Raw genomic sequence first — 61725 nt, 5'->3', positions numbered from 1 at the left:
CATTTCTTGAGTTTACCTACAAGGATATTATAGGGGACAGTATCAAAAGCCTTAGTGATGGTGAAGAGTTTGTTTCTGTAGGGGCTTCCTTCCTGCCTGCAGGGCAGACACCAGGAATTGATGTGTCTTTCAGTCTGTGCTATAGTAATTATTGCCCTGTTGCTTAATTCATATTTTATGCTTAGAATAAAATCAATTCCATCCTTTTGCCAGCTACAAAGTTTTAGGCAGGTGTAGGTTTTCTATAAACTTGGTTGGGTGCCAGTGAAGGCTCGTCATGACCTTAGCAAAGCTCTAATTGATTTTCTTTTTTCTGTACCACAAAGGAGGTGAAAACCACGAACACCTTTGATTTGAGTGTAAATGAGAACTAAAAGTACTGAATTTGCTTCACAGATATTTGTGTGGGGATCTGCTAGAGGCATAAAAAATTCAGGAATTCGATAATTTCAGAAGTCTTATCACATGCTGATCTGTTCAAACTTTTGTGCTGTAAGCCATTCTTGAGCAATATTTTTTTAAAAAAATGTTGATGGCTATTTACAGTAACCAAATACCTAAAGACTTGCATTCATCAGTGAAACAGCTGCTTTGCAAAAGCCAAATTGCTTTGGAAATTAATTGTTCCATCAGTTTTAATACTGGTGGGCGGTTAGCATATTTCTAGCGATTGTGATCAATATATAAACTAGCATGAAATAAAATCAATTTTATTTTAAAGAGAACTATTTAATGTTGAAATTTTAATGAGGTCATTTCTGTGGTGTAATATTTGTTAATGTGCAAGTACATGTCCTTCAGATGTACAGTTAAATTGGTAATGCTTTTAAATACATGCTTAGATCTGCCACATCAAACATGCACTTTAGTAATTAACAAAGTAAGTATTCTATTTTGAATTCAGTTTTAAAGAATTAAGTAAACACTGTTAGAAATTATCTGTTCTGGATTAAATGGAATGCAAAGGCAGTATTAGAACATAACAAAAATTAATTCAGTTAATGTATGGACACCTTAGAACCAAAAAAAGAGATTTGGATGAACTAGATGGGGACAACACAGAAGTCAAATTTACAAGTGAGTGCAATGGATGGACATCCTTGAAACCCTGTTTCCCACCATGCTCCGAATCCGATTGTGTCAGGCTGATTGCAAGAGACTGTGGTCCAGATTCCATGAAGTGGCAGCCAGAAGCTGTAAGAGGAGGGAAGGGACATTTTTGCATGGTGACATCCCACTGCTGCCTCCTCTTGCAGCCTGGATATGCAGGGAACATAAAAGTGGGTGTGCAAGAAGTATTAAAAGCGAGCAAATTGCTGGCCAGGCTCAGTTGGAGTGGCTTTAGTATCCGCACATGAATTTCCTTACCATCAGGTGTCTTTGCAAACCAGAGGAAGTCAGCTTTATTTCCTATATGAGATCTTTCCTAGCTTTAGTGTCATTCATGGCAGTCTCCATAGTTTGAAAGTAGGTTGTTATTTCTTCCATTCTGGCTGTTTCAATGTGTTAGTCCTAATGTAACCTCGGTATATGGGCAACGATGTGACGTGAACTTATGTTAGCAAAGAATTTAGCCCATTTTTATTAGAAATGAATAGCACAGAGATTGTCCTCAGGGTCTCAAGCAACTGCTACAGTGATCAGTTTGGTTGTTCTAATATAATAAGCAGATATTGACTTTACTTGAGGTGAACACCAAGATTTACTGACTTGAAAGCTAAAATATCGACGGAGGGAAAACCGGAGTCAATATTTACCTTAGGGGACAATAAATCTCGATGTTCGCTGAAATATGAAGTCACTATGATTTTCAAAAGCATTGAAACTCATTCTAGTTTACTCTTCAGGTGGTCATCAGAAAAGCTACCTGAAGAACAACTATGAATTTCTTTTAATGAATCACAGAGTTGGGCAAGTGCATTTGTTTCTTTATGTGCTTTGCAAGGTCAGTATTATTCTTGACCTACATTTAAACAACTTACGTAACATTATAAATCACACCAAAGCTTCCTGATGGTTAGATATTTGGGCTGTTCAATAAAATGCATCAGAAATTAAAAGAGAAAATAATTAGATTAATATTGGTATGTCTCTTTGACACCGAGATACTTTAGCAAGGCCTCAGGATTTGCATCCAAGTTAATGGAGACTGGCTTATTTTTATTAGGGCAAGCTTATAGCAGGTTGTCTCTCTAAAAGTAGCTTTTGCCCCTCTTCTCTTTCATTTATTTAGAACTGTGCCCATCAACTTGATTTTAGGATTCCGATGTTAATGTGTTCCAAGTTAATTGTGGCTACAAAGAGTAGTACAGTGGTCCTGTGAAAGTCAGAGACAAAACTTGCATTGACTTCAGTCAGGAATCATTTCACTCCTTGGTTCACTGAGCCCGAAATTCAGCATGTGAATAGATTAAAAATTGAGAAAGGCAGTTAATTTTCTAAAATGTGAATATTATTTTGATTGTATTTATTTCTTGAAAGGGTTAAAGGCAAGATGCTAAAGGCTGAAGTGAGGCTGGTGAGCTCTGCACAGGTCAGGTCCAGCATCTTTCTCCCACCTGAGCAGTGCAGAACAGACCCCTGTGCCCATTGCATGGACTTGATTTAGATTGTGTCCTTCAGGAGATAGATTGCAGTTATACAGCTCTGTACGTATGCTAGGTGGCTCAGTTTGAAGGTTTTGGTAAATGCATAAGCGTAAGTTCGGGGAAGGGTGCACGTTAAGTGGATTATTTTCAAAGGAACTGTTATTTTTATACATGGGAGAAGTTGAATAGCTGGGCAAGAGACTTCTGTGTCTACAGCAGAGGTGGCAGACGGCAAACATGATGTGGACCTGGGAGATTAGAGGTGATCCCAGATTCCCCTGGTTGGTGGAACCCAAAGAACAACAAAGCTTAGCCAAAATCCTTTGAAAATGCAAAATCAAGAACATAATCTGTTAGGCCTCCTTAAGTGCCACAGCTGTTAGCGAAAGATAAGAATGAAAGACTTTAAGGTTTGTTGGGGTTTTTTTTTTCAAATACAAAGAAGGAGGAGTTGGAAGTGATTGAAACCAAATTACATCAAGCCAGGAGAGAGAAACATGAGGAAAGAGTTGTCCAATGGAGAGAAGGAACACATGGATACATCACTATGGTTTTTAAATGCAAAGATAGAATCACAAATTATGTTCACAGCTTCTGAAATGAGTACCCACAGAGTTTCACCTCTGGAAATCTTGCATCTCTTTGAGACTCACATTTAAAAACTGAACAGAGTCTACCAATACATGTTGTAACTTGCTCTGAAGAAGTCTGTCCCTCCCAGTGGTGCGTGGTGGTTATTCACAATTTCCCGGTGCCTCGGAGGGGTTACTGGAGATGGCATTGCCTGGCACCAGGCAATTTTTCACAGGTAGGACATGCAGTGGTGTCAGCACAATTACTTAGGAAAACAGGTTATTTGTAACAGTTCTGGTTTGGGTTTTGGTGGCAAGAGTAAGCTGGGAATCCTGGCCGAAGTGGAAGTGCCAGGCGGGTCAGGAGCAGACCGCCCGGGTGCAGGTACCACAGGGATCGGGTGGCTGGGGCTGTGTGCCCTCCCTCCTCCGTCTGCCAAGGAGAGAGCTGGTGGAGCTTCGTATCTGCTTGACAGCAGAATACAAGTGCTCTATTAATTACTTTATTATTGTGATCCTGCCTGGTCTTGAAAGAGTGCATTTGAAGTATCACTTCACGTGTATTCATGTCGCTGCATATGCGATTTCTATTTTGTCCTCACATGTTTCTTTGGATAGGTTTTCATTCATGTGGCATCCCATTCCTGCAGTTGGATCACAACAACCCCCAGCAGCGCTACAGGCTTGAGGAGGAGTGGCCGGAGAGCTGGATGGAGAAAAAGGCCCTGGGGGTGCTGGTCAGCAGCTGGCTGAGTATGAGCCAGCAGTGTGCCTGGGTGGTCAAGAAGGCCAACAGCATCCTGGCCTGGGTCGGAAATAGTGTGGCCAGCAGGACCAGAGCAGGGATTGTCCCCCTGTACTCAGCACTGGTGAGGCTGCACCTCGAATCCTCTGTTCAGTTTTGGGCCCCTCGTGAAAGATGCTGAGGTGCTGGAGTGTGTCCAAAGAAGGCAAATGAAGTAGGGGAAGTGTCTTGAGAACAAGGTTTATGAGGAGCAGCTGAGGGAACTGTTTAGCCTGGAGCAGAGGAGGCTGAGGGGAGACCTGCTAACTCGCTTCAACTACCTGAAGGGACGTTGTAGTGAAGTGGGAGTCACTCTCTTCTCCCAAGTTACAAGCAATAAGACAAGGGGAAATGGCCTCAAGTTGTACCAGGGGAGGTTTAGATTGGATATCAGGAAAAATTTCTTCACCAAAGGATTGTCAAGCGCTGGAACAGGCTGTCCAGTGAGGTAGTTGAGTCACCATCCCTGGAGGTATTTAAAAGATGTGTAGATTATGTGCTTAGGGACATGGTTTAGTGGTGGACCTGGCATTTACTAGGGTGGATTCAATGATCTTGAAGGTCTTTTCCAACCTAAATGGTTCTGTGATTCTAATGTTAATGTGTATGGCTGCACATCTAATTAGTGGCACTTAACTGTGTTGCTTGTTCAGTGTAGGAAACTTAGCCTCTATATGCACTTTGTACAATACCTAGATGCTGTGTATCGTACAGTTAGGCCAAATACCACCGCCTCAGTGTGCAGAAATCGTTAGCTCATATTAAGTAATCAAAGGGTGTCATGATCTTTCCAAGACCTTCATGCAGACCCAGCGGGAACTGGAACAGTCGCACACCTCCTGTGCTCCCCCAGAAGGTCACAGGATCACACACTCACTTGTGCCAGGAGGTCATTGCACCCAGCGTTACCGCTGTGCGTGTTTCATCCCTGACGTAGCAGTCCTAAGGAGCTTCCCAAGTTCTGCCACATTATTTCTACACAGACGGTGAACAAGGATCTGTCCTTAATAATTATGTAGGAAAACTGTTACTAGTCGTTCTGCCACCTTTCCCGTTCTGCCGCTCCCCTCCCTTTCCCCTTCCTCTGCGTGGAACGTGATGCTCTTATTAGCTCACACCATGCTTTCCCTGACCAGTCTCGACTTCTGTTTCTGTTTCCTTTCTGTTCCTCTCCATGTATTTTGCACTTTCCAGCTTCCCTTACCCTTTCCTCTCTGCTAAACCGATGTGCAACATGTAGAGAGAACCACAGGTGAAATTAGTTTCTGACATTTTTCTGTTCCTGAGGGGTTTTCTCAAGCAAGTTATCTTCTTTTCATTTGATGGGAAAGTCATTTTCTGATGGAGCACCAGTTTTGTTTTCACACTGCTATCTCATCCCCCCCCCACTCCCAAAATGTCGTAAATAAGGTTTCTTTATTGTTGTGACCACAACATGTGTAGTTGTCATCTGCTCTTTTAAAGTGATGTTATAAATTATTAAACCTGTGGCTGAATTTTAAGGGGGATTAGTTGGGAGGAAGGCTATTGATTTACAGTTATTTTAACAGTGAGCACTGAAAGGCTCCACAGCAACAAAACCAGGGATGTTTTGGGATGTAGAAGAAGAAATTTTTGGTGCGCTGTATTTTTCCAGGGCAGCGCATTGTGATTCATACAAAACAAAAGAGAACAGTGTATCTTCAAATCAGCTTCTGCAGCATAACCAGATTCAAAATAAATAACTTTTATTCATCACTGTAATAGAAGTGTTGATGCATTCATGTGTTTAAACCTATAAATCTGTTACAGTAGTGTATCTCAGTGTGCTGCTTCTAACAGCCTGAATATCTGGCACTTTTAAAAAATGTTTATCAAGCTTTTGGCTGTATTTTTCACTCTACATATATACCATAGTTCAGGTGAATACACAGTCATGTTTGATTAGGAGATGGTTAGAGATAAGTCACTTGCAAGGAAAAAAAACATTTACAGATTTTGTTTATGAAAATGAAATTTGCAGGATGCATGAAATTTCATTCTTCTGTGGTAAATGACTTACAGAGATATGTCAGAAGCAGTGGTAAATGAGTGCTGATTTTATATTTGTAACTTCCAAAACACAAAAAGGTGCAGCACATACAGTTGTGGTGAATGACATGTAATAGGTTATAGCAAGAGCCGTCAGAGCAAATGAAGTTGTAATGGAGTTTGTCTTCTGGCTGCAGGAAATAGCTGTTATTTATCCTGTTTCCTAAGATGCTGCACGCATACTACTGTTTATTATATACTTAAAAGTCCCTTGGCAAGTCAATAATGAATAACTAAACTTAAAGCCGTTACAACACCCTTAGCATAAGGAGCGCAAGCCAGGATATTTTTCAGTATACTCTTTCCTACGTTTTGCTGAGGTCTATCTGCTGAGATTCTGACCTGGGTAGTTCAAATGAACAGGTTTGATTCTTTCTCCTGGCAGGTGTATGAGGCAGTCCCATGCTACAGCAAGTGCAATCAGTATTCTTGGGTAGTAGAGCCGTGGTCTCCGTGCAAAATCAACAGCGAACAAAATTCCCTCCACTGTGGAGAAGGAATACAAACGAGGAAAGTCAGGTGCGTGACGACAATAGCACAGATACACCAGATTAAAAAGAGCTGATACACACTTGCATAAAGCTGCATTATCTGACCATCTGACAGTGAGTACGTTGCTGAGTCCGGTGTCTTTCAAATGAAAAGAAACGTGCATTTATGTGCAATGGTTTACAGCAAAAGCATTTCAGAGGTGCAGCCTTGTGTTATGATCAAGACGTCTTTCAGGAATAAGGCATGATGTTTAAATTAGAATTCTTCAACTCAAATGCCATACATACATAAGGCCCCCTGAGGTGCAGAGCCTCCATATTCTGATTTGCTAACATTTTCCCCAAGTAACGGCACTGGAGTGGCATTCATTATTAGTGAATATTCATTGCCTAGGCATGGGGAAATGCGGAGTTATTTCCAAATGTTTGGATGTAACCAGCAGGAGCATAAAGTTTTGTTCTTGCTGGTTGTCATTTTCTGTTCGCTCATCTGTCAGCCGATCAAAGTTAAAATCCCTCCGCATGACGCTTGAAATGTTTGTTTAACGTACTTGCTGAAATCTGTGAGCAACAGAAGCATGTCATGTGTGCAGCTGGTTTTCATTTGCGTTAACACGATTAATTCTGCTGGTTGACTGGCTGTGCTGCACGTAGCTATTGTGTTATTTACAGTGTCCTGTATGGAGTTGAGCAGACCTGTTGATATCCATCACTTCCGTAGTAGTCTGATGATCCTCTAATGAAAATGTCTGTTTTCTGTGTAGGTGTGTGAGTGCTGCTGAAGACCATGAAGGGGAGACTGTGCCTGATGCACTGTGTAATCAGGCTGAAATCCCAGACAAAATGCAGAAGTGTAGCTTGTACTGTCCCAGTGAGTGTGCGGTGTCTGACTGGGGACAGTGGAGCAAGTGTCCGCAGGTAGGATCTCCTGCTCGTGTCTCTGTAGCAATGTTCCTCACCCATCAGTCTTGTCCTTCAACCATTTCACAGGATAGTTATTTTCTATCAAAGTAAATTGTTTTCTGAGGGAACTCAGACTTAATAGATCTTGCCACCATGGTTGAATCTGGAGATAGTTCTATTTCTGCAGAGAGTGGGCTATAGAAAGCTAGTTAGTAAAACACATAGTTATTACTCTGACAGTTGATTCGATACATCCTTCATTCATTTCACAGGAAAAGACCCACACAAGTAGAGCAGGTGAAGGGATCGGTATTCTAACTGCAGTAAGGGCTGGTTTGTGTTGGGAAATATTTCCAGGGGAGAGCTCTGTGAGTGATGCATGACTGCCATAACACTCTGCTGGTAAACTGTGGTTGTAGCAATCCCCGGGACAGGTATGAGGGAATGACAGCTCTCCCTTCCCAACACACACTGTTTCTGTCCAGTGTCTCCTCCTCCTCCTTCATAAAACCTTGAGGGAAGATTTGAGGCAACAGCAACAGAAGGTCAGGGCAGCAAGAGGCCTGAATGATTTGTCATGTCACAAAATACTCAAAACTTTTTGAATTACACCGAGATTCAAGCCACTGCTAAGTGCTCTGTGTTTTCCTAAGTGTGCAAGAGGCAAAGAAGCTGCAAATTCTGTCTTGTGAAAACTCTCTGGCCTCAAAGCACCTAATGTCAAACCTCTTGTTCTTCTGTGATCAGTGTTGAAACAGGTGCCAGGTTTAATCTCAGGGTTATTTTAATAGACTTTAATAGACTATGTTTAACTGACAAACATTTATTCATTGCCCCTGTGTTAACAGGGCCATTACCAAAAGTCTGGGTGGTTATTGGGCACGTATTTATACTACTGCTGACACAGGTAATTTCCTTCCATAATATTTTGTGTAGCGTGTCAATATACTCGGCAAGAACATGTCAAATAAAATCTTGTGTTTCATTTCCTGCATTTGCCTCCTCCTGAGCAGCATAACTTTGATGAAGTATAACGTTCTTACAACCAATACAGATGCTTGGATACCTTTCAAAGCCCCACTGTGGTTGGGCTGTTTCTTTCCCATTGACTTATTTTTTTTCCAGAGACAGATTTTCCTCACTTGTAGCATGCAGATGTCCTTAAAGCCAAGGGTATTTTTCAGGTGGGAGTCAGTTGGTTGCAAAGGACTGCTTCAAGCTTTAAACACCCTAATATCCTTAAGACACCCTGAGGTTTTGCCTGAAAGCTCCTTTTTGGCAGTGATGAAGCCTCTGTAGCCCACAGAAGCAGGAAGGGGATGCTCAGAGCTCGTGGGCTGCACTCCATTGGGCAGCATAGCTCTTGGCACTCGCAGGGCTGAATGCCACAGTCCCTGTGTCTCCTTGTACATCCTTTTGACATGGTAGATGCTAATTCATAAATGTGAGGGCATCTGTATGCCAATGCAATTAGCTGAACAATATGTTTTCACAAGCTGTTCTGCAACACTGTGTTGTGAAACTGAGATGACTGTGTGCTGATGGAGCATGTGTTTAAATAGTTCTGTCCAGATATGAGGTGATAAACAGCTTGAAGTTTTATGGACAGATAAAACCCTCCCTTTGACAAGTTTACAGCAGTGCTGCCTCCCTTTTACTCCAGCTGTTTGTGTTTGGTTTTAAGAGAGAACCACACAGCACAGTCCTTCCCAGGCAGCACGTGATTAACATTGCCAAGGCAAGTGCTGGGCTTGCTGTGGATGCAGAATGGCTTGTCTTGGTTTCAGCTGGGATAGAGTTAATTTTCACCTTATGTGTTTAGTTGTTGGCTAGGGTTAAACCACGACATGGCTGTACCACAAGGGTGGTGTATCTTCAGTACATATAGGGGTACTGGCGTGGTCAAGGGAAACGTGGTGACCAGGAGAGTCATTGCTCACGCCAGGGTAATTAGTGCAGCCCTCTTCTCCTGAGTCACTGCTAGGAAAGGTGGTCACAGAGAATGTCCACAAGCTGGTGGACATGGTCAGTGGAGTTACAAATGCAGTGGAACCTACTGAGGATCTCATTTCATGTGTAAGGGAAGAACTACCTGAGGTCAGCTGAACAGCTCCACTGGTTGAAAGTGAGAGCTTGGGCCTGGACCTTGTGTGGAAACCCAACACATAGACACCCAAGTATAGGAGCTAAATCTCGTGCTAATTCTTTTGGTTAGACCTATTATGCCTCCAGCCTTGCATCAGATAGCTTCCCATGGAGCCCAGAGAACACATTGTTAAGTTTGCGTGCATAGAACCTTTTGCTCTTTAGGACTGTCTTTTTAATTGTGTTTGAGGAAATATTGCTCAATAGCTGGTAATCTCATGCAAGGTTTCTGATTCATGCCAAACTAGAAGTAAATGCCTGTCTTCTGAGGATGTATAAAAAGCTTTTGGAATAATCACCCCAAATCCATTTTTTGAGATGGCTCCTTTCTCTTCCCCAAGTAATCAAAAACAAATGAAGGATCACGTCATATTGCAAAGAAAACGCAACACCATACATCCTGGATGCTCTTTTTCAGCACATTTACATTTCATATCAAAATAGCTGGCACTCTTTTAGTCATAGCACTCTAGTGAGGCAGCTGCCAAATAGCATTCCGGGAAATCTTCCTGCATCTCTGGTCATGTTTGGCTTGCTGGAGATAAAGAGGATTTATGAAACTTGACAAATTCTAGTTTGTAAGAAATGAACAATCACAATTTCAGGCTCATCTTTGCTGCGTAGCTCTTTGATTTGAGATATTTACCCGAGATTTTGGTCAGGTGAGAATTCTTTTCCAGTCACTTTGCTTTTATTTTATAGTGTTGATAATAAATTCATTCTGATAGCAGAATAACTAACTCTTATCAGCTGAATATAAAAAGGCCTTTCAGATTATCCAGCATACCTTCTGTCAATATGTCATTGTACTCTGGATACTTTCTGTGGTATTACTCAGTTTTATCTTGTAGCAATACTCTTCCCATGTGAATTTTCCACTTTCGGGATAGTAAATGATCTTGAATCATGTTGAAATCAATGAATCATAAAGGTAGTGACTGCTTTGTCAATAGGAAGTATTTCTTTTTCAATACTTGTTTATGCTAAAACATTGTGTTTGTTCTACCGTTCTTTGGGCGGCATTTTTTTTTCTTTCATATATTTGTGTTTCTAGGGTAGTCTTTTGTAATTTCAGATGCTTCCACAATTCTTTTATGTGTATTTTCCAACTGAATTGCAATTTTTGCATCTTGATTACAGCACTATTTAACAATACTACAGAAAAACTAAATTTTAATATTTCCTCTAATGTTACTTTGCCATGACCCAGAAATGCAGCTGTCTGAAAAGTAATAATTGGAGGTTATTTCTGAGGTTTTGTCTGGGTTCAAGAAACTCATAATTACTGATTTAAAGCTTTTCTATTATTCTCACATTCTCCATTGTGAGGTGTAATTTCAAAAGGGTGTTCCCTCTGATTGGAGACTATTTTTTGGCTCATAAAGATTTCTTCTTTGTGGCTAAGTAACAGTCAGGAAGAAAAAACAGTCAGAAAAAAAAAATCATGAGCAATTTAGATTGACTTGCATTTTGCTTCAGAGATGCGGTATTTGTTCCAGCTTCAGTAGCGTGTTCAGTCAGACATCATCACTTGATTGCTCAAAGACCTGGCTAAACAATCTGGAAACTGAAATCCTGTCATCTCTGTTACATATTCAGTGATCGAATAACACGCGCTACCTGCGGTGTCTCGACTTTGTGTTCATCTGACTTGGAAACGGAATTAATTGACTTCAGTTGAATTCATCAAAGCGTTCTTAAAAAGAGTTAATACACGAGTTGTGCTACAAGTCCCTGAAATAATTACCGCAGATTTATTTGCTTAGCGCTCTGTGGTGTGGATAGCTGTCGCAGCCCCCGTAGCCACTTGGAGTGGCCTCCTTGTGCCCCTCAGCTGTTGGCATTTCTAGCAGCTAATTCCAAGAGGTCTGAAATTAGTTAATTATAGGAGGTTACTTGTCTAGTGAGTGAGAACAGCTGTCTCTGTTTCAGCGAGCATTTTCCTTGTGGATCAATAGCCATGTGGGATGCTCAGGACTTGCGACAATTGAGTCGTTATTTTCCCGAGTCTGCGGGGGGCGAGGGTGTCTAATATTGCAACGATTGATCCCATTAAAAGTGACACCAGGCAATACAGCCAACTGCCTGGTTTTGCAGTGATGTTCGTTGTAGATGGAAGTTGGAGTTGTTATGGTTTGGTTATGCCAGCTAGAAGAGAAATTGTCAGCTTTTGTAGGTGCTGGGGCTCACTGCATGTGTTACTGAAGTCTTTGTCACTGTCGGTACCTTTATGTGTAGGTTTGGCAGAGGACCTTTCGTATGGAGGCTGAATTGAAGAATGAAGCTTACACAGAGTTGTATTTCTAGCCCAAGAGATAATTTATTCAGGTCAGGCGTGAGAACTGTGCTGGTCCAGAGCTTTTTGGAAGAACACGCACTACTCCTTTTGCGTAGCTCTGATTTGATTTATTTTCTTCTTTTTGTATAGCTTTATAAAAAAGTTGGTAAGTGCAGTAACTGCTGCATTTTTCAAATGGTTTTATTTTTATTCATCTTTATTAACAGCTATTTTTTAAAAAAGTAAGGGTTATATGTGGAGGCAGATAAAGTTTCAGAGCCTAGATGCATCTCAAAAAGAAAATTTATGCAAATGCATTTTCATTTCAAAAGACTGCTCTTGTTATTGTAAATGGCTTGTTAAATTGTTACAAAACATCCGCTTCGGCATGAACAATATAATGGTTCATAGCACTGTTAAAAATAGTCAAGTCCTGTTGCTGCCAGTGCATTTACTTTAGTTTGAGGTTGTACATTTCCTTACGAATAGCCAGTTAAATATAATGTGGCCAGCTATTTATAGCACACTGTGTATTATGCAAACTGTTTGATAAATTAAACAGCTTAGAGGGCTCTCTAATGGGTTACAACCTTTGTGTTGTACAATTATGACAGGCAGCTTTTCAAATCCATCACAAAGAAGGTCTAATAGTGTATATTAATATGTGATATGTTAACAGCTCTTACTCTGGAACTTAGCATTCATAACCTTGCAGGGGTTTGAGGTTTTTTTATTTGATATCCTTCTCTTCCAGAAGAAGCTTTCTTTGCTTTGTCTGTCCTGGTATTGTCTGGAGCAAAGGCTGGAGCCTGCCTTTGTGTATGCTTGTGTCCCTTGCTTTTTGTGTTAGCTTCAAATAGTGACAAGTGGTCATGGTGGAAAAATGTGATTGGCTAAAAGAAATATTAAAAAATGCAGTAGTTAAGAATGCCAGGAATTCTTCCTCAGAATCGAGATGATGGCTTTTATAATTTCTAAATGATCCTTTGGGAAAAACTCTGATGTATTCCTACCCTAACATTTAATGCATCTTTCATTGCTTCAGAATATTTTGTTTCTGTAGTGGTTTATATAATCTGGCCAATAGATAGTTCAGCTTCTTCATACTTGATAGAAAAGGATAATGAAAATGGTGAGATTTAATACAAGAAAGTAGACTGGGACAGTATAGTTGTACACATAACTGTGTCTGTGTATGGTGTCCTGCTGTTGTAGGCTGTTAATGTGCAACCTGAGTTAAGCCTCCGTTATTATTTCCCTCTATTAATTCCCTTCCTCTCACAGATTCAGGACTAAATCTAACAAACAACAAAGTCTGTAAAACTTAACTGCCAAACTGAGTTGGCACCTACCCTTGAAGGTGCATAAAGTTCTCCAAGCCTCTGACCCTCTGCCTCTGCGCATCACGGCTCCCTCCATTTCTTAGGACTTGTTTCCTCTCTTGTGTTTGTGACCAGTTGGCACCTCTATTCATCGTCCTTCTTTGATCCATAAAGTAGGTTTCAGTTGTCCAGAATAGAGGCAGAAATAGGGCAAAGGTTTTCCACTTGCTAAGTAGGCAGTAAACCCTGATGGTCCCCAGGCTGCAGCAAGAAATACTCACCCTTACCGGTAGCAGCAGCCCTCTGGCAGAGCAGAGCCTCAGTTTCCTGGAAAGATCTGGTGAAGGTGCCGAGTCTCCAGCATTGCTCTTATTGCAGTTTGCTGGAGATGTCCCTGGAGCCAAGACCCAAGCAAGAGACTGAATTTCACCACAACTTCTTTTTCTCTTTCCTCTACACGAGCTCTGTGCTTGATCTTGACCCCAGCATGGATCAGTGAGCTCTGTGCGTGGGGAGAGCTTCGCCACCTGCTCAAGGTTCTGAATTGCACTCAGTTAAATCATCACCTGGCTTTGACACTGCCTGCATCTATCTCAATCTAAGTTTATCACCTGAGCTTTCAATTCCTGTGTAAGGAGATTTGCTGTTACACCTGATTCTACACATTGCTAAATACACAATTTTCCAGCTATGGAAACTAGCTCCAAGATTTACAGCCGCAGGCATAAAAATAAGTATAAAAATAAGAGATGATCTCAAAATTTAAGTTAAACTCTCAGTGCTGAATGCTTCCCCTGTATGTACCTGTCTTTCTCCCCAAAGTGGTGCTGGCTGCCCCTTTTCCTCTTTTCTTTGCTTCCACTGGGGAAGAAGTGTTGGTTAATGCTGAGCACAAACCAGTTGTGATTACCTTGCAGGAGGTAATGGCTGACTTAACGTAAAAATAATTTTAAAATAGCTTAATCTGTGATCAGTGAAAGTAGTAGTTATTAAGCAGCAGCATCAGTAAGAAATAACATAGTACCTTTGAAAGTATAGCATCCAGAAAGGAGTTGTAAATGGAGATGCTCAGTAAAAGATTGCTGAATCACAGTGGGTTTTACTTATTTAAAACCTCCCAAATTGTAGATTCATATATGCTTGTGATAAGAAACTTGAATTTCTAGTGGGATAGAGCAGTTCCAGTCTTGATCCATGAATCTGAATGGCACCTTTAAGATTTCATATGGAGGAAGATTTGGACAATCAAGTTGTTTTTGTAATTGTCTTCATTTGTGAGAATATTCAGAATCAGCCCCTACTGTAATCTTGTCCACATCTTAGTTAGTTCTGTGATAATTGCTTTAGTTTCTTACGTAATATTTCTTTCTTTTGCTGCCTTTTCTCTATTACTGACTGCTCTCTCTGTCCTAAAATGTAATTTGCCATTGTTGGTGATTGTTTTTTTCCTCGGTATTTTTTCAGATCCACAGTCAAGACTAAATGCATAACATTGGATATAATGGCAGTGGTGACAATGGTGACATATCTTCCTCCTGCTATGCAGCTTACATGCTTCTTTCAGTTATTTCTTGTTAAATAAGTTTCACAGTTCACATCCCCTGGTGACTTTGAGTCTGCCAAGCCATTCCTCAACCTTTGCCACATCGTAAATATTTAATTTTTCCAGCCTGGTATTTTGGAGTGTTCCTGCAGGAATTGTGCACCCAAGCCTATTGAGATTCCAGGGTGGCTGGATACTCAGCTCCCTCTTGCTCCTTTGAAAATCCCAGCTTTCATCTTTTGCTTTGCAAGTCATTCCCTCCTGCCGTTTATTCAGTTCCATATATATTTGGCTCAATTTTTTACATAGTTAACTTGAAAGAGTAAGGCCAGAAAATCAATTATAAAACTAAATTGACTTCTCAATTGACGTAAAGAGAAATTCAACAAATAATATTACAGGATATTAGTTACAGTTTGCCGACTTTGAATTTTTGCATGTTTTCCATGTACTCAGCTTGATTAAATGAACACTTTTCCTACAGAGATTCTTTATTATTCAAAACTGGTAAAAGTGGGGAGCTTATCACATCTGCTCCGGCTTCTGAACAACACGACTCAGTGCGGCGAGAGCGCCGGCCTCAGAGCTGCAGTAAACCAGCTTTTATTTGGCCCCTGACAAACGCCAGGTAGATTTTGACCGGTTGGACTGGTCTGCTGCCCACCAGGAGGACATCTGAGAGGGACAGTGGTCCTGCTGGCCAGGAGATCTGTGTGGCTGTGTGACAGTCTGTGCCGCACTGAGCTGCCTCGGTGCCCTGGGATGGAGCACAACGGGGTGTGTGCTAGACAGAGGGGGAAATACTATTGTATTAGAAGAAGTTGCTTATCTACAAATGATGCATACTTTCTGTCTGCAGGTTCTTATTATGAAGGGAACAAAAGCAGGTATTTCCAAAGAGGCATAGGCTTTAACTTCTTTTGCAGCATTCATTGATTTTTTTTTTCCCCCCACTTTGGTAACATAATGCAGAGAAACATTAATTAGGAGTAGCTACTGAGATACCTGCTTTGATTTTTTTTTATTTGTTTTGGTTTATTGGCAAGTCATTTAAGTTATTAGCATTAGTTGTGAGGACAAAGAATCAGATTAGTTGTGGAAAAGACAGTAAGCTATTGGTAAACACAACATAGGTCTAACTTTCACATAATTGAAAACAATTGGATATTTTAGATGGCGATGGATATTCAAATACCCTTACCATTTAAAATAATTTGACGAGCTGTGTGTCAGCAATAAGAACGTAATAGAATTTCCTTCACATAATGTAAGCATAAGGAAAATAGGCCCTGATTATGTGTTTTAAGACTGGACCAGACTTTTTTCCTTTTTGTCCTGATATTTATTCTGTTTAGTTACGCTATCATCTGTGTAACTAATCCAGTTTACAGCAGTCTGAGATCTAGATTTATGCTGAAATGCCATTACATTTCTCTTTAATATTCACAATACAGGAATTATCCATACTTTCACCCCTGCAGGGTTCAATGTTTGCAGGCAGTTCGCTGCATGATAATAAGCCTGTGGTTTTAAACTCTTATTTATTGCAATTAAAATATGGAAAAATAATATTTCAAATTCCCGAGCATTTTTGAGAATATATTTCTATCTGCATTGTTTTTCTGGTTTTCTTTGCTGTTCCTGAGCAATCTTTAGTGAGAAAACGTTAGGAATTAGCTAGGTCATCTCATTCAGTAAATGGCCGTGAATACCTTTAATAGGGATTTATTTCCATTAGGTTTACTCCAACCACTCCCACACACCCATTCCTACTGCACCGGGTTGCAGGAAAACTCTGCTGAGTTTTAGCGAGTCAGAGCCCCTACCCTTGGGGCTGCTTTTCTGTCGTAGCCCTGCAGCTAAAAAGGCTGTTGCGTATTGCCGTAATCACCCGGGCTTCAGAATAAGCTTATTTAGACTTTTTTTGTGATTTTATTTAATGAGACAGAGCAGTAATCCTTAGTGAAGAGCACCAAGAGCTCTTCCCCTTAGCCTTGCCCCAGTGTCACAGGCATTTAGTCTTGGGCGCCGCAACTCCTTCTTCCTGAAATAATTCCCTTCTCTATGAGACGTGAATGTGGCAGCTGAGGTGGGGTCACCACGTTCCCCATGGCCCAGGCAGGGCTTACACTATAGCCCAATTAGGTAAACGAAGGGAAAAACTTAAGAAATGAGTAGGGTGACATCTCCGTGTGACATCCAGAGAGAAGAGCTCTCTTGCACTGCAGAGGAGGGGTAGGCAGGAGGCTGCAGGAGGGGCTTTGTGGGGATGAGCCGATGCTTTCCTCTATGTAAAGGGCAGTTTTCTTCTGAAAGCATTTGGTCACTATTACCAGGTCTGCAGCAAAATGGAAAGGAAGGCAGCCCTGTGCCACAGTGCTGAGAGTGAGGATGGGGGGGCTGCAAAAACCGAAATTTTCGTGTCTGTGATGTACAAACATGGATGAAAACCAGCCTCGGTTCACGTTCACCAATGTAAGCAAGAAACCCCTGGTGTGTAGGCAGTCAGACATCAGTATCTGTATCACATACTTGGAAAAGTCACCCCATCCTGTTGTCACCATCATAACTGCTAGGCAATTAGAAATGTCATTCCTAGAAATGAATGCTCTGCTGTAACATCAATTATTATTATTAAAAATGCTTTAATTGTGTCAGAAATCGTGTCCCAATGCTATTACATTTTATTAGAAGAAAGAGGTGGAGAGCAGAGCACAGCAAAATGGCACAGTCTTCATCCTGTTGTCCACAAGGAACCCTATAAAAAGTTACGGAAATAAATAGTATAGGAGCACCTAACATAACCAAATCAGGGTGGATAAAACGTGACTTTTATTAATGTTGGATTCTTGCCTTCAAACCACTTTTCTTTTCCTTTATATGCTTTAAAGTATCTTTAAAAATGAAGCGTGATTATGCCAGAGCTCGGTATGGCCGTGGATGAGCCCAGGCAGTCAGTGTCTGTGTCATTTACCAGGGTCCCTTGTACTGTCCATCGCTTCTGTGTGTAGGTGTGTGACCCGAATATTATGCAAACCCGAACTCGGCACGTGCTAAGGTCTTCTGTCAATACAAAGCCATGCCCTGAAGATTCACAAATGAAGCCATGTATTCTTAACCAAAACTGCTTCCAGTATCAGTACAATCTAACAGGTGGGTATAACTTTCCGATATACTCTTAGCAGGAGTGCTAGAATACATGCTTTATATAATATAGGCTTTAATATATGCTAGTTACAGCACATATTAAATAGATGTTCTGTTTTTCCAAATATCTTTGCATAAAAGATTCAGCTCCTTAAAGGCTTTCTCCAGTTGTGTTTTTAGTTATGTTTGTTTGCAGTATCAGTTAAAGCCTTGGCATTAGAAGTGTTCCGTATAGACATCACTGATTTCTCCAAAGTTAATTACATGCCTACTTTTTTTCTTTGTCCACAGGTTAGTGGACAAATGCAAAATTTTTAATTTAAGTTGTCATTGCAGGTACACTGGAGATAAAACGGGTTAAATGGGATCTGTTCTTTTTGGTGGGTTGTCAGCAGATTTAATTACAAAATTACAGTTAAAAGAGTATCGTGTGTGATTCCAGTGAAGCCATTAATACCAAAAAAAGTCTGACTTGAAGGCAAATATGGATGGGCATAGGATATTCATAGCAAAATACATTATTTAGGACCGTAGAAGCAGTTAGATATGATGCGAACAAACTCTAAACAGAAAAAAAAAAGGAAAAATTCCTTTCATTTTGACCAACTCAGATAAATGAGAAAGGCAGAGAGAGGAAAGATCTAAGAGGAGTTTGGGAGCTGGTAGGAAGGGAGAACAAAGCAGGATAAAATATCTGAATATAAACTCAACCTGTTTGAAATAAAAGCCCTAGAAACACACAGGCAGCAGGACCATGCCTTTTTTATCGTCACATTTCAGAAATGCAGAACATTTACGTGTTCATGTTTATCAGAAGTGGAGGACACAAAGTAACAGGTTTTCCTCTCATATGCTTCCTATTTGTTGGTGGTCTATGGAAATTTTAGCTGTTTGTGTTATGCTTTTTGTTTATTTTAAATTATTTTTTTATGGCTTATTTCAGTTTAGTTGTGTTCTGGCCATCATAATTTCAGACAAGTAATACATGTTTCCTTCCACTAGGAATACTGTTTATTTCACAAATATTAGTGCTTAGTTTTAAATAATGAAAAACTTTGACCTGAGACGAGAAATAGGTTAAACCAGAGTTTCCCTTCAGACACCTCCACAGCTGCTTTGTCAAAGTGAAGTTTTACTTCTGACAATACAGTCTTGTAAGCGCACCAGCTGGGTTGAACTGATACACTTTATGAGCGTTAAGGAGTTTTCTGTGCTCTCGTGTACCGGTTTCATTCAGGGGATATCCAAGCGCAGTGCCAGTGGTTTTTCCTGCGAGACTCTCTCAGTTTTAAGAGCAACTTTCTCTTGTTTTATCCCTTTATTGTCCTTTGCTTCACGTCCACAGGCTGGAGCGGGTGCCAGCTGGGTGCCAATGCCACCTGCGGGCACGGGGAACGGCGACGGATCCTGAGCTGCCAGCGCAGCGACGGGGCCACCGTCAGCACGCAGTTCTGCCAACGGGTGAGGATCGATGCACAGCACGCGTGTTCACAGGGTGGGGAGGCGACCAGGCTTTCCAGAAACAGAATCACAGAATGCCAGTGGTTGGAAGGGACCTCAAAAGATCATCTAGTCCAGCCCCTGCCAGAGCAGGATCCTAGTAGGTCACACAGGAACGTGTCCAGGTGGGTTTTGAATGTCTCCAAAGAAGGAGACTCCACAACCTTCCTGGGCAGCCTGTGCCAGTGCTCTGTCACCCTCACAGTGAAAAAGTTTTTCTAATATTTTTGTGGAACCTCCTGTGTTCCAGCTTGTACCCATTGCCCCTTGTCCTGTCATTGGATGTCACTGAAAAGAGCCTGGCTCTGTCCTCCTGACACTCCCCCTTGACATATTTATAAACGTTTATAAGGTCATCCCTCAGCCTCCTCTTCCCCAAGCTTAAGAGACCCAGCTCCTTCAGCCTCTCCTCATCAGGGAGATGTTCCACTCCCTTAATCATCTTTGTGGCTGTGCTGGACTCTTTCCAGCAGTTCCCTGTCCTGCTTGAACTGGACACAATATTCCCGATGCGACCTCACCAGGGCAGAGTAGAGGGGGAGGAGAACCTCTCTCAGCCTTCTGATCCACACCAAGACACCATCCCTGGATGGTGGAGAAGTTGTGTTCGGTGCTGGGAGAGCAGCAATTGGGTGCTTTGGGGAGACGAAAGCATCCCCAGGGTGTTAGTGGGTGGTATCACTCAACGCAAACGCATGGGGCATGGCTACCAACCCTGCACCATCCCAGTGACTCCAGCAAAGCTGGTGACCAGGGAGGTTGTGCCCTACTAGAAGTTTGAGATGGTCCTTTCAAATAAGATGCAAACACTGAGGGACTCTTAGACATTAAATGCTGCAACACTGAAACCGCTTTCACCGGTCGCACCCTTGGGAAAACTCCCTGTAAGCGACAGTGCCAGCGTCCCACTGGAGTCACTGCCAATTTTTAGTTTCCTAATCTGGTGCCCAATCGCTGCAGGAGGCGGCCGGGAAGTTCCCAGGGAGGCTGAAACCTGTGTTTTCTTTTTCATCCCACAGCTTCGGCTGGAGAAGCCCGTGCAGACGAGCAGTTGGTGCGTGGTGGCATGCGCAGTGGACTGCCGGCTCTCAGCATGGTCAGCCTGGTCCCAGTGCTCCCACACGTGTGGCGCCGGCGGTGAGTGCCCTCCTGTCCCCTTTTCACCCCTCCTCACACCTCAGCAGTGCAGCACAGGTGGGACCCCCAACCCCAGGCTGGCTCACCAGCCCCCACGCAGGGGTGCAGAGTGCAGGGATCGCCCTCAGCACTTCCGAGGTGGTTGTGGATGCTCTAGAAGTCTTGAGGTGTTGGGTTTTTTTGAAGAAAGCAGGCTCTTTGTCAAAGTACTCTGAAGTGAAAAATGCAGCTTAGGAAACCAGATGGACAGATGCGTGGAGGATTATTTTATTAATTAATTGGAACTCTCAGAATTCAGTCATGGGAAACACTAACCCCAGAGACAGGGGGAGTAAGTAGAACTAGCAAAGAGCTGGGGAGAGTTACTGGATTCTTAGGGAGTGGATAATTGGCTAAGTACTAATCCTGTGGTGAAGTTTCTTTTAGTAGCATAATTACATCCTATTGAAGGAAACCACTAAGACTATTTTTCATCATTTAGTGTACGTCTCTTTCTCCATCTCGTATCCACAGGTCCCTTAATACTTGTATGACTCCAGTAACTTGAGCAAGGTTTTCTATGGCCAGTAATGCTCACTGGCATACAAGAAGTGAAAGGATTAGGACCTTTTTAAAGTTTATATGATTTAAAAAACCCTTTGAGTATTGACAAGAGGAAATACATTGAAGGTTTTATTCAAAATAAGCTTGTGTCATTATTTCCCAGGTTTCTGATGTGCATTAGATGTACAGCTAATGGTCTTTAGGATTCAAGAGCCGTAATGTGTATTTGAATCAAATTCACTTAAGGTCAAAAAGAAAAAAGCTCTTAACTTCCATAAAGTGATTCCTTCAGATGGATTTCAGAGATCAAAGCATGTTACAAAAAAAGCTTAATATTTGGATTAGTGGTGTTCTTTCTTTGCTGAGCTTTTAGCCCTTTTGTAAAGTAGTGCTTTCTTAAATGAATAATTCATGGACAGTGTTTTAAGAACAACACACTATTAATTTCAAATTTGATTTTTTTGTTCAAAATCCATTTTGGTGTGTTAGTGCTCATGTTGCTGAATGGACTTAAATTATTTTTTTGAGTCTTCAGTCACTTACTAAAATAAACAGAGCTATGTGTGCAAAAGCAGGCTGTGACTTCTTTATGGCTCTTAGCATGCTAGAGGAGCAGCTCACCCTGTATTAATGCCTGAAAGTTTTCTTGTCCTGAGCTCTTACATTGTACAGGTTGCAAAGGGATGTACTCGAGCAAAGGTGTGTCTTGTATTCTGCTCCTGATCCTGAAGTGGTTATGCAAATCCTAAAGACTGGCTCAAGAGCTGATGGTTGACAATGAATGTAAGGAGTGAAGAGTTATATCTATGTTCTAAATCAAAGCTGGGCTTCTGCAGAGGAAAATTGGTGACATCTGTGCCATGCCTAAGTAGACCTTCCAGTGAGTAGCTGTAGGTGCCAAACCTCATTAAGACTACTTGAACCACAGAGTAAAGCCCAGGCTCAGCTATATCTATGGGTCATCTTCTAGTCCTCAAAGATCATAACTCCGCTGTTCTGCTAGCTAGAGACCTGGCTTGTACGGTGCAGGCCACAGACATGTACGATGTAGATAGCTGGTTTGTGAACAACAGCTGGAGATACTGTTTTGTGAACCTGTGGCAGCTAAGCATCTGGGAAAGCTGTCTTAAAAATTTTGTCATAAAGAAGCCAAGTTTTGCTCAGTCCTCTGTCATTTGAAGAACTTTGCAGGGACCTAAGTCTTCTGAATCTCATCCCAAAGAAGGAGGACCAGGGAAACAAAAGTACTTTGCATCCAAGCTATTGCAAGCTCATGGTTTATTTTACTGGAGCCCCAGTCCTGCATTGTATAAATCTAAGTTCTGCTGCAGCGACCATCAAGTGTGAAGCTACACTGATACCGAGCATCTGTGATGGAGGGACCTTGGCACCAGTCCCGTGGCCGTGGCCTTTTTGTGGTTCCAAGAGCAGAAACACTGTCATTTCAGCTTCTTCACTAAGTTCCAGTTGGATATCAATACTGCTTGATGATGGTATTAACAGGGAAGCCATTAATTATGTGCTCATCTACAGGTGGTACTTCACAGGTGAATGCAGTGAGGATTTCCTACCCAAAGTTTCTCACAAACATTTGTGAGAATAGCATGAAGCCTCAAATTAGACAGGGAAAACTGAAGGATGACAATAAACAAACTGTGTGAGTTGGCTGTAGTAAATACTGATTTGGCTCCCCTTTGCCAAATAAGTAATTGCCCACTATTTGATAAAGCTAAAATGTAGGACTTAGATGCCTGCGGAAGTAATTCACAGCAAATCGGTTGCACACACTGTTACTGGCTCCGCTGACAATAATATTCTGCTTTTCTGGCTTTTCTTGGAGAGTGTGTGAAGGGCCTGCTGAAGTACCATAAACAGCTTCAAAGAGAAACATAATTTAAATATCATTCGGATCGAAATTCAGTGTTGCTGGGTTTATGCTTTTCATGGGTTTCTTAACTCAAGCATTGTTGCTAACGTTTTTATTCTGTCCATCTCTTGCAGTAATGATTTGCTGTGATGTGTTTTAATGGATGGTACCTTTCTCTTGCTCTGTTTTTGTTTTATGGAACAATGCATTTAAACATGAAGTGGGGCTGCTGTGTATGTAGCACTGACAGCTAATATGGTTCTGGTACACAGCAGCCAAAGGCGAATATATTGATTTTTATAAATGATGATGAGTAAAGTAGATCTCTCTTTCCTGCCTGTGCTGAGCCTACGGAGGTGTGTAACTGATGTTTGCCTGTTGCAGCCGTAGTTCTGGGCAGCATCTGTTTGGGGTGCTGGCTGGGACTTTAGGCTGATATTGGGTTATATGTTAGGATTCCTCCTATCAGTTGCTTGTACTGCTATGAAAAGTTGTATACTGCTGCGTTAATGGATGATGCTCCCACAGCCTGAATCAAAGTTACTGGAAAGATGTTTGGTAAGAATAATTCCCAACAAATTTTATTCCTTTTGTTAAGGCAAATGAGTATAAGAGGATGCTGAATTTTTCTACGCAAATGTTTCCCAATGCCGTATGATTTCTCCCAAGTTGTCTAGCGGGATTGCTAAATAGTACAAACCCACCTAATTCCATGCTTTGCCACTTACAAAGCTGACTTCATCAGACAGATTATGGGATTCACCCAAGTTATCCAGGGTTGAATACCCTGCTGTATCCTGCTCAGTCCTCCGAGCCCAGAAGAGACCGTGATGGGTTGAGGAGACGTGCACCCCAACACCAGCCTGACCTGTGGGACAGAAATGAGGGCTCTGTTCATGCTCATCAAACAGAGGATGACATGTCAGTAATTCTGACTGGGATGAACTCTAGGAGCAATTCTAATTGTCTTGGTTTCAGCCACGAAACCACTTTGTGGGGATAAAATGCAAGGAATAGGAAGAATTTTTTTTTGAGAAAAAACTTATTCTTCTAGTTTGAAAATAGGATCCTATGTTTCTGAGATGAAATTTTATCTGCTGTTCCAAAACAGGATTTTAATTGACCAGCATTAACAAGACTAGCCTATTTTATTCTCCTTTTCAAAACTAATGACCAATTCAAGGATATGGGGAAGTACTTATTTTCCATTTTCAGCACACTTTCTGTATTAATTTTTGTGGCATTTAGCAATGCGGAGCAGAGTAATCAGAGATGTGGTCAATTCATTGGGAAATGAAAGAAAAAAATCACTGGGAAATTAAAGAAATAACTAGGATTGTTTTGGCTCTTCCAGAGTTTGATCAGAAGCAAATTAATTTCAGAGGCAGTAGGATTGTGATTTCTGTAGGCAGTAAAAGGTAAAGTGTTTAAAAAGTAAAGAGAAGGAGTTTTTCTGCTACTTGAGTGATAACGGAGATGTTCATGGAGTGAGAAAAAACCAATCAAAACTTCAGGAAAACCACTGCAGTGCAAAGAAATTTCAACAAAATTTCTTTCTTCAGTGATTTTTTCACAGTGTAAAAAAGAAAGTGATAAACTAAATGAGTCAAACACCAGCTGACCTTTGTGAATGTAGTGAGTTTAGTTAACCAACTGTAGGAAGATGTAAATGAGTACAGAATGATTGTTAATTACTCATAAAAAGAAAATCATGTTTTCATGTTTTCTATTCAATGATCTTCCCATTTACATTTTGCTAGAAAGATGTTAAGAGTGTACAACAGGAAATTATTTCTTTAATTAAAATACCTTGATGAATGCTTCAGGCTTTCAAGTCCCTCCTAATGAAATCACATCTTTGAGGCTTAGGACATCTCCTTTGCCATAGGTGCTGTTTCAGGAGCTCAGGAATGCAGACAGAGCTGCCTGCCTTGGGCATCCCAAGAACCCCACAGCCACAGGCTTCCCACAGTTTCAAAAAAAACCCTTTTCCATTGCTTACCAGTCCTTAGCTTTCAGAATTAAGAAGAAACAGGCAAGTTTGGTCCATTGCTGGAGAGAAGGAACTTGCTAATTTGGGCCTGTTGGGCAGGGGAGGGCTGCTGTGGGCTTTGCCAGCAGTGGGCCGGGGGGATTCTCTTCCCTTGCTCTGACCCCCGGTGAACCGCACGAGTTTCTTACCTTCCTTTTCTTCCCAGCTGCAAGGGTTTTTTTCCACCTAATGCGTCTGATTCCGTGATGGCTGAATGCAGTCATGTGGATAAGAGCATATATCATCGCTTCTGTTACAAACTCCCCAGGTCCAGAGAATTAGAATTGGGAAAGGGAGACGTCTTAAAATTGGTTTAAATGGGCTTAAAAATGGAATTCAGTGGGCCAGAGCAAGGGAATAGCATTATGAAGGTAAGAGAGCTTGCTAAGGTATCCATCAGTAGCTTCTTCAGGTGTGTCTGCTTCTAATTTTTATTTACTAAAATGTTTTTGGAAACACTGTGCTGCAGACAGTCATGACAGTTGTTAGTACCTTAAACACAGATGGAGTGTCATAAATTAAAAAGTGCATGCATAGATAACTGGGAGAAGGATGAGCCTCCACGCTTTGCAGGGCTTTGCTTCCCCTGGGACTCCCCTCTGCTCACAACTGGAGCGAAAGGATTGCAACCCGAAGGGCAGAGCCCCATCACAACACGGTGTCTCTTTGCTTTTCAGCAAGTTAGCAATCACCGTTTGCCTCTGTCTTGTTGCATGTATGTGCCCTTATTACCCAGACTTTATTTTTTTTTAAAATGCCTCTCAAATCCACGCCTATTTGAAAGTCCTGGCAAAAATTCTATCCCCGGCACAATCTTGTGCATCCCATTGCATAAGGGTGCTTCCCCCCCGCCCGGTTTTCTTTTTAATTGGATCTGGGGTTCTAATTGAAACATTTTGAGTGAAAGCATTCCTGGACGTAAATGGGCAGCAAGGGAGACGGAAAAGGAATTGCTGTAACTTTAATGAATATATTCAGTTTTATTATTTCAAAAGTCGTAACATAATTGCTTTTTCCATTCAGTGGCTGAAGAAGTTTTCACCACTAATAAATAGGATTTTAATGGAAATGGCAGAAGTGGTTATGGATGGTAATAGTCACTAGAGTGTTTGCAGTTTTCAAATTAGATGCACATAATTGCTTATAAAAAAGAAAATTTCATTTGTTAAAAATCTCTGGAAACATTAAATGTGTAACGTTGGTAATGATGCTGCCATAGAAATTATTTTCTTGTCATATTTAATAATCAGGATTTAGTCAAATGTTGCATAAACAAATAACATACTTGGAAAACATACAAAACTGTGTTTAAAAAACGCGTTTGCAAATATCGGTGACTGCATCACCTAGACCTACCAATTGCACCCACATCGTGCGAACGGTCTTCCCAATTAATCACTTTTTTTTAACGAGTTTTGGTGGTGGGAAGAGAACTAGGAACATGGATAAATTGCAAAATCTGCCTTTCCGTTTCCCTCCGGCTCTCCTCCACTTCACCCTGTCCTGTCTTCTCCCCTCGCCTAGGCCAGATGGTGCGTAGGCGCTCGGTGGTCCTGCGGGCGGCAGGCGAGGGCAGACCCTGCCCAGAGCAGCTCACCCAGCACAGGAGCTGCCCGGTGAAGCCCTGCTACAGCTGGCTCCTGGGCCCATGGTCTCCCTGCCGAGTCCAGGTATGGCTTTCTTCACCTCTCTCTGAGGGTTGCCCAGGCTGGGGTCAACGAGAGAAATCATCGTTCCGTGGCAGGATTGATTGGAGTTGATGGTGGGGGGTGGGAGGTGTCTCTATGGCTGTCGAAGGCACTGGTAGGAAAGCAGGGGGAGTTCAGGAGCAGTAAACCTCTGCGCCTCGTCCTCCAGCCATCGGCAGCGATTTATAGCAATACAAGTGCCATGAGCTTATAGAGGTGTTAAAGGAGGTTTACAGAGTAAATGTGCTTGAGTGAGGATAGTCATGGTGACCTATAATTTAATTTTATAAAATAGCTCTAACAGGAAAATAGATATGGTAGATTTCAAGAAAGCGTAGCCTTTTTTATCTTTTTCCTTTCTTTTTTTTTCCTCTTTTAAAAAAAATAAATGAATGTACTGTGTATCAGGTCTTTCCCCACAAGGTCTCTGGTACAGTAGTGTGAGTTATTGTATGAAGCGCTGGTTTCTGCGTTCTCCTTAGCCTGACTATCTTTTTAATGATCTAAAAATGTCTGGAATCAGTTGCAATGCGCTGTACCTACACTCAGCACCTCTGCTCAGCGCTGGAGCCATTATTTTTTCACTGCCAGCGACTTGTGTCAGGCTTGAATTGACTTTTTTCCTCTCTTTCTTCTCTCCTTATCTGTTAGATCACATTTCCGAGATTAAAATATATTAGATGGTAACCCAGCTTAAGCAGAGGTGACTCTTTCGCAGTGAGGTTTCTCAGGCACGGTAAAGTCTGCTCGGGATGCCTAAAGCCAGCTGTGCTGAAGGGATGCAGGGAGAAGCGTGGCTGAGGTGGAAGAGAGCCCTGTCTGGTCCCTGGGGACAGGAACCATGCACGGATCTGTGGCTGCTTCTCCACATATATGTGTAGGAGATTGGAGCCAATAATGCGCGTAAAGACACATCCCTTGTGTTTTCTGCTGTGAGTGCCTCCAATTCCTCTGTGGTTTCTAGACGCGGTAGGTGGACGTGTAGTGAATACTACGGGTGGCAGAATAGATACCTAGAATTTTCCCTGGTTTTCACAAGTAAAATCTGGAGCATAACAGTCCAAAATCAGAGAAACGGAGATATATTTATATTTTATATAATGAACAACAACTCAGTGCAATTAGGAATGTGAATATGGTCCTTGTGTGTACTGTGCTCAGTATTTATTTATATATAGCATAAATATAACAAGGTGATAACATCAGCTGATTCCTTGTCCAGCTACTGTAAGCAAATTCCGTTAAACATTGGGGAAGAGACCTTCAACTGCAGAAGCTAACAGAGGTGATAAAAGAATTAATAGGGAAGCTGAATTAATGCCCTGGCATACTCCAGATAAATAACACGTGCAGATTAAAAGTGTGCACATACAGAACACAACTAAGTTTCAGCTCAGAGCAAGTAATCACAGCCTTCTCTAACCCAGATATCATCCTGTGCTTTCAGTGAGATAGAGCCTTGCTTCTCTCCTAAAATTGCTGCAATGTAGTTTCTCTACCCTTTACTTTGTCTTGGAGATGAGCCATTTTATTCATCTTCAATTCTCTTTAATGAGGTGCTTAGGAATTAAATGCAGTTCATAAATACAGGGTGATTTATTCCTGTGCTTTACTGGCAAAGAAGCTTAAGCTTACTTTCTAAAGAGAGCTCTCAGAAGTCCTGTTTTCAAGGATGCTTTGTGAAATAAGGTAAATGCATCCTATGGTAAGACCAAAATGCGTGTTGTGAAAGTGTCCTTCTGTAATAATATAAATGGGACATTTAATAATAAGGCTAAAATATTTCTTCCTTGGATTATGAGATAACTGGGACTGCATTTCTTAACTGTAGAAGAGCTACTTTATGCTAAATTGACTTCATGTGAATAATTAGAGGTGTCTGCATGTTTAGGAATAGAGCCCACTAAGTGCTGCTGATTTTCACAGTATTGAAATCAGTGCATTGCTCTCCAGGTAATTACACATGTCACAGACACACTTCCAGCAGGCATGGGTCATCTCTGCTGCATTCAAAGGGATGCAGAACTTGGGAAATGGAGAATACACATCATGTTAAAGGCTTAGATTACATTAATATTTTTCCTACTGGAATTGAAGTGGTTTACCTTGATCAGCTTTTAAAAAAGTAAAAATTAGCACTGGCTGGCATTGTTCATAGTTTTTCCCTTAAAGGAATATAAGTGAAGTAGCTAGACATTACCAAGCACTAGGTGCCTAGCATTGATAAGACTAAGAACCCTCCCTTTCTAACATGTTTCACAAGCACTCCCTTAAATGTGATCACGCAGCATTTTCTCATTACAGAAAACCTATGAAAGCATTACCCAGTCAGCTCTTGGCTTAAAATAATCATGAACACCCATGAATCCTCAATAAAAGCTGAGGAGGGAATACTTTTAGTAAGGGTACATCTGGGCAAAACATCTAATTAGGAGTGTTGTTTATTGACTTACTGATATATGTGGGAAGTATTGAAGGGTGGCATGAGAGAAGGTTTGTGCAGATGCTGCCCTATGTTAGCGTGTTGGTCAATTCAAAAGATAGCTGCCTGAACACATTCCTTGTGTAAACCTTCTCCTTATTTTATGGGCGGGCATATTTTGGGGTGAAGGGGTCGGAGGTGAAGGCTGTGTGCAGATGCTCATGGAGGGGCTTGCACCTCCAGGCTGTGTTTAGGGAACCCAGGGTGAGTTCTACAAACTCCGTAGGGTCATCCTAGAATTTTTTGCGGCCAAATGGAGGGAATCCCCTCTGGAAGTCAGATCTCTGCATATTTACTGCGAGGAGCTTGCAACTCAAGAGGCAAACCCTGGTTCTGGGCAAACCTCAGATGATCACACCTTCCAAGGAAGATCATTTACAACACAGGTTTGATCCCTTGGGTTTTCAGTATGTGATCATTTCCTTGGCATTTCTTCTCTCATGAGCAGCTCTTCCTTGCTTCCTCCCTGTGCCATTGTTGCAGCAGAATTCCACTGGTTCCATGCCTATTAATTAGATCTTCAAATGCATAATTTTGGGGGCATGAATAATTTCTAAGATTATAAGGAATTTAATGCAGTGTTCCTGCATTGCTTATGACCTTGCTAAATATGCCAAAAACCATCTCCCTCTATAAATGACAGGATAACTTTATCTTTCAAGTATGTTTAATTGTTTGTAAAAACACACTGCTAGTCTTGAAAGAAAGCAAGCAAATGGAAGCCACTGTTAAAAAGCAAACCTTTAGCTTTGGAACTGTTTGAAAATCCACACTTTTTTATTCTAAACATTCTAAAACATGCATTTTCAGTATTGCATGATAGAAGAATGAAGAATGTTGCATGTGGACTTTCATAGTGGAGACCCTTGTACCAGAAAAAGTGCATTAGTTTCATCTATTTCTATTTATATCTTGGTATTCATATAACTATTTATATATTGATATGTATATAAATACTTATATGTTGTTTGTAGATGAATAAGTATCTTTTTTAAAAAACTTTTTCTGGCCTCTCTGGTCATTTATTCATTCCTTGAGCTGCTCTGAGATGAAAATACCCTGCAGTTTGATTAGTCGCCATTTCCCCTGGGAACTTCCTCCACATCGTCTTCTGTTTCCATGAGGCATTTTTGAGAGCTCTAACCCAATTGACAGCTACATGAGTTATTCACACACCATTAATCTCAGACCACAATAGAGGTTTCAGTGGTGAAACAAGTAATTTAGAACAGTAAGTTACATTCTGTCTGAACTGAAACATGGCGTTAAAAACTTGAAATCTGGCTGCATGTAGTAAATCGACACTAATGCCTCTGTAAGATGCTTTTGATTAGCAACTGCTCTAAATTTAGCTAGTTACGCTCTTATTTCCATTTTATTATGGGGCTGCAGCAGAAGGGATGGAGGAAGTGAAAAAGCTCCCAGGTGTGTGCAGGAGAGCCATTCTTGAGACTGCTGCTAGCAAACCCACTGCTGAGTGAATGCGCTCGGTAGGAGCTATTCTGTTCTGCAGGTGAAGTCCATTATTTTAAAAGAATCCCTTGGTTATATATAAGCAGTGTTTCATCCTTCTTCTTGAGTTCTATTTACTGAATTTTGTAAAGTGCCATTTCCTTGAGGCTTCAGGCACACATTCATAAAGCATCACACAGGTTTAAGGTGTGCACCTCAAACATCACTGCAGCTCTGTTTTTCAGGCAAGAATGAAACAAATTCCAGCATCTAGAAATAGCCTCGGTGCTTCAGCCCTTACAGCAGCCTCAGCCCTTGATCATCACTTCAGCCAAACAATGTTGATTTTCTGATAAGAGGAGTCTTCTTCAGCCAGTAGTTTGGTACTTTTGGCTAAGTACTTCAGACACGGGCTGACGAGCATGGAGTGGCTCAGATGGAGCCTCCTGTTGCTTGTTCCAATGGGGTTCAGTGCTAACGGGTGGTGACTGACTTTGGGTGGTGTTTTGGTAGGCTAGTGCACAATAACCCTTGCAGTCTCATTAAGCATGCAGGACGATTTTTGCTGTTGCGGGGTTTAAACCATGTAAGTGCTCCTGTTGGGCTGTGTCATCACAGGAGGTGAATAGAAATGTCCATTCCTTATGGGCAGGTTCTGCTCTTGGTCTCTTTAGAGAAGCCAGAAATTTCTATGTTCATGTGGCTGGGTACTAACAAAGAATCAGTAAATTCGTTAGCTTAGTAACAGGCATGAAGGGCCAACCCCAAAGAGAGTATTCATCTTCTGTAGTACCCACCTCTTCTCCAGCTTTGGGTACCGCACACTTTTTTGTGTGACTCTGCACCTGCCTCTGAGCTTCTGTAAGGATGTGTACAGAGGAGATCTCCACCTGTCTTCCCATAACTGGAGATACTATTGCATTCTGAAGATAAAATTTCTATCTTTGAAGGCTTTTAGATGGAATCAGGTGTGATTCTTCTGTCATCTGCTGATGTCAGTGATGCGTGTCTGTGTTCCCGTCTGTCATTTCTTAGGGTGGACATTGTGGAGACGGATTGCAAGTCCGCAACCTCACGTGTGTAGTGCATGATGCATCTGTTTCTGCTACATCCCGACCAGTAGAAAATGCATTATGTGGTGAGCTGCCGTTGAAAGAGAGTGTGCTGGAGTTACCATGCTCTGTGCCTTGTCCAGGTAAAGTCTTTGGAAGGTCATGGTGCATTTCTAAAATCTACGATAGCTGTTTGAGTTGGAGATGCTTCTGTATCTCTGAGTACTATCAGCCATCGTAGTAAGAATTTATACTTCAGCAGATCAGGTAAATGCTCGGTCTGCTATTTCTAGATCACCTGAAAAAAAATTCTGTGTTTTGAGAAAATTAGATTCCCCCTGAAGCAGGAAATCTGAGTATTGCATACTACTGGGAAATAAACTGGGGATATTTCACTATTAAAGCTGTTGCATGCTTAGGTTGTTCTTACCCTTTAAGGCTGATTCCTTTTGAAAAATTACGATTTGTTCTTTCAACGTACAGGTGACTGCCACCTGACAGAGTGGTCAGAGTGGAGCTCCTGTGAGCTCACCTGCATCAATGGCAGGAGCTTTGAGACAACAGGTCGCCAGTCCCGATCCCGAGCCTTTATCGTTCAGTCTTCTGAGAGCCAGGAGAGCTGCTCGGGCCAAGCGATGGAAACACGCCCTTGCTCAGGTAGCGTGGCCACAGTGCTGCTTCCTCCTGTTGGAGTGTTTATTCTGGTTTTGTTGCAAAGTGAAGACTAACTGGTATTGATATTGCAGGGGGCAAGTGTTACGACTACCTGTGGAGAACCAGCCTTTGGCGAGACAATGTGCGCACAGTGTGGTGTGAGCGCTCGGATGGAATAAATGTCACAGGTATATCTGCAAGTTGTCCTGCACAGCTATGAATGAAAAGTCTTCATCCAGGTTTTTCTTCTGCTGCATCAGTTGCTCAGAGGGCAGTTGGACAGCCTTCCTAACTCCTCCAGAATTTCCCTTCAGTTTTGTGTGTAGGAAAGACACCAGCCTTGCTGTCAGGTCGACATCACATATGTCGTTCCATGGGAGTATTTGGGTGAGTTACCATGACCGCTGGGTTGGTCATAGGAAGAAGTTAGTGTATATGTGCTAAAAGGGCTGCCTGGGCTGGCTTGCACAGCCATTAGTGCAACCTTCTGGTAACTGTGGAGAACAGAATAGAACATCACACGTGCAGTACAGAGCCCAGCTTTTGTACCTCTTTTTCTGTTGGACACACAGAAGCTCAGATTGCTCAAACTGTGACCTACAAATTCTGCCTGCATGATTGAAAAGGGAAATTCATGGTCAGCACTTTGAAGCTCCACGAGAGATTGGCAAAGGCAGTAGGGCTTGCACATCTCTAGGATCTCAACATGCCCAGGGTGAATGAGGAGAGAGTCCAACTGCAAATGCAGATGTTCTTATCTAGTTCTATTTATAATGACTAGTTAAGATAATAACAAAAGTTTTATGTGCAAAGGTTGCCGAGTAGTTAAGAACTCATTATCATCTTTTTATTCCTATAGAAGCACAGACTTCCCCAAGTGAGGATGGGCAAAGGCGTTGTGTGGATTATGTCTTCTTTTGTAGATAAGACATTAATGAGGACATAGAAAATCTGCATCTAATTCCCAATTCTGTCCCCAACTTCCTTTGTGGCCTCTGGCAAATTGCTTAAATCTGTATATCTCTGTTCTCCATTAACAAGATGGATATGATAATAATTCCCTGCCTTGTTAAGGCAAATTAATTAATGCAATGCCTACAGATATTATGCTAATGCACTCAATAGACTAGTATTTAACTATATAAAATAAGCAAGCAAGCACTTCTTACACTATGGTGAGCCAAGTCAAAAAACATTTTAAAACATGCTCTTAAAGTCATTCGGTATTTTCTTTTACAGGAGGGTGTTCTCTTCAGATGAAACCTGCAGAAGTTCAACACTGCAGCCCAGCGTGCAGGAAACCATTCTCCTACTGCACACAGGTAATTGTTCGCTGCAGATTACTGCTGGAGAAATTAACACTGCAAAATTTATTCAATTAGCTCCTGTATCTTAAATGCATTCCAGGACCTAGAAAATAGTTTAATGTGTCCGTGGTACCACCTCGAGGAAGTTTAGGGAATTTCAGTCTGAAGGGAAACCATAAACTTGCACAAACAAGTAATGGAGTAATTATGTGGTGTTACAAATTTGTTTTTGTTCTGTGGAGGGGTTTTGGAGCTTCTTGGTTTAATATTCATTGAATGCTATTGTACTGTCCTGTAGAAAACAGACTGTTTAAGACTTCTGTTAAAGAGGAGGTAAAAGGTAGCCCTGTGAAATACCAGAGTGGAAATAACATGGGGAGGGTTTGGATCTGAAGTGGGATTATTTCTTGCTTGCCTCTTCTCATGTCCGTCAAGGTCAGTGGAAAAATTTTTATTGACAAGAGAAGTTTGGTGAAGCCACAGATGCCGGTTACTAAGCCTAATAGGGTGAAAATGTTTGTATGTTGGGCTTCTCCATAATTACTGACTCTTTATCAACTAATTCCCAAAATATATTTTGGCTTTTTGAACTGAAATGGGTTTGCAGGCATTGGTTCCTAGCTTGTTTAATTTGGTGGTGGTGAAGTTGCGTGTGCAGGATACCCCTTGCAGTTTCTTCATAATTTCCTACAATTTGTGCTGTTCTGTGAGAGGATACTGTGTGGTTTAATACTGATTTCCCTTTTATCGCCTAGAGAGGAGTCTGTGGTTGTGAGCGAGGATACACAGAAATAATGAGATCAAATGGTTTCCTGGATTACTGCATGAAGGTACCAGGTTTAGAAGATAAGAAAGCTGATGTTAAGACCATTGCTGGGAAAAATAAACCTATCAACTCAAAAATGCATGACATTTTCAAAGGATGGTCTATTCAACCTTTTAATCCAGGTGAAAAACTTAAATATGAATGGAATAAATTGTCTTTACGATGTTTCTGTAGAAGAAAGGTACAAGCTTTATAGATCGTAACATCAGAGATTGTGTCTGGGAGCTGCAGAGCAGCTTCCCACTTTCTAACTCGTATGCCGTCTTTCATTCCTTTGTGCTCATACAGAGTGATCACAATCTCTTATGTTGAGAGATAGCAAAGACAGAATCAAGCAATAATATTTTTCAAAAGTATACTCGTGTGTGATTTGGGGGGGATGCTTAGGACTATCATCTGATAATGTTTCTACAAGTAACATGTTTGCACGAGGAGAGATATCGATCACCAGCGCTGCAGAAGATTCAGAGCAGAAAGTACTTAAGTTTTCATTAAAGAAAACATTGGTTATTTCTTGCCATATTTCAAAAGTATATATATATAAAAACAGCAACAAGGTGGAAAGTGTAAAGTGTAGAAGATAAGATGCTAAAAAACACTCCCCAAAAAGCAGGCAGGCTGCTATGCCTGAGGAGTGCATCTCAAGGGAATCTCTAACTCCCACACCATGGAATGCTTCCTCGTTGGAACTGTGGGAACTGGATGTGCCCAGACGGGTCCACAGAACTGGTGGTGCTGCTGTAATAGCTGATTAGCGTTTTGACTGTTATTTTGCAAGATTAATTTATTCAAGATAAATTTCTAAAATGCTAATAGGACTTTAAAAGTGGAGAGAAAGGTGTCAGGGGTGTCAGATTTTATTGAGACATGTTAGTTCCCCCCATATTCTAAAATATGTGCACTGGCAGTGCCGTCTTCCCCCTCCTCTGTTACCTGGCATCGCATTTGTTTCCTGTTAGTTTGTAATGAACACGAGTCTTTAGAAAACATGTAACGAAAGGTTCTGTTACGGCATTCAGGAAGCCATAATTCTGTCTGATATATGTGATCACACTTTGAATGTTACATTTCCATATTTGATTTGCATACAGTAGTTAACCTTTGCGTTGACAGTCTCCGAGCTCACAGAGCTCGGTCCAAAGTCTTTTCAAGTCGGTTGGTTTTCGATCAAACCCATCATCCAGAAGACCACGCACTTCACCAGCAGTTTGAGTCACAGGTTTGGGGTTAATTGCCTTTTTGTCAGCATCTATGACCTCTGTAGGCTGTCTTACTTAAGTGTATTTCTTCGACTGGTGCCTTTATGGGGTTAGAAAAAGGGAGAGAGGTGTAGGTGGATGCTGCAATCCTCTCTTTAAATCACTGCTTCAGGCTGCAGCCCTGAAAGCTTCTGGTGGGATTGACCTCAGTACTGCATCTGTGAGCCAGTTCTCCCCCAGGGACTACAAGACAGAAATAGGGACTAAGGAGCTTTTACAGAATATCGTGTCATTTAATTTTAGGGCAGAAATGTTATAGAAACAATACAAGGGAAAGAAACAAACGTGCTCAGTGTGTGCTCAGTGTATCACCAACTGCCTGGCATCCTGCAGGGAGGGAACTCTTCAGACCCTGGCTGAAGGCTAGTGCTCTTCATATCATTTCCCTTTGTCGAACTTCCCAACAAAATGTGTAATTACTCCCCTTAAACAGGCTCTCAGCCTTACTAGTCGGGGGGTTGCAATAATTGCTGCTCGCTGAGCCAGGAAACGGCTGTTACCTGCCAGTTACGTTCTTGATAGCAGTTCTGTGGTGAATGCTCCCCGTACAGTTGGCATTTGCCACCCTTCAGAACCATATTCCTTGACATTTGTGTACATCTAAGATCTTACATCTGTCAGTAAAAGTATACATGCCTTTCTCCAGTTAATTTGTGATTTCCCTTCTCGTTTACTGTTTGGAACACACATTTTATTATGATTTAATGAGGCTGATGTTTTCGTTCTTTTAAATGCTCTGCAGGAGTGCACAGAACTGATTTCGAATCAGGCTGTGTTTTACCTTTCTTTGCCACACTCTGGGAGGCCAGAGTTCAGGTACAGAAAATTTTTTTCAAATTGAGAGGCAATTTAAATAGCATTGTTTAAATTGTAGGATGACATGGTCTAATGCCTTTATGTTGGGGATGGAGAGCGTAGCTGCCTTCATAGCAGACATGGTGGGATGCCTTTTTGTGGCTGTGACAGTCCCTTTGCAGGACTGCTAAATGTTTCCTGGCCATCTCCAGTTGAGGGGGTGACAGATTTCATGCCCAGACTTCAGCAAGAAAAAAAACCAAACCAAAAACCCAGCTCAGACCTGAAAACTGGAGCTCTTCTCACAGGGGAGATAGACTGTACGTGTTTCAAGGAGAAGAAGAAATCTGTGAGAGGTACTTAGCCTTTCCACATGGCCTGGAAGAAAAAAGAGAAAGAACAGGATCTGATTAAGTAAATTTCCCTTTGAAAACTTTGTGTTCGAATGTAAAATGTAAAACAGGCTCAGTGATTGTCTGCAAAGTAACTTCCCACTAGCATGGCTGAATTCAAAACAGCCTCTGTCAAACCATGTCTGTGGACATGACACAGGTTCCTATCCCTGCCTCCAGTGTGTATCGGCAGCTCTGTTGATGTGAATCAGCTCAGGCTCCTGCTGCATGAAAGAATGTACTATTGTTGTTCCCCACAAGGAAAGTTTTATTGCCAGAAACAGAAATGTTATCTTCTAAAAATTCTTGTTATTAATGCAAAGCTTGTCATTAAGGACCTGTCCAAATAATGTGTTTTGAGGCTTTCTGTCAGAAGGAAGTGTTTCAACGCACTCAAGCTCACACGTGTGCGAAGAGGTTCCTGCAAGGGTCGCACAGTGTGTCTGCTGTTCTTGCAATTCAAACGGTCCTTACCTTGTCTTAAAGCCAGTTGTGTCTCCTGCTCCTGTGGCCCAACTAGAAAGCTCTTGCATAACATTATCCCTCTTATTCTCACAAAGTGTATTTTTGTTTTTATTCTAAGCCAAATTTATTCTCCTTTGTTGCCCAAGCCTTTCTCAGCCCTAAGTAGCTTGTTCACATGTGCTCACTGGTGTTTACCCCAATTAACCTCCAAGTGTTTGTGGAGAACAATCCCATTCCTTCTCAGTCCTCTTTTCTTTAGGCTAAACATCTCAGGTGTTATCTTCAGCTCAACATTGAACTGCTTTTGCCAGAGCAGCCGCTGGGGCTCCTGAGTGAATGTACTGCGGTTATCATAGAACTGTAGAAAGGTTGGGGTTGGAAGGGACCTTAAAGCCCATCTAGTTCCAATCCCCTTGCCATGGGCAGGGACACATCCCACTAGACCAGGTTGCTCAAAGCCCTGTCCAACCTGGCCTTGGACACTTCCAGGAAGGGAGTTTCCACAGCTTCTCTGGGCAACCTGTTCCAGTGCCTTGCCATCCTCATAGAAAAGAATTTCTTCCTTCTATCTATATCTATTCTCTTTCAATTTGAAACCATTACCCCTTGTCCTACCACTATGAGCCTTCTTGTAGTCTCCCTTTAAGTTCTGGAAGACCTCTATAAGGTCTCCCTGGAGCCTTCTCTTCTCCAGGCTGAACCACCCTGACTCTCTCTGCTCACTGTAATGTCACATGTCCCTGTCCTCCCTTTAATCCTGACTCATAAGCCCTTGGTCAGCTCCTCATCCATCCTCAAGCAGAGCTCCACATGCTCCTTCTGGTCTCTCTAGAGCCTCTTATCGCCACTCCTAGGACTCTGTAGTCCTGCTTGATGCTCCCCAGACTGCTGCTGGCTGTATCACTTGATGGCCACATGAAGTAGCAGCAGTGGATGATAGTCAGTGGGCTGTACAAGACTTGGTAGTCTCATTCTTCCTGCAGACCCTTTCTGTTGCAAACTTTCATTCTTCTGCATTATTGACCCTCCTCCATTCTGTATGTGCCGGTGGGGGAATTTTGGGCTCTTTGGCCTTGAGTCTACTGCAGACTGCATTTGGAACCAGCTATGTGACTCCTTCTCAGCCTCCCTGATGCTATGCAGCCTTCCCACCACCTCCTGCAGCTTAGCCACCTGCTGGAGAACCTCTTCCACCTGGGCACAGCTTTGGGTCTACCACTTGTCCCTGCCCCAGGAGAAAGATTGGGGCATTCGTGTCCCTGCACCTTTCCACCGGCGGGAGCCTGGCTGAGTTGTTTCTCATGCTGCACCATAAGCCCAGGCTGGGTGTAACAAACACCCAGGGGGCTGGTTATAAAATAGTGCTGCTTGGGAAAACTGAGACAAAGAGTTGATTTTCAGTTTTCAATGAGGAAAATCTACATGCCTTACTAAAGTTAAGATTTTGTCTTTAAAACTTATTGATTTTTACAGGAATCTTTTTTCCTATCAAAAATGTGGGGTCTGTGGATTAATCCCAGACTGTCCTTGCTGTGTTTCCCACCGGTACTGTTACTAATTTTACTTGTATACTTTCTCTTTACTTAATCTCTTAAGAATTTGTGTATTGTAGAACAAAGTTTTTTATTCACCCCTTTTCTCCCTCTGTCTTTTTCCTGCTCTTCCAACAGATGGCAAACTGAAGATGTGGGTATATGGAGTATCAGCTGGTGGGTTCCTTATCATAGTTTTCCTGATTTTTACATCCTTCCTGATGTGGTGAGTGTGGTGTCTATTTTGTCCTTAAGTAAAAGCTAGTTTGCTTTTATTTAAATGATATTAAATATATCACAACACTGTGTTGCAGAGATTTAATCCTCAAGGCTTTAGGAAAGGATGGAGCTTGGTTTATTTAACAGTCCCTACCTCAGAGTAATTTAGAACTCTCAAAATTGTAAATGTTAATGGCTGTAACTGTGAAGAAGTATGGTGGCCATGCAAGGAAAGAATTCTTTTTGGTTATCAGTTGTTCCTTGAATTTATTCAGACCTATGATGGGATTAGAAGGGGCTTTTTTACTGTATTCTTTTAAAAAAAGATAAGGTAAAACTGAAAAAAGGCAAAGAGGCTGATTGGACTGAGGAGCTGGCCTCTGCTCAAGGAAGGACTAAATAGAAATAGGGGCATTCAGTTGGAAAATGGTGTTTGATGTGTGAATACAATAGAGATCTATGAAATCATGAATGGAGTAGAAAAGGGCACTAGGGAATTTTTATTTCCCACAATGTAAGAAGTAGGAGGCATCTGATGAAATGATCGTTTAAAATAAACAAAATATTTTATTTTTCACATAGTGCATTATTACCTTGCGAGCTTACTGCTGCCAGGGACTGTGCATGCCAGGAAGATAAATGGATCCAGAGATGGCATAACAGTTCACGGGAGATTGGGTCTCTTGGTGTTAATTGTGGTTCTTCTGGATGTACGCTCAAGCTCAGGCAATCCCTAAATAGATTTTTGCAGTGAATACATCAGGTGGAAACGTGTCCTGTGTCTAAAGCTACTGTTACCAACCACAGTTAGAGATAGGGTACCAGGTCTACCCAAGCCCTGGTCTACAGAGCATCACTGGTTGTGGGCTTCACTGGTGGGGGTGATACGTGCCCTCCTCCAAAGCAGCCATCACCTCAGGCAGGAGTGGTAAGTCTCACTTGACAGAGCTGATGGTGTGTGCTCTCTGACTGGGGTGTTTGGAAAGGCTCTGCTATTGCTATGTCTTAGAGGATAGGAAGGGATCAGTGGGCAGAGTCCATGTGTGCTGCAACACCCACAGCTGTACCTGAGGACCACGGAGCTGGCCAGGACTTTAGAAATAATAACAGTGCGGGTGCCCACACCCCTGTCAGATCAGGGCAGACAGCTAGAGAGTCACAACCATGACCTGACAGCATCATTACCTGGTTTCACCCAAAATCACTTTATTCTTTCTGACTGTCTTAGTCTTTCTGTCTCTATCTTCAATTAAAAGCTTGAATAACAGCGTTTGGATGCTGCTTAGGAGTTGCAGCTTCCTTATTTTCCAAGCTGTGTTGCTGCCATTTTTCTATGGCCCCACACCAGAACTTACAGAGGATTTTTAACGTAACACTACATAGTTCTCCATCACTTGAAGGCTGGTGAGGAAGTGTATTTCTCAATAATAATTATTGTTGCTTCAGTACTGTGCCAAAGAAAAAATGAGAGTATCCCACACCTAGACAGCTCATGTTTCAATTTTTCTGCAAGGTGTTCCTTGTTTTGTCAGCCGTGAGCCGACACGGGAGACAAATATGCTTTATTTCCTCTCCAGATGGCGAGCACGGTGGGGTGCCCGTTTTCAGCGGGCTGTGTCCGTACCACACACCTCAGAGCACTCAGGCAGGTCCATGTAGATTTTCTTGGAAGTGGTCACTGTATCTCGGTATCATCTAGTAGCAAAATTAAATAGTCAGTGGGGGAAGCTGACTTTTTTTTGTTGAAGTTTGGGTTTTGACGATGTTTCTGAGCATATTGCAGCTTATGATTTTGTCCCCTGAGATATTTTTCTTTCTCTTGCAGCAAAAAAACAAAGCAGCATCAAAGCACTCCTCCGCAGCAGAAGCCTCTAACCTTAGCTTACGATGGAGACATTGACATGTAATATAAAAAAAAAAAAAAAAATCCAAATGTAGACATCGACTGCCTTAACTGCTTTCTTTTTTGGAACTCTCAGACTTTCTCAGTTTTTTGAGGAATCTCCTGATGTGTAATATACTAGGCAGGACAGAAGTATTGCAAGCTTAAATTTTTGCCACCTCTTTATTAAAAAAAAATACATTAAAAAAATGGAGTCAAAGATTTGGATCTTGTGAAACTTTTCTGAAGAGGCCAGAAGATGCATCTCTTCCTTTTGAGCAATGGGAATTTAAACTAAATTTTAAAAAAAGAAAAGGAGAATCTACAGACATCAAATGGAATTAGTGGGAAAAAAAAAAAAGGCATGACAATCCTGAGGAAAATGTCACATTTACTGTAAATGACAAGTTTGACACAGCATCATTATGCACTATATTAGTGCAGGTTCTTTATTCTTCACATATTTCAACAATGAGTTTTCTAGTGTTTACATTTCGTTCAAAGACTTTAAAACCAGATCATGTATTTTGAGAAATACAAGGAAGAATGAGTTGAAGTATCTGAAGTTACCAGGTTTTTTAAAGTTTCTTCCTTCTTATCCTGTTTTCTAGTCTGGAATATGATTTTTGTTTCATTTCCACCTACAGGACAGAATAAGGATTGTTATGAAAAAGCATAGGCGGTTTCTTAACCAAGACTATTTTTTAAAGAGTTGAGTAGATAGGTGTTTTGATGAATGGCTAGAAGATTAGATTGTTTAAAAAGTATTTTAAATTAAATTAAACCATGTAGATACATTATGACCTGTTTAAATTGATATTCATTTTAATTAATACAAACTCTGCTTTTGTATTTAAATTTTCTTATCTGAAATATTTATAAATTCTTTTTTTGAATTTAATTACCTGACCTCATTTAATATACATCAAACACAAATGCAGTTTGTAGAAGGTCTTGCTTTTTTAAATGTTTCAAAACCACCGAGAAGTTACATGTAAACATCTGGAAACATTTGAAGAGGGTAAGTGTTTATAATAGTGTTTGTTGCAAGTAAGAAAGTGCCATCTTGTGGTATTGACTTGTATTTATAAGCAAATAAAATGCTAAAGAGAGTGAGAAAATTGCTTCTGATGTGTTGAATTAAATGTATGTAAACAACATTCATTATTAGTCTTTTACTGTGTCTGAAATTGGACTTGGGTTTCAAACAGTTCTGGCATATTTTGTGCTGGGGTGATTAGTGACAGAAATACCATAGACAAGTACAAGTTGAGAGGATAATTGCAGATCTGGAGAGTGCTTGGTCTTATTTTTAGCCCAGTTGTTGTTGTTATTTTTATTCCAATCATTAGAAAGAAGAGCAAAAAAGAATTGTTACCAGCCTAGCACCTCTGGGGTCCTTCTTGACCAGCAGTCACTTCATAGCAGATCATCACAAGAGAAGGGTGTTACTCGGGCTGAAGACAGGGCTCGCCTTGTTCTGCTGCTTTCACAGCTTTGTAAAGCGGTTTGAATGTTACGGTGTCATTGAAGAAATGACGGTATTATAGATAGGTTTCCTTCTCCAAATCAGAATCACACCAGTCCAGTGTTTCTCTCACAGCATTGAGTTGAGATGATATTGTGTTGTCAAAGCAAGGTCAGGAATTGCTTTCCTCTTCCCACATTAAAAAAAAAAAGGCTGATGGAATTGTGAGGGGAAGCTGTCTCACTTATATCTGGCACGACTTGCTACCTTAGAGCTATATCTTTTCTTAAGGCACAGAAAGCAGGATCTGTAACAGATTAGGGGGGCTAAATCTTTTTTTAACAGTGCCCTGTACTGAACCTTTGAGTAACATGTACAGAATAGAGTTACAATCTAGTGCTAGTAGGAAGAATACTGGCAGATCTTAATGTATTTTGTCTGTGGTATATGATGTGGGGAGAATGGTACTCTCTGAATAAAAGGAACAATTCAATTAAGCATGCTGTTCTAAAAGGCATGGTGGGAAAGTTGATGTAATAATAACAAAAAAAGAAAGCAGCAACGTGTGGTCATTGCTCTCAACAACAGGGTAAACTATTGTCCAAGCTGTGATGTCCAGCGCAGAGATGGAGCTGCCGGGGGGAGAGAACTTGCTTCACGTTCAAGGAAAGGTGTTTATCTTGATCTGGGGTTGTGCTTCAGTTCATGCAGTCTGTGCCCTGTTTCCTGCTGTGGGACCTTCTGGCCAGAGCCCCACCGGGTCTCCAAAGGGACCAGCCGTGGCTGGGGCTGGGGGCTGCTGGGGGAACTGGGGCTGTGCAGGGTGCCGGCATGCGGGGCTGAGAGACAACATCTGCTGCAGAGCTGTCGTAGCTCAGTAAAGCCCTTTAGGGAATGAAGGCACCTATTTGACTCGATAAAATAAAACGGAGGGGAAGGCTTGTGAGGCTGCTGTTAGAGACACTGCTGCGTCTGCCAGTGCACATGTGAATCCCGTGTCTGCTCATGGTCCAGCTTGGACAGCACGATGATGCAAATGTCACGATGTAATTGCATTTATTTGGTAATTTGGGATTGAATTAAGCTGTGAAATTGAACCGAGGAGCTGGTGGCCCTGCAGGGTCCCTGAGGCTGAGAATGCAGCATAATGAAGGAAAAAAAAAAAAAAAAAGAAGGAATCGATTGTTTGGACAGATACCAAGATTATTGCTGCTTGTAAGCATCCTGGATATCCTGCTGGGAGGGATGCCAAGCCTCCCATGGGAGTACTGAGCATCAATTCTTACCTTTCAGAGTCCAAAATAAGTAATGATATGGAAGAGAGATTACTCCTAGTTCTTGCCTAGTTGGAATCTCTAAACTTTATGCTGAAGTAGCTGGTGCTGGCCCCTGCCAAGGACCGGAGAGAGATCTTGGTCCTGTTCAGGAAGGTAACTCCTATACCCCCAGCTAGGGCATCCCTTTAAGGCACATATGATTGTGAGTAAATGCATCTGAGGGTGAAGAGTTTGCCAGATGCCTTGGCAATCTGTGTTGGTAGTTAATAACCAGATAATTGCAGAGTCTGCGTTTTGTCATCTTTCTTTTCAGCACTGTTGATTTCAATGTCCACTGCCGGGTGTCTCCTACTTCGGTGTTACAGCTGTAAAACGGGCAACTGTTCTGTTTTGGGGTTGGTTTATTTTAGATCTGTGACATTTTCTCTCTTCCATTCAAAGACTCTCTAACACACAAGAGTAAAACAAATAGCAGCAACTTAAGTAAGACACCACAGAAAGCAAATTACCAAGAAGTACTGACATGTTACATACCCTCATCATTCCTGCAGTCACTTCGGTTATGATCAGCAGTGGGCTGTGGAACCATGGCACAATATTGTACTTAAACACTGCGAACATCTGGGCTCCTATATGAAGTATGTGAAAATCAAACAATTTTTTCCTGCAGAAGTATCCTGAAGTCTTGGGGAGCTTTCCCATTAGTAGGGCTGGATCCCAGCTCCACTCCTCTTCTCCCCAGTGTCCCTCTTAGAAGTGTCACTGAACACTCAAACTTCAGGGGCTACGGTCAAGAGCAAGGACCATAATTCTCTTTGCTCTGGAAGCAGAGCACTGTAAAAATTCCTACAGACAACTTAGCTAAAGACTTGTAAATTAGCTTGTGCTTGTGTTCACATGTGTCAAAGAAGGGCCTTACTGTGTAGGTTTCTTGGCTTAAGTGCACTTACATTCATGGCCAGTTTCATCAGGAAATGAAGAAAATGTTATCTTGAGGTGAAAAAAAAGGAATTGTTTGAGCACTTCTGTTTTGGATTAGTCCTGAGAAGTATGAAGTTATTATTAGAGATTGGATCATTTGCTCCTAACACAGCATAGCTGGTTTCTTGAGAGACTTATTTTTTCTAAATATGTAACTTAATTTGCACTTAAGAATGGAAGGAGAAATGTAGTTTAAATATAATTTGGGGGCTTATTTTCAATGGGGAAGTAGTAACGCAGAAAAAAATTACCTAGCTCAGTGTCTTTTAAAAGATAGATCAGGATACCTGATATATTAATGTGCCTCAGGACAGATTACAGTTCTGTCTGGTTTAAAATCTAATTTAAATGAATTAACTTCCACATCTTACAGCTGTGACACACGCCTGTCCTGGTCAGGAGCTTGATTTATATTATCTTTATGAAGATGTATCTGTGCGCATACCATCAATATGCATCTGTTACTTGATTCCCGCAGCCACAACCGACGGGTGAGTCTGTTACTGTCATTTAACAGCTGACATGACTTGTGCCACCGGCCACACCATTAAGCTGTTGTGAAGTGACACGACCTGACTCGTAGCGCGTACAACGGGTCATGCCTCCTGTTTCTGTCAGACAGGAAAGATGAAGAAAGTCGCCTGTAATTCCTCCTGGTCTTGCTGTGTCTGCGGGAAAGGGCATCAACCCGGATCGTGGCCATCACCCCTGCCTGGGTGGGCATGTGATGTGTGAGAGGGGGTGTTACTGGTCAAGAAAGTTGTACAGCGGGGAGATTGCATTAATGAAACCTGTCTGACCCCTCAAGATAACTAGGACCAGATACATGAGTGTAAAAAACCGAGGAATTCACCTGGAGCTACCATTAAATAAATGGAATTGTCAGCAGTCATTTCTTGTTCCTACCTGGGAGAGAGAAATGAAAGCAGAGTCTGACTGTGAGATCTGATAGCACGGGACCTCGCTGTCCCTAGAAACAGGTTATTTGGCCACGCTTTGCAGTTTGGTTACATTTACATTTGGGGAGAAAAGGCTAGATTTGAATGAATGGTTATAATAGTAATCATGACTACAGGATGCTTTCTGCTTGAATTTTTAATGTATACTCTTTTATCTTCCAGTCCAATATAGTTTATTCATGTTTCTAAATGTAAACATGGTAAAATGGTCACATACAAAATGTCTGAGAAGAGAATCCGGAAACCCTGTATTTGCACTCTGTGGTAATTATGCTCATTTACTTTGATTACATGCTTTGTTACAATAGCATATAGAATGGACTCCAGGCAGATACATGGGTTAAAGCAATTTATGGGATTTATCCTGTCTGTGGAGAGATGTTTTGATGGAATGAAAAATCAGATTCAGTTTCCTCTGTGAGGAAGAATGTTAATTTTCTCCTCTGCTTTATGAAAGTTCACCTGCATGTTATGAATATTGTGGTTGTTACATGCCAATATGACATTTGGAAAAAAACTCTTCAAACATAATAACAGTGAAGAATCTTTCAGCAGTATGCGGATGAAGTGGAGCACCAAGCATTAATTTTGCAGATGAGGAAGATGGCAGTTGTAATTATTATTTTTTTTTTTTTGTGCAGTCTGGCTTCCACTCAGTGTGAGCAGGCTTTGAGTAGCTTTTCTACAAAAGTGTCTGAGTGGATGACTGCAGTCACTCAGATGCTGCCACTGCCTGTGATCACAGCACTGTGCAGCAGCAGGATTAGGCCAAGGAATGATCCAGCATTTCCTCTCTCCATTGCAGCGAGCCTTTGGCATATGCATTCTGAAACTCGTGTTCAGCAGAATTTAATGTGCCAGTAGTGTCACTCCTGTGACACTGCTGGAGCTCAGGCAAAACTATATTTGGAGGCCTATATCTGATCCGGAGTCAGTAAATGATGCCTGTTGACTTTGGTGGCAGATCATCACATCATTTGTAGGTCATTATCTGTTGCTTCCTTAGAGTTTCCCACCTTCAGTGCCCTTTGCGAATATGAATTTAGTGATTCTGAAACAATTCATGTGGCAAATTAAGAGATTTAGTTACACAATTAGGTTTACCTTCTACATTGCTAGTCAATTTAGTTCAGTGACTGCATTAGAAAAGATCATCCTATCAACTGACATGTCAGACCAGTGAAAGACCCAAGTGTACCATGAGAAATGTGGTTTGTGGCTGCAGCAGAAGGATTAAGCATCTTGGCTTGCATGCATTGAGTAGACCAAGCCTGTCCAACTTTATTTTAGTGGAATAATTGGGGTCTACCTCAGGACAGTTGCAACAATGGGATGCAACAGAGATTTAATCCATCCATCTCCCATGCTTTGAGAAAAACAGTACAGAAAATCCACAGTGACAGTCAACCTCAGTGTTTTCCTTATTTGTAGTGGATGTTTTTAAGTCTTTACTCTGATGAAACAAAAGCCTTCCTTGTCCTCAGACAAGCAACCCATTGCAGGACTTTGGAGAAGAGATTTCTCTGTAACAGAGGAGTTGGTTTTTTCTTCCAACATACCACTATGTAGAACTTGTGGAAGCTGTAGCCCAGCTGAAGCACCAGTGACTGCTTGTGTCTCAGCCACTACAGGTGAACTGTTTGTTTTGAGATATGTGAGAAATTTCATTTGCTGAAACCCAGACAGTGTGTCTGAGCCATCTCTCCCACTGACAGACGTGCTGTGGTACAGCAAGGAAAAGCCACAGTGGTGACAAGTCACACCAGAGCAACTCACAGCAATCGGTTAGTTTTCTCTAATGGCCCCACACCGCTTCTTTAACTGGGCAAAACACCTCATCTTCCAGTGTCTGACAGTCCTGAAGCGGAGGAAAATGGAGTTTTATATCTCAGTCGCAGTCCTGGCTCTGGTTTCTGTTGCAATGGGCTGGGCATGATGGGCTCAGCAGAGGAGCCCCAGAGACATACATCTATATCAGGTCTGCCCCATGACTGACGGGTGCACTCTGTCGTGACAGAGATGACATTCGGGCAGGTTTCTTGTTGCTGGGAAGTGTCAGGATTTTGCTGCTTCTTCTCTAGTAGGAGCTGGTGGAAAATTGCTTCATATACTGAATGCAGTCAGATGATGGAGCCTGTTAAAAACTGAATTGAGATGAAGAGCTGTAATGCAGATGTGTCAGATCATGGTTGTGTTGTCACTCTATTCCTTTGTATGATACGGCAGATCCACAGCAATTATTTTTAAATGCAGTCTCTACTACTGCAAAGTGATAACTTGAAATATTAACTATTTTATTTGCTTCATGCCAAGTGAGATTTCACTCAATTTGTCACTAGAACTACTGCCCTCTTCTGAGGAAAGAGAGTGTATTTACATAAACTTCTCTCCAGTAATTCTCTGTTTTCTACAGGAGTAGGGGCTGACATAATTTCCCAATCTCATTAGACTTCATCCACAAAAATCTGTGCTGATGAGCCCGTGGGTCCAAAAGCAGATGTAAGGGAAAGGAGTACAAATCAGTTCATTGCACTCAGTGGGCTGCAGAAGGGCTGAAAGGATCAAATTGCTATTCCTTTGTCACTCCTGTAGATCCAGCATAGATAGCCTTTGACCCCCCCCCCAAAAAAAAAAACCCAAAACACAGCCTTAAAAGCAACAGAAAAAACTTCTTCAATTGTGCAAAGTTGTGCAGTATTTTTGATGTAATGGCAGAACAGCTTTAGAGATGAAGAGCTGCCACCTGAGGTGAGTGCTGGATCCCTTCAGCAGTGCCCACTGCACACAGTTATGAATTCCCTTTTACAGAGACCATACGACTGGATGAATTGGCAACCCTGGCCACAAATCATGAAGGGTGGCTCTCCTAGATAATGAAAATTTGGGGTATTTTTCCATAGAATGCTAGTGCTTTTACTCTTCATCATCTTATTTTCATCACCGTGACAGCCAGGAAAGTACAACTCTGAAAACGAGAAAGCTGCCTGTCTCGCTTCGTCACATGAATTTGGGAAATGGATATTGGGGGGAAAAAAGAAGGCAAACACTGTGAAATCTGAAATTAAATCAGGTATAATGCAGTGTTGGCTGTAGGACCAGCTCCTTCCCAGGTCTTGGATGCGGGATACCAGACTTGCTCAAAACTTGTTTGCCCTGTTGTTGTCCTACAAACGTGTTCATTTATCAGGACTGTAGAAATGCAAAATAGACGCACGTACCCACACCAGCATTGGGACCAAAATACACACATTTAAGGAAGCACACTAGTCCTTCCTTAAACTTCTGCTTCTCAAGGCGTGACCCTCTTTTTAACTGGGGAAACAACCCAACTTTATTTCACGGGTGCAGCAGTTCCTGGGTGTGACTATTTGAAACTGCTGCCAGCACTGTATAAAACCTAATTTAAACAGAAAAGAAAAATCTGTTACGTGTTTGGAGATAAATCCCACTGCAGGGAGCAGGGGGATGGTGGCTGCCAGCCGTGTGTCAGGATCAGTGCTGGGAGCTTTGGAAAAGAAATCTCCCTATTAAAATGCTGGTGGTGCCTGGAGCTGCTGCCTGGTGCCGGTAAGCATGTCCTGCAGTTCACATTTTGTTTAATATTAGACACTTTGTCTGGCCTCTTCTGCTGCTTGCTTTGTTTCTTTTAATTATCTTCCTTATCAGCTTTGCTTACTTTTTTTTCTGGAAAACTTCAGATCAGCTTTCTAAAGCAACAAGAAAGTTTAAGTGGAGCTTTTTTTTCCCTTGCTGACACTGGAACAATGAATATGGATCAGAATCTTCATTTCCTTTTTTTACCACATCCATTTGCTTGATAGAACAAGTTTGCCAGCCTAGTTTTACTTTGATAAACCTAATAAGGAAAAAGCACTTCCAGCTCCATATTATTTTATGTCTTGTTTGTGACTTCAGCATCCCTTATACAGGTTTAAAGACAATTTATTCTTTATTGCCCTCGAGTCACTTAGGAAGAACATTTGTGTTTCTCCCGACATAAAAATGTCCCCCTATAACATGATGAATATTAAATAGGTGCTTGAATGAAAATGAAATGGCACGCTGTGACCTGACAGCTCCATTTATTGCAGCACGGCCAGGAGCGAACTGAAATGTCAGCGTTCTCCAGCCAGGGGTCCAGAGCCTCGCTCCCAAATTGCTTCATCAAATGACCAATTTCACAAATGGACCTAGACACTGGTGTGAAATCTCTTCTGAGGAGGGTATGTCCTGCTTTCCTAAGGAGTTCATGCGCTGCCCAGCTGACCGCAGACCGTGGCTGCAAAGACACCGAGCCGGTTTCTGCTCCTCTGCTGCCGCCTGAGTGAAGCAGGGCTGGCCTGGGGCAGTTCTTCCAGCAGGTCTAAGGTGAAAAATCTGGGTTAATTTATACTGGTGATATCTTGGTCTCAGTGAGACTGATAATTTTGCTGTTTTGCTACCACGAGTGACCTGGGATCAGGCCCTTGGTGTGCCTGCAGCTCCTCGAATCACTCATCTCCATGCGAGTGAAGCAAGGGCTGAGCATCAGCAGAGAGAGCAGCTCGGGAGCACAAAATACGTGGGGGAGACCCAAAGGCTGACACACATGACGATGCCAGCCCATACTGGGGATGTGGGGGGAAAAGCTGTGGATGAATGGAGGAAGGAGCTGGTGGGTTCCTCACAGAGCTGTGCTGGCTGCTTCAGCCCCTTTCTGTGGCAATCGGTGCAAGGGTGGGCTTTCCCCCTTCCAGAAAGCAAAAGGGCTGGCTGGGATGTTTTCTACCAAGGCACTCTCTTACTATAAAGAGGTATTAAGGGAAAGTGAAATCAATTCCTTTCTCATTCCCATATTTGGAAGACAGTTCTAGAAGTGTTACCTGCCCTAACCTGTAATGTGTTAAACCCTTTTCCTTGTCCAGAGCTGGCTGAGATCCTGTATGGGTCTTCACAGGCAGGTTTCTTTGATTCCTTTTTACCTCTCACACTTTGCTAGCTAGTAATACCAGCGTGGATATTTTATGTGTGTAGCTGTGAGCATATTTTTTAAGTGCAGGATCAGAATGGAAATACAACTCAGTTTTTTGGCTGTTTGCTCCCTTGTCTAGCTTACGGATGGATTTTGCTGCTCACCTCCCAGGCGTACCTCACTCCGGTTGCTCTCCCTTCATTGGGTTGTGCTTTTCCCAAAAGCAGGGCCAGTCTAAGTGACTGAGTCAATAAACAGGTAAAGATGCCGGTGTCATGTCATGGGAGTGGCAGATGTCTGTAGTGGCCTTTCTGTGCCGGTAATGAAGGCGATGGGGTGGTTTGTGAGGTGCGGTGCAGACTGGATTTATTATTCTTTTCTCTCTAGGTATCCCTCCGACCAGTGCATTGTGCGAATTCATATTGCGTTTGCTTCTGTTCCATTTGGGAACTGATGGGAAGATAGCTGTGCTAATAGGGTGCAGTATGAGTGCCCTTACTGAGATAAACATGATCACGTTATGATAACCTCATTTCCACGTGTGAAGTATTTATTTTTAGGGGATAGAAAAATGATGATATTTGCACTGGCTATAAATACAAGGGGGAGAACCAGATTAATTATGGCTTGTTTTAGCAAAAATGGCTGTGTAATGGTGCAGAACGGATACCATAAATCTGCTCGAGATTATTTTCATTAATGCATTCTCTCAATTGAAAGACGAATGTAGTGAAGCTCTCCGGTCACCCGCAGTAGCAAATACGACTGCTCCAACCACATCATCCCGGTCTGCTCTGAGACCACCTCGTGCTCTTCACTGTCCATCACCTCTTTCGCCTGGCAGTTCTGCATCTCTTTTTGTGGGAATGAAGGAATTGGCAGTATTCTTACCGTTTCACATTAGTAAATAATTAAACTCTATAAAACTATTAAGGTATAATAGCTCTGATAAAGAGTTATTAAGAGATAGATGAATGTTAGCCAAAAAAAAACAAGTTGGGGAAATATCCACACTCAATAGAGAGAGATTCTATTCCAGTTTGTCAGGTCTGTTAAAGCTGATGTTGCAGTTAGGAGCAGCTCCACTTTGCCTTGAGGTCAGACTGGACTTCATGCAGTGCCTGTGTGCCTGAGCTTGTTTGAGTGCCATGATCAATGGCTTGATTTTTTTTTTTTTTTAAATTGACTTCCCAGACCCTCGAGGAACTTCAGCCCTGGCACCACGGTGTGTCTTATCCTGAGGCCATGCGACATGACTTCTCAGGGTGAAAATCGCTGCTAGGAGGGGTGGGTGAGGGGGCTTAGATGTGATCGTAGAGCGGGTGATGGATATGGGAGTTGATGTGGGGTCACCCGCAGCAGCTGTGCAGAAGCCCTTGTCCCTTGAGGAACTGTATTTAGAGCAGCAAAAAAGGGGTGTCCTCAGGAGCGTGCAGTACTGGTGTGGTTAGTGGTTGGTGTCACTGGCAAGACAGCATCCACACCACCTTTGCTTTGATTGGTAACAATTTTTTCAAGCTACTATTTCTTTCTCAAGCATCATGCTTGACATTTGGCAAGACCAGCTACAGCTGCTGGTGGGTGCTGGTTGCCTTATCCTGGCACCATTGCAAAGATGGGATCTGCCCTCTCAACTTCAGATGCATCTCCCCTCTAGACTCTGACTTTGAGGTGCATATGAAGGCACAGCAAAGACCCAAACGCAGCATTAATTGCATTCAAGTCTGTACAGCTTATCACAAAACTAAAGGATAGTAGTAAAGCAGCTCCATGCCCTTATTCCTCCCCCCCCGCCCCCAAGCTCTTGTAAAGGTGTTTTGCAGCCTTGCTGTGATGGCAATAAGCCTTTATCTGAACAAATTTATCCTGAGATACTAGAGTATGTACCATGTTTGCTGCCGCCTTGCCTGCTGTTTCTATCCTGAGTTGGAGAAGATACAAATAATGAATTAGCTGCTGGATAAGCCCTGTGCTCCCCTGAGCAATTATTCTGGCTTCTGCCATAGCAGTCTCAATTTGTCCTGCAATAAGTACAGTTTTCAGAGAAGTTAGTTCTGGTTCAGGCACTAATCATACACATCTGTGTGGAGTGGGTATTTTTTGGGTGGAGCCAAGCTGTAAGATTAGCGTGAAAAAGCATATCCTTAGAGTGCCTCAGTCCTTTCAGGGATGAGTCCCAACTATGTGTGTCATTAAGTCAATTAGCAGAGAGATGAAGGGTATAAAATATGCAACGATCCTGAGCATGTGGGTAGTGTGTCAGCAACCTTTGCTTTCCCATCTCTGGAAGATCAGCATTCACTTAACGTGAATTTAAATCTCAAACATATAAAATTTGTTTGCAGAAGGTGCTACAGGCTAGAAATAGAGGTGCTGGTTAGATGTTTTGCACATCTGCAAATTAATTCTGAGCAAGAAGCATCATTAGATAGTAAGAAAGAAAATCATGCCAAATGGTTTTATTTGAGTAGCAGCTGGCAGGCAGCAGGCACACACTTGTAAGCCTTACACACACCTATCCACCAGCTGAAAAAGCAAGTTATGGAGATGACTGGGAGCCTCCAGGATGGAGATGCTGACGTGCTCAAGGCTTTTCTCCCCATGTTTTAGCTTCAGGGTGTTCAAACACAGTGTAAAACAGGGCAGCGTCAGACACAAGTTTCTTATTTTGCAGTTCATCAGGTTTATAGAAGAAGTTTAATGTACATTAGCAAGTAGACTTTGCTCATTTTTCTGTTACAAAGAAGTGAGTGGGGTGAAACTTTCAGGTCCTAGTAGTTGGCAGCAGCAAGGCTAGGTTGGCAGGGGAGAGCCCTGGGGGTCTGCAGAGCAGCTGGGAAGGGTTTCAGGACTTGGAGGGTCATCCAAGTAATTCCAAGCACTCTTCCAAGACAGAAAGTAGTGATATATGTGAAAGGGCTTTAAGATTGCACATAAAGAAAATGGTGACCCCACCCCTGTGTCCTGGCGAGTTGGTGCTGGTTGCTTCTGCTATGGGGCAATAGCTGGACTAATGGCAGGACATGCTTTGTGTGCCTCTTCTGTTCCTGCTTGCTCTCCCACCATCACCTTGATCACCTGAATCTGGCTATTTCCCCTCCTTGCGAGCAGGGGCAGCCCTCCCGAGCCTCTTCTCCCAAGGCTGACTGCAGGGACTCCTCCCTATGTACAGCTCCAGCAGCTCCCCCAAAACCTTCCTCTGCCTTTTCCAGCCCAGCTTCACTCCCAGCATCTCTTGGCCTTGATGCCTCTATCCCTTCTCAGTCTCAGCTGGTGACATGCAATTTAGGTAAAACCTTCTGCTAATTTGTGTTTTCCCCCAGTTCAGCCTGTTGTTAGCGTGAGCAGTATGAAAACTTTGACCCAGGTTGTCTCCAGAGCGTTTGACTCCTGTGACATTGGTGGGACATGTGTGCCCAGCCTGGGGATGCTCATGGTCCTCCCAGGCATGTTGCATCAGCTGGGAGCCTTGGGTCTGGCTGGGGTGGAGGGCAGCCAGGGATGGGTGCTAAGTGACATTTGGCCGTTGGTCTGAGGTGAACTGCCTCCAGCGTCCACCACCTGCACATCAAAGACAGAGTATGTCCTGAGTAATAATGGCCTTTTAGAGGAAAAGAGGAGAAAATAGTGATTTTGTATCTTCTCTCATCCATCCAGGGCTGTTGGGTGCACAGCAGTGGGAAGAGCTCCTTGGAGGCTCTTCCAGTGTCCTGTATCCAAAGCAGATATAATAATCCCACCATTTTCCTGCCCTGCACAGGGTAAGAGACTTGGCAAATTGCCTTTTTGTTGGGTCTAGTGAGCTCTGTGAGAGCTTCTGCACCAGCTCCCTCATTGCAACTACCATTTCCTTCTTTGCATATTGTCTTGCTGGGTCAAAATTGCTTTGTGTGTTAAAACTCGATAACTACCTGCATAATTGGTGTTAATCACCTGTGAAACCTCTGCCCATCTCCAGAATACTACCGACCTGATGGGTGCAGTAACAGGTACATAAACGAATTTCCTGGTGTCACACCCTTGTCTGAAATGCAAAGTCCACTGCTAAGAGGCATTGGCAGTGAGATTTTATCATCTTGTGCCCAATCTTTAAATAGATGCAGAATCACAGCCAGTGTTACATCCTGTTTACTCGTTTTGAATATATTAAGTGTTTATCAGTACCAAAAGTGCATAATTAAATAGCACGCCAACTGCAGATGAACACTATATTGATGCTGGCTCGTGGCACAGGAGATGTGTGGATTTTATTAACATTGTCATTTCCAATCCCCAGCATCATAAAGGACTTGGACTTTTTCTATTACACTCACAGATCTACCTTAACACTACTAAAGCAATGATAGTGTGGTAAATTAGGTATAAACTGAAAAATAATTAAAGGCCTGGTGACAACTTGATAACTCTGAATAATTAAAATGATGGTAACAAATCCTGAATTTTAATTTTCTTGCTGTAGCTGATACTAGTAACTGAGATCAAAAGCATCTTCACTGCTTTAGGAAAGTTCACTCACGTATGTATTATTTAAGGAGAGGAAGGAAAAAAAGATGAAAACATGGCTCTGGGTTAGGTCTGCTAACAGCTGGGGAATCACGCTAAATCCTGCAGACAGGAAAGTGCCAGAGCCAACTAAGCTGCTTCCCTCCAGCACCCTTTGAAGAGTATCAACCTGCAGGAGGTACCTTCAGCAGCCCCTGCAATGTTATTTGTATTTAGGATATGCTCCTTAGGCAATACATGAATGGAAGTGAGCAGGGGCATTCCTTTTAAAGCAGATGGCCACTACCTGGGGGCAAACACGGGATCTGCAGCACAGACGGACGGACAGGGGCAGGGCGAAGGACAGGGCTGACGGGACATCCAGGGAGTGCGGCTACGTTCAGAGAGAGGAGATGGCTCAGTTACACTGGAGCTGCTTCAGTTGTTTGTTGGTTTTTTTGGATTTTTTTCCCCTGGGATTTCTGAAGCAGTTCTGGTCTTGATGCGTTGAGTTTGCTGAGATGTTCGGTGCCAGTCCTTTTATGACTCCTGCCTGGAGCTCTGTGACCCCTCTGAACTCAGAAATCAGATTTTTTCTAGGGTAAGTAGTTAAAATCTGGTTGGGTGGAAAGGAAATGAGATTTTGTGGCCACATAGAAGAGTAAGGACAGAAAGAGGGAGCCTGGGCCATCAGAACCTGTCATGCAGGACTTAGGTTCAAAAAGAATTGCAGTTGCTATAATGATAATTGAATAGCATCATGATCTGGAAAGATATATTAATGTTGCAGAGTTCAGACTGCATGTTTTCACTCACCTGGAGCTGCCTCCAAAGGTTGCTGGGGCTGATTCTGCACCCCTCCATGGTCCAAGGTCACCCCAGGAGGATGGCATGGAGCTGCAGGGGTGGCTCTGCTCTGTGCTGCGTTATGCAGTGTCGAGCCCAGCTGGATCTGCCCAGAGCATGAGGTTCACTGAGGAGACCAGCAGAAATTGTTCATAGCTGGATGGAATGCCGGGGTTACGAAGAGCGCCTAGAACTTCCTTTTGGTTTTGTGTACACTCAGGTAAAAGTAAATAAGCCACTGAGGTGTTGAAGTGGCACACAGCTTACTTACTGGAGAATTTCAAGCATTTCACGAGGTGATAGAAGGTTGTCTGTGCTTGATGTTTGCAGTAGAATAATCCCATTTTTTCCCTTGCATATCCTATATGTCTATCCACATGCACATACACAATTTTAAAATTAACTCTATTTGCTTCCTATACTGAAACTAGTCATTACTATAAATTTTGGTCTATGATTCTATGTTAATAATATTTTGACATAATTTCAAAGCAGTGTTTAAATAATATTGTTAGAGGCTATAAGATGTCTCATGACTCCAAAGAGCTGAAAAGCCGAGTAGCTCCCTTGCTGTCCTTTTCTTCTTGTTGTGTGATTTGAAGGCAGCACGAAGAGACTTGTGTCAGCGATGCCTTTTCACAACAATGCTTCTTCCCCGTGTGTGTATCATGTCTTTGCATTCATGTGTGTGTGTTTATTGATCATTTTTATTGATCTGAATTTGACAGTGAGCATGGTGCTGCTGTCTCATACAGGAGTGGGTACAGGTTAATGCCTGGTGGCGAGGGTTTTGCCTCTGGTTGCACATTTAGGACTGGACATGAGTGCCTTATCTCTTCCACTGTCTCATCCACTTCCGATCCCTTGTCAATTGTCTTCATATCCTAAGTATCCCACCTGGCCCCTCATTCAGAGATTCTTTGAATCTTTGAATGGGTATTGGCTTTGCTATTCAGTCTTTATCTGGGATTCCAGCAAAAATTCCAACTGTAAATAACAAACAGAAGCAGGATATGTTTCTAGTAGGAACTGGGCATTTGGAGGATGCTTGGGGAGAGGCTACACACCTGACACCCACCTGCCTGCCAAGACTAGGACATCTTGGGACAAAATGAAGCAGAAATAGCTTGCAAAGCATGGACTCTGCTCTTAGGGCCTGATAATCTCAATGAGCAAATGGAAGAGCTGGGCCTGATAATCTCAATGAGCAAATGGAAGAGCTGGGCCTGATAATCTCAATGAGCAAATGGAAGAGCTGTTGGGAGGGAGAGAGGAAAAGAAAAAAGGCTTTGCTGAGATTTCTCGGTAGACCAGCAGCTCCTCTACTGCACAGCATCCCGTCTTCTCCAGCAAACCTATGCCCACATTTAATGAGTTTGCTAAATATTACTGTAATTTAAGCAGTGTCTCCTATGAGCTGCTGCTGGAACAGCTGGGATGGGTCATGCAGGGCTGCAGCAAGGATGCAGGAAACACCCAAGGCGATGCCTGCACTGGGGCAAGAACGAGCCAGCTTTGAGAACGTTGCAGCCAGCGTCATGGCCCCACAGCAGGGCAGGGTCCCGCAAGTGTTCCCCCTACATTTCAGGGACACCTGCTGATGCTAGAGGGAGCATGGCCTCAGGAGGAGCAGCAGCATTTGCAGGGGCCACATCCCGCACGCCATCTGCTTTGGGTGCACGGCTCTTACCATGGTGCAAAGCCAAGGGCAGCATGAAGGTGTTTTTTTCCAGGCACGAGTTTTCGCTGGGTTTGGCTCTGCTGCCTCTGTAAGAGCTGAGCAGTGCAACAGCAGATTGTAAAGGGGCTCAGGGCCCTGTAACTCTATCAGTTTTGATCAATTTTTCAGTCGAGTTAGTAATACACCAGAGAGCGTGTCAACGTGCTTTATGGAGGTCTGCTAGTGCCTACCATGGCTAATCCATAAAGCTCAAATGGTTTCCTGGAAAACAGACATTTTGTTGTCACCATGAGGAGACTACTAAGCAGTGGTGGGGGAAAAAAAAAATTTGAAGAAAAATAGACAGAGTCTACAGTATCTGCCTTAGCTGCTAGGAATGCTTTGGGCAGCAGGAACCAGGGGCAGGGCCTGAAGAATGGGCTCAAGGCAGTTCCTGCAGCCAGAGAGCACACGGCAACAGCCACCACCACCAACCCAGTGCCCCTTCAACTCTTGCCCCAGCAAAACTCCTACCCTCTCACCTAGGAAGAGCAATTACGTTTCTGTTTATTTTTAATGAAATGTAACAATCAGTTTTGAGCAATTAATGGAGATGTGATTTAAACTGCAAAATAGCCCCCGCTGCCTCTGCCCCCCAAGTGTTAAAACATGATTGGCTGTGAACTTGTAGCATCAGCTCCATGCTTTAAGCATAGTGAGCAGGAAAGGTATTTCATCGCTTAAATATTTGAATGCTTCTCCCAGTTTTCTGAATTTATCATTATAAGAACATTTTGCTTTCAGAGTATTTACCAGAGCCTTTTTTTTCAGACTCCCCAAGACACTCTGACACCTTCTTCCTGTCCCATGCCAACCACTGAAAGCTCTCACAAAAGTGCTTTTAAATGAATCCATTTCTGAACTTGTTTCAAAGCATCTTCTCTGTTTTGAACCATAGAGTGTGTTTTAAGTACCACACCATGCCCCAGAAGCTGGAATATTACTGTTAAAAATTTGCTAAGAGAGTTTTTTCACATTCACCTGACTCCAGGAGCTGGGGATTAATAAGAGTACCAAATATTCTGATACTTAAGATGAAATAGTAAGAGTGGGTGGTCGGTGTAGAGGCCCAAGGTGAACGGAGGTCAGAGCTGGAGACGAATGTACAGCTGGAGCCCTCCTCACTCCTTGCCTCCCTAGCATTGCTTATGCATTGCATGGATTCCTGCAGCCCATATGTGCTTGTGGAAGACATCTGTGGAGCGCTTCTACCCTAGAGAGCAGGGCTGATCCTGCCTACACCTCTGCCATACCAATCCTGCTGATTTTTATCTCTCTTATTCATAGAAGAAATAGAGATTTCGAAGGAGGGGGGAAAAAAACGCCCAGAGATTTGACTACTGAGCTTGAGGAAAATCTCCTGCCTTTTTCCCTCAATAACTGTTCCAAAGCATGGCTATTTTCAGAGATTACCAGTTTGCTGAATACCCTTTTCCCTCCCTCACTGCGTTCAATATAAAGTGCTTTTCCTTTCCATAGCCTGTAAAAGAAGACTAATCCACAAACCGAAAGCCAAATCCTTTACTCTTCCCTCTGCCAGGTCTTGATGCAGAGAATAATATTCAGCGAGCAGTAACCACATCGTAACTCTTGCCTAAGGCCTGATTTGTACAGGATGAAAAGTCAGCGAGTGGTAAGTTTCCAAATGACCTCTGTCAGCTCCTAAAACGAAAAAGCAAAGACAACAACAGCCCGTGTTAGTGGAAAAGACCAGCTCAAGCTCAACGAAGTGGGGATCCAAGTGTGAGAAAAAGAGCAGAAAAAGTGTCCTTGCATCCCCATCTAGTGGCTCTTGGTAAAATAAACCTGTAGTCCCTTTCGTTTGAACGTTTCCTCCTCTACATGTTAATGCAATCTGCTATAGGTGGTAGAGAAGCATGTTGCCAAAGTTGCACCAGAAATGCTGCGCTGAGTCAAAGCTGTTTGATTTGATGTATTTCTTCGGATTCAATTTTTCAGAAATATTCCTCAGTAAGTTTTCAGGCTTTCAGTGTGATTTTTCTTCATCTCAGCTCACTTTGTGGCCGGAGCATCTGCAGCAGCAGAGAGCTGCTGGGCTCCAAAGGGACCGGCTGCCACGCTCCGGGGACGAGCAGGCGTGTTTGGGAAATGGCAGGACTTGCCACTAGTGGAACGGACACATAAACTTAACTTTCAAAGAAATGTTAGTTTAACTAAGGATATTCTCTTTAAGAGCAGGACAAACCAGGAAGATTCACAGATCAGGCAAAGCTTTTTGTGAGAGGTGAGCTTCCTCTGTTGGACTCACCTGCTTTCCCACTTTTTGCTCTCACTGTTTGCCCAGAGAAGGGCAACTCTTAATCTTATTTCCATCGATAGCATAAAAAGAAATATTTCAGTATTGTAACAAAGTGCCTTCACATGGGGAACTTTGGCTGCTCAGAGTTTTCAGGCCTCTCCAGAGGTGGTGCAGTGATGTCCGGGCTCAGCCCTGCTTTAAGAGGAGGTAAGTAAACACGATTTAAATTCTGATCCTTCATTTCAGGTGCTTTTGAAATGCTGAGAAACCTTATCATAAAGCAAAGCTCCCATGGCACCAAACTCCCCTGGATGCACTCCCTCTTGAGTCGTCCCTGCCCCATGAGGGTCCCTTATCACAGCCTTGTTTCTTACCAAAAACTCCTGTCCCAAATTAATCTGTCCTCTTCAGCCAGCATAGTTGGTCCACAGCCTTACTCTTTGCACTTCTGACTTTGAGCTGGGAACGAAACCTCTTTCACTGGCAACTCTCCACTTCTCATAGAAGTATTTTTTTTCAAACATTGGATGGTCTGTAGAGCAAAAGCTGGTCTTCACCTTGAATCAAAGACCCTTTTCTGAAGGGTTTCACACGGACTGCTCCCTCTGCCCTCCTTCGGCTCTGTAATTACAACTACATGAGGTATGACCTCTAGCCAAATACTTTGAAAAGGACGGATTTAAAAGGTCTGGAAGAACTGCACCAGCAGCCAGGCTTTAATAAAAAGGCAGGAAGGGCTATGTTCAGCAAAACAAAACAAAACCCCAACAAATAAATAATTGATTTCCGGACCTCCTTTGGTGTTTTTCGGAGGTTGAATCAGAACAGCGATGGAGTGGCCAGGCCTAGCAGCAGTGAGTGCTGTTGCCCAGGGGAGGGACCTGTTCTGCTTCTCCGAAGCGATCTTTTTCACTATTTGTCAGAAATCACATTCTTTCTTTCATATGGAGAAAAAAAACCCCAAAACCTGTTTACACATATAAAACCAAATACTGTTGCTCAAGCTCCAAGATCTACTGCTGCCCAGGAGTTGTTAAATATTTAATAGGATTAGTGCAAAGCAAAATTTCTTCCTTTAATGAAAAAACTTGTCTTTAACTATGAGGAAAATGGGCGCCACAAAATTGCTGGTTGTTTTCCTGTCTAACAGAACTTGTGTAACTCAAAATAAAGTTTGCACCAAACATTTCACTTAGGAGAGCACAGAAAGTGCTGGCTATACCTTAGAAGATTTGTCTAGGAAACTGAAAATACCTAACTGATGAAAATACTTTCCTTTAAAAAAAGGAAACACCACTGCAGAAGAACAGAGCTTTGCTCACAAGAAAATCAAAGTTACATTACATGGACCTTAATCAGCTGTTCTAGGTGGAGCTGGGAGGGTCTCAAAAAATAACTAGTAATGCCATGAGGAACTCTGTAAAAATGACAAGGACCTTCCTGGCATTCATCAACCTAAAAGCAGATGTCAGTCAGGTCACTTGTAGGTCACTCTTTAGAAGAAAACCTCATTGGAATTTGGTTTCCAAATACCCAGACCCAAATACCTGCTTGGAGATGCAAGTAGTGAGCTGATGGAGATGGAACATTGAGGGAGCTCAGCCCCGTGGGCAATATCAGCCTTGGGCAGAAAAGTGAACGACCTGTTTCTGCAGCATCAGCCCAAAACCAGCCTCCACAGCCACAGCATGCAGGGAAAACCACTATTGCTTTGTTTTTTTCTCACAGTGCAACTCAGCTCTGGCTTTAGCCATCATCTCACTTATTAAAAAAAATAAATAAAAAAACCCCAGCTTTCTCAATTCACATGAAAAACACAATTTAGAGCGGATTTAGTCACGAGCTTGCCAGAAC

At 42.4% G+C, this 61725-nt stretch overlaps 1 protein-coding gene across 1 annotated transcript; it reads left to right on the top strand.

The window, feature by feature from the left end:
• The first annotated feature begins 3403 nt into the window (after window positions 1–3403).
• Window positions 3404–40952, top strand: LOC104273079 (thrombospondin type-1 domain-containing protein 7B-like). The gene is made up of 15 exons (XM_009868283.1): window positions 3404–3545; window positions 3779–3897; window positions 6400–6533; window positions 7270–7423; window positions 17708–17849; window positions 19189–19304; window positions 20363–20480; window positions 26447–26592; window positions 31580–31739; window positions 32080–32253; window positions 32343–32438; window positions 33490–33572; window positions 34313–34505; window positions 38965–39052; window positions 40871–40952. The coding sequence occupies exons 1-15, from the start codon at window positions 3404–3406 to the stop codon at window positions 40950–40952; spliced, it is 1947 nt and encodes a 648-aa protein (XP_009866585.1).
• The last annotated feature ends 20773 nt before the right edge of the window (window positions 40953–61725 follow it).

The sequence above is a fragment of the Apaloderma vittatum genome, unplaced genomic scaffold (genome assembly GCF_000703405.1).
Source record: "Apaloderma vittatum isolate BGI_N311 unplaced genomic scaffold, ASM70340v1 scaffold9164, whole genome shotgun sequence".
NCBI lineage: Eukaryota > Metazoa > Chordata > Aves > Trogoniformes > Trogonidae > Apaloderma > Apaloderma vittatum.
This window is presented reverse-complemented; position numbering and strand designations above follow the sequence as displayed.

Coding starts and splice junctions, on each gene's coding strand:
- LOC104273079 (XM_009868283.1), top strand. CDS start 3,404: ATGCAGTGGTGTCAGCACAATTACTTAGGAAAACAGGTTATTTGTAAC. Junction 32,254..32,342: donor GGAAACACGCCCTTGCTCAG/GTAGCGTGGCCA, acceptor TTGATATTGCAG/GGGGCAAGTGTTACGACTAC. Junction 39,053..40,870: donor TTTACATCCTTCCTGATGTG/GTGAGTGTGGTG, acceptor TTTCTCTTGCAG/CAAAAAAACAAAGCAGCATC.